Source organism: Astyanax mexicanus, chromosome 13, assembly GCF_023375975.1.
Source record: "Astyanax mexicanus isolate ESR-SI-001 chromosome 13, AstMex3_surface, whole genome shotgun sequence".
In the NCBI taxonomy this organism is placed as follows: Eukaryota; Metazoa; Chordata; class Actinopteri; order Characiformes; family Acestrorhamphidae; genus Astyanax; species Astyanax mexicanus.
In genome coordinates, this window is record NC_064420.1 from 26,552,804 (window position 1) to 26,624,740 (window position 71,937).

A 71,937-nucleotide genomic window follows, 5' to 3' on the forward strand; every position below is an offset into this window, starting at 1 on the left:
CACTTAGGATCAATACTGTATCAACGCCATGATAATTCTGCTCAGGTGTGATATATCAGGTGATTTTGGACAGATGAGTGATGGAGATAAATGGAGAGTCTGTCTCTGAGTAGCTCAGAGTCTGTAGTAACTCCACCTTTCCTCTCATGTCCCTTCACACTCTCCATAGTTCTGCAGTGTGAGGAATGAACAGGGGTTTACAGGCTCTGTCTTAAATGCCTCCATTCACCCTCTATAGGGGACTACCTAGGTTATTAAAAACCTCTAATATTGCACCATGTGTCCAACAGGGGGCGGTATAGCATATGGCTCTCTCTCTCTCTCTCTCTCTCTCTGTGGAAGATATATTTCATTACTGCAGTAGTGCATTACTTGTAATCCTGAAATGTGGTTTCTGTTACAAAGTTTCAGTTTAGTGAAGAAACTTCCTCAAAATAAATTACACTGTGATAAATTATATTATTACCTCAATATAGATAGACAGACAGACATCTGTTGGACAGTAGACAGCAGGATAGACAGACAGAAATGTATTAGCAGAGATTGGTACATGAGTGGCCTCTAGTGGTCGAGTTTCTTCACTTGCTTCCTCCTCAGTTGTCTTTTAGTACAGTGGGCAGACTTTTGGGGGCCTAAAATGTGTTTGACTGGTTCAGGATTTTTTTTTTTTTTTAACGACTTAAATGCCATTTCCTGCATTTTAGAGTGAGACACGGTTCCCTTGTCAGCATCTCTATCCCTGCGCAGCTCACTGGGCTCCCCAGAAACACTATGAATGTTCAGAATTTACATAACCAATCTTAGCTAAGCACATATAGCTCTAAAAAATAAAAGTAAAAAATAAGAGACCACCATGATGAGTTTCTTTGATTTTACTAAATTGAAAACCTCTGGAATATATTCAATAGGATGATGGATGATCACAAGCCATTAAACCTTGAATTGTTGCTTGAATGTTTGCACCAGGAGTGGCATAAAGTTATCCAAAAGCAGTGTGTAAGACTAGTGGAGGAGACCAGGGTTATTCCACCAAATATTGATTTTTAAAACGTTGTGAATATGAACTTGTTTTTTTCTTTGCATTATTTGAGTTTTTTTTTGTTATTTCAGCCATTTCTGGAGAAATGTTGTCCGTAGTTTATAGAATAAAACAACATTTATTTTACTCAAAAATGTACTTATAAATAGTAAAATCAGAGAAACTTATTCTGAAGTACAGATAACTGTGTGAAAATGTAAGAGTAGAACTAAACAGTCACCTAAAAAATAATTACTTCAGTATATTATATATAACCAAAACTCCTATGCAACAAAAAGTATTCGTTATTTGTTACTTGTCATCTTTGCTTTTGACTGAAAGGCAACTGAGCCAATCAGCTGGCACCAATTAAAAAGATATCTCAACAAAAATGAGTGAATAAAAATGTATGAGCAAAAATCAAAATCCTCTCAAACTTTATTTAAATAACAGGGAAATTCCACAGGGCTGCATAATATTTTATGTTAAATATTCATTTCAAGATGGGAGCATAGGCTAAAAGCGCTGTAAAAATGCTAGGTGTAATCGGAGGTGGGCTATTCAACATAAATTTATAGTCTATATCATGGTTTACTAGATCCCAAGTCAATTTCACCCCAGATTTCTTCTTTAAGGCCTGTGTTGTGATGCCTATAAAAAAACATATCCATCAAACTCCAGCTTTAATGACTTCATTTACTTTTGTTGAAGCGTCTTGTTTTTTGAAGTAAGCTTTCATCTGCATCAAAGTTAAGGTTAGTAACAACAGATTGCAACAACAGGTTCAAAAATGGACTCTGTATAACATCTTGTAATGTTAACATACTTGAAGAGTTTGGGTCATATTACCTGCAGCCCAGGTAAGCTGCATTTCTTGGCCACTAAAATATAGAAGCCTGTTTTACACATAAGAACAATTTGTATTGTATACAGCCAAGAAATGCAGCTGTCATCCGTTCCATGCAACTACACATACAATAAATAAAGTCAGTCCCTGTGCTTCTGTGTTAGAGATCCCAGTATGCTTTAAAGAAGAACTCCGGTTTAAATGGAGTTTTGGTGTAGTCAAACATGATAAAAAGTACTTAGTTTTGATGAATAGCACACCTGTGTTCTCCCAGAGCGTTCCGAGATCCAGAAATTTTAACAAATTGTCCAAACACCATTCAGACTGGTGACACGGGGCATAATTTGCCCTGATAAACTGCTTTTTTCACCATTATCCAGCCTCACAGTAGCTCCACACCTCCTTGCTTGAATCCGGAGAGCCATGACATTTAAAACGAGGCATTAATAGCTTAAAAAGTGCACAAGAAGCTTATTAAAAAAACACTGTTTACATCCTATAATGCTAGCTACAGCTCAGAGCGCCGCCATTGATCCTGCCGCTGGCTGCTACGCTATGTGGACTCTATATAGACTTCGCATAGCGTGGTTTTTAATAAGCTTTTTGTGCATTTTTTAAGTTATTAATACCTTGTTTTAAATGTCAGGGCTCTCCAGATTCTAGCAAGGAGGTGTGGAGATACTTTGAGCTGGATAACGGTGGAAAAAACATTTTATCGGGGCAAATTATGCCCCGTGTTACCCAGTCTAAAGAACGGAGATGTGCTATGTAAGTAATTTTTATCATGTTTTACTTTAGCAAAAGTCCATTTTACACCATTGTCCCCCTTAAGGGCAAGAAGGATGATTCTAAGTGGAACTGTTTCCAAGAACAGTGTTTAACGGCTAGTGTGAATGCTTGATGATAAACCAGATAATTTCCAGATGCATAAAAACAGTCCTGAAAGTGAGCATCATACTTCTTCCCAACCCTTTCCTTTAAAGTATTTAACTTCATATAGTTCTATTAGTGCTTGTTCTTTCCTGCTGCCACAGATGTAGTAGTCTGAAATTTATCATAAGGTTAGATGCTTACTAATCCTGGCTTTTTGTGACTCCGGCAAAATAACTATTAAAAACGTTGAAGTTTAAACAAAAACAGTCACAATTTTCCTCAGCCAGAATTTCTTCTCTGTGATCTGCAGTCCTAAAAACAGTCATTCCTTAGATCAGTGGTTCCCAACCTTTTTCTTCAGGGACCCATATTTTTACCATTGTAAGCTTTGGTGACCCAACATACCCCCCCCCAATAATTGGGTTGGGGTGGGGGGCTGGGGTTAGAAATGACAAATAAAAACTGACATTTACTATAGATGAATAAAATAAACACGTAAAAAAGGAAAAATTGATACATAAAACATAAGGAATTTTTATCTTATGAAGAAAAAAATAATTAGATCAATAAAATAATACAACTATTTAAAATGAATAAAAAATAATTTATATATAAAAAAAAAAAAAAAAAAAGAATAATATCAGTTTCAGTTTCAAATCAGCAAAACAGCTCACCAAAACCTCAACCTGTCCAAATATTGGACAATAATTGATTAACTTTACAGGCCCTCACTCATTTTCATTTATTAACTAAACTGAGTTTTATATTCTTATATTATTATATTCAGCCTCGCGCTGAATTCAGCTCCGCGCTGCCGGAGAGAGCGCCCGCGCGCGCGCCAGAGAGAGAGAGACAGAGAGAGCGCAGCGCAGCGCGGCGAATTTTGCTTACCCTAGACTATATATAGTATTAAAATTAAACCCCTTAAAATCAAGAGGGCTTCGCGACCCATCGTGGATCTTTGGCGACCCATAGGTTGGGTCGCGACCCATAGGTTGGGAACCACTGCCTTAGATCATATATAACTTCAGATGTTATGTGTGTATATTTGTGTTTTTTCAGTGTGAGGGTTCAGGGCAGGTTCAGCATGTTTCTCTGCTCCAGCTCTCTCTGTGTTCTCAGGTGAACCTCTCTGATAGCTGTGATAATGGTGTGTAATATTGGCTCCGCCTCCTCCTGTGTCCGAACACATACGATGGGCAGCAGCGCCGCCCTGCTGGGCATCGCCCTGAATGCCAGCTGTGCCGCCTGCTGCAGGAGCCAGGGGTGGTATGGAGCCAAAGCCTGGGCGTAGGCCTCGGCACACAGCGTCCCCAGGCTGCGCTCCTCCTCACGGTCCTCTCCTCCCCGCAGCTTCTCCAGCAGCAGCTGCAGCCACAGCAGCGACCGATGGAGGCGGAGCAAAGTCCGACTGCCAGAATCTGTACGCCTGTCAAAATTGACCATGCCCCTCTGCAGCTCCGCCTCCAGCATGGAGCGCACTGAGTAGTAGGCATGATGCTGGAGATGAGCTGTGGAGAGGAGGTCAAATTTAGCTGATTCCTCCTCAGAGAGACGGCGAATCAGAACAATCTTCTCCTGAACTTTCCCCGTAAAGAACCCGACCAGAGAACCCAGAGCCTCCATGAACCTGAAACACAGAGAGTCTGCATCAGATCTATACCATCATACCACTACAAAACTACACAACTAAAACTGCACAACAACAGGGAACCCAGAGCCCCCATGAATCTGAAACACAGAGAAAGAGCATCGGCATCAGATCTATACCATCATACCACTACAAAACTACAACTACACAACTAAAACTACACAACAACAGAGAACCCAGAGCCCCCATGAACCTGAAACACAGAGAAAGAGCATCGGCATCAGATCTATACAATCATACCTCTACACAACTACAACTACACAACTAAAACTACACAACTACACAGAACCCAGAGCTTCCATGAACCTGAAACACAGAGAGAGAGCATCGGCATCAGATCTGTACAATCATACCACTACACAACTACAACTACACAACAACAGAGAACACAGCGCCTCTATGAACCTGAAATACAGAGATATAGAGTCAGCATTAGAGAATTGGCATCATTTCTATACAATCATACCACTACACAAGTAAAACTACACATCTACAACTACACAACAACAGAGAACAGAGATAGAGCCAGCATCAGATCTATACAATCATACCACTACAAAACTTCAACTACACAACTTAAACTACACAACAACAGAGAACACAGAGCCTCCATGAACCTGAAACACAGAGATATAGAGTCAGCATTAGCTCTACACAATCATATCACTACACAACTACAACTACACAACTACAGCTACACAACTAAAACTACACAAAACCCAGAGCCTCCATGAACCTGAAACACAGAGATAGAGAATTGGCATCAGCTCTATACAATCATACCACTACACAACTAAAACTACACAACAACAGAGAACTCAGAGCCCCCATGAACCTGAAACACATAGAGAGAGTCAGCATCAGCTCTCTACAATCACACCACTACACAACTACAACTACACAACAACAGAGAACCCAGAGCCTCAATGAACCTGAAACACAGAGATAGAGAGATAGAGAGAGAGAGAGAGAGAGAGTCAGCATCAGCTCTATACAATCATACCACTACAAAACTACAACTACACAACAACAGAGAACCCAGAGCCCCCATGAACCTGAAACACAGAGATAGAGAGGGAGAGAGTCAGCATCAGCTCTATACAATCATACCACTACACAACTACAACTACACAACAACAGAGAACCCAGAGCCCCCATGAACCTGAAACACAGAGATAGAGAGGGAGAGAGTCAGCATCAGCTCTATACAATCATACCACTACAAAACTACAACTACACATCTACAACTACACAACTGCAGAGAACCCAGAGCCTCTATGAACCTGAAACACAGATATAGAGCCAGCATCAGCTCTATATAATAATACTACTACACAACTACAACTACACAACTATACTAACACACAACTACAACTATACAACTACACAACACCACTACGCAACTACTACACAACATAGCTACACAACTAAAACTACACAACTAAAACTACATCACCACACTTACACACAACTACAACTGCACAACTGAAACTACACAATAACAACATCGCTACACAACTACAACTACATCACTACGCATCTAACTACAAAGCATCCTGACAGCTAAAACTACACAACTAAAACTACATCACCATACTTACACACAACTACAACTGCACAAGTAAAACTACACAACTACAACTACATCACTACGCATCTATATCTACGAAGCATCGTGACAGCTAAAACTACAAAACTAAAACTACATCATCATACTTACACACAACTAAACTGCACAACTAAAACTACACAACGACAACTACATCACTTTTTTATTAGATAGATTCAGTATGTTAATGAAGAATTAATGTGTGCATACTTAATGAGCTCCTCCCAGCAGAGAAGGTACGGCTCTAATAGCACATCAGAAGCGGAGCCGAGGGAAGAGTTTAAATGAAGCAGGAGGCGGGACACCTGGAAATCCTGCCCAGGACACACCTCTATAACAGCTTCATTATTGCTATTATTATTATCATTAATATTATTGTTGTTTCTGCTGTTGCTGACCACATGACCTGCAGCATCCACCTGAAAAAGAGAAACAAAAAGTATTATAGTTATATAATAATAATTAATTAAACTGTACCAGGTTTTATAGTTAAACTCGTATAGATTCACTCTTATATATTGTTGTAATCTGATGAATAGACAAAATGTGTGTGTGTGTGTGTGTGTTTGTTCTTACTTTTCTAGTTTCTGAGAAAACATTGAGACATGGTATCCATGACAACTCACAGTCCTGAATCATATCCTGAGCTGCAGAGAGAGACAGTTAGGGGGCGCCAAACACCAACAAGCTTCTAGCCTAGCTCTGACTGATAAAAAGTAAGTAAAAAGCACTTTTTAAATGATACTTTTATTTATTAAAGAAAAAAAACTATCCAAACAAATCTAGCCCTGTATAAAATAAAGGGTTTGCCCCCTAAACCTAATAATGTGGTTGTGCCACCCTTGGTGGCAACAACTGTAATCAAGCTTTACTGATAACTGTCAATCTTTATAATTGGAATTTTGGTCCACTCTTCTTTACAGAATTGTTTTAATTCAGACACAGTGGAAAGATCATGCCACAGCATCAAAATCAGACATTGACTAGACCACTCCAAAACCTTCTCCTTCAGGATTGTCTGGTAAACAGCAGAATTCCTGGTTCCATCTATTACAGCCTCAGACCACCACACTACCACCACCATGTTTCACGTTCACCAGTGTTCCATGTTTTATTCATTTGTAAATAATTGCTCTCACTGTGGTCCACTGGAGTCCCAAAGCCTAAGAAATTATTTTGTAACCTTTTCCAATGTGTCGCTTTTTGAGGTCTTTTAGCTGCTTCATGTTGTCAGACAGGTTCTATTTAAGTGATTTCTTGATTCTACAGCAGGAATCAGGCTTGTGATTAGTAGTGGAATTGAACTCAACTTTTCAAAAATTGTGATTAATCACAGTAAATCTATGGGGGGCAAACACTTTTTCACAAAGGGCTAGATTGGTTTGGATAGATGTTTTCCATTAATAAATGAAATAACCATTTGTGCTTTTTATATTTACTCAAGTTATATTTGTCTGACACAATTTTTTTGATAATCAGAAAAATGTAAGTATGACAAAAAGGCAAAAACAAAAGAAATCTGTAAGGGGGCAAATACGTTTTCAGGTCACTGTATCAGTTGTGAGGTGTTATCTTGTGAGTGAGTTTGAACATTGACCAGCATGCTTATGGCAAGGCAAGGTGAATTACTGTATTGTAAGTGAGGCCAAATAATTGGTGTCAGATAGCTGGGACATTCAATTTCCAAACTGTGCAGTGGGTGATAATGATTGTGACTGACAGTGTCTGGCTAGAACTGTGCGTGTGAACAGACAAGCGACTCAGAAATCAGAAATTACATCCACATTCAATACAGGAGACCCTACGCACATTTCCCACAGGCCATTGCAGCATTCCTTAGCTTCTATTTGACATGGCAAATGTTATGTCTGTGTATTACTTTGTATACAATTTAAACAGAACTGAAGAATGACTAAATTAAAGTCTATATTGTCTAAAAAGGAATTAAACCATACAACATACAATTATCTCAAGCAACAACAGAGTGTTTTTTTGTACAGTAAAAAAAGGTGTGTGTGTAAGAGAGGAGTAAAAGTTACTTACGTAGCCACAGTGAGGTCAGGAACAGAAATAGGGTAAACATCACTGCAGAAAACACATACTGACGAACCATCCTCATCCTCACACACACACATACATACACTCTCTCTCACACACACACACACACTACTGACACAGTCACATGCGTGTCTTTCACTCTTTCACTCTCTGACTCTCCCTACTATACTGTTTGAATGTCTGAGATTAAAGTCCACTGTAATCTCGCTGCTCTTTGAGACCCACACACACACACATAAACACAAACAGTGCGAAGGAACCCTTCAAACTGTAGCTACGCTGAGTTGCTAATGATAAGCATTGAGATATAACGTTTAAATAAACCCTCTCTAACCCACCATTGTTCATTTTTACATTTGTTAAAAACAGTGTTCAGCATAATGAACAGAATTCTTCAGGTTTGTTAAAGAAGGTGAAATCTGAGTTTGCTAATAACTTTTGCTAGGGGGAAATGACTTGCTAATCAAATTAGCATTTGTCTGTTTAAAGTCAAATCATATACTTCTCATCTGCTCTGTTCTTGTCAGGTTCAGTCCCTTTCAGAATGAGCCGTTTAAGGGCACCGTCTCTTTTATGCGAATAACCTGTTGCTGGCCACACCCTGCATTTAGATTTAGAGCATTTAGAGCATTTACCGCACATGTTAGCATATGCTTATATTAAGGTAGTTCATGCTTAACTGTGATAAAGGCACAAAACTCAGACCACGGACAGTAGTTACAGAGCCCTCGGTCAGGCGAAGTCTGCTGGCTAATGCTGCCGTGTACAGTATGAGGTTTTCAACAAAAAATACCAAAATGGCAGATCTTTAACTGGTCTAGTGGATAGGGCTCTGGTGGGGGTTGACATTTACATTCACATTTAGAGTATTCAGCAGACACACTTGTAAGTCCAGAATGACTTACAGAATGAAAAGTGCATTGCTGTTTACTTCCAAATATCCAGTTGAGGGTTGGTGCAGGGTTTCCTTATTGTGATGCCACAATATTGGAGTAATCCAAATGGCTAAAACAAACATTTCTGAGTTTTTTTCAGTCTGAGTGTTTATAGGGGCAGTCGAGAGTATAGAGAAAAGCAAAAAGTGAGTTTTGCATAATATGTCCCCTTTAAGTTTACAGTTTTATTAAATGAGTATTCAACCATTAGAGGTGATTTCCTTTTCATTGGATCTAAATTTATAGCATTGGGTTTTAGCTAGCATGTTTCTGAAAATCTTTTAAAATGTGGTAGAACAGGGTTAGGACTTACAGGGAGATGTTGATTTGAACTCAATCCTCTGAGATTTGGTAAGCACCATTAGCTTGTGTATATATTGTGTATTTATTTATGCATCAACACTTTAACACTGATTAGCATGCTAAAAGTGTAACCAAAGTCAATCCATGAACCCAACCTAGCAGTTTACTCTAGCGTAAACACAGATTTTGGTCAACATTCAGAATTAGACTGGCAACAAATGACACAACATGTGTTCTGCCTGTGGTCAAAGGGCATTACTCTCTAAGCCTGACCTTCTTTTATAGCAAAGAGCTGAGATGTTCTGAAACCCTGCAGTGCTAGAGTCACACATTAAACATAACCGAGTGAACCCGCAATATAGGCCAGCAGAACTGTATGGTTAGGTTGCTCCACCCTCTTCTCATCACTCACTGTGACGTGTTTAGGTATTCACCCATAGGAGGAAAGAATAAGTGAGTGTAGTTCTCTGCATTTTATTTAGAGTTTAATAAAACATTAACAGAACAGAAACACACACACACACACACACACATATATAGATATTACAGCACTGAATGAAGAATAAACTACTACACCATACATCAAGCTCTACATCACCCCCAACTCTAACTAACTGCAGTCTTGAGGTAGCAGGAGACAGTTAATCTCTAATTCACAGCTTTTCTCTCTCTCTCTCTTTGACTATCTCTATGTCCCTCTTAATGTGGTTGATGTGGGGTCCCAGTGTCAGAGTTGCCGGAACCCGGAGAACTCGGAGGTTGTGTACGCTGCAGGAAACAAAACAACAAAAAACAGAAGATAAAACACATACACATCACAATATTATTTGCACTATAAGGTATACTATCAATGAACGTCTATTTTGTAGTCTATTTAAATACACTAGTAAGGAACAGGGGTGTCACCATGTTTTCCTTCTAAATCAGCAGGTTTTGCCGCTGGGTCTATAAGATAAGTTAAGTAAACAAAACTGTAATTCTAAAAAAAAAAAAAAAAAAAAAAAAAAAAAAAAAAAAAATTTTTTTAAGTCAAACAAGCACTGGATGTAAATCTACACAGATTTCTCTCCTGAAAACTGTTTGGGTGGGTAACGTGCTTCAATTTATTTACAGTAAGCTTAGACTTGCCGATTTCCACTAAGGCTAGCATTGGTAAGCGCTGCACTGCGGATCCCTGAGTGTTCTGGTATGCCAGGGTGATATTAGAAAGTGGTTTGTTCCATGTAGCTTGTTTTAACACGGCGCAGACTGCAGGCCGATAATACTCCTCTCTGGACGGCAAAAGAGTTAGCACTTAGCGTGGTTAGTGGGTAATGCTAATCCTGCTCAAACAGCAGTGCTAGCCACAGCTACAGGCCAATAATACTCATCTCTTAACATCAAAAGAGGAAGTGATTAGCGAGGTTGGCCTACAGGCTGATCATACTTAAATCTTAATGGCAAATACTAATTCTGATTTAGTCTTAAGTTTTTGTGCTGGAGAACTAAACTGAAACTCCTGTATAACGGCTTTACTGCTCCTTAATAAGTGAATGGTAAAATTCATACTTAAGGCACACCGGATTATTATGCACACTGGCAGTTTTGGGGATTTTAAGTGCGCCTTATAGTGCAAAAAAGAAGGTAGATAAGAAGAAGGTAAGTGGTCCAAAAAACATGTTAATGTTTTATTGAGTAATTCTTTTCTCCTTTTCATCCTTACTAAGGATCATTTTATTGAATATTGAGTACTTTACTTATAAAAAGAAGTAGTCACTTCTTTGCTAGTAATTTTTTTTTTGCTATTACACTAAAAAGACTAGGCTAGTATGTTATACCAATGACTGTACAAAATATTTGTCATGGTCATAATTTCCCATATATTCTATACGAAAGTTCCTTCCATGTTGCCAAATTTGCAAGCAGAGTCTGTGCCAGTGGTAGAGCCAGACATTGTAATAGAGCTTTCTTCCTGAGCAAGTGATCTCAGACTGCCTTTATTGAACAGTGTATAACCAATGCAGATTTTCCACTGCGTACCCACTTTGTCCAGTAAGTGTCCAGTAGCAGCTCCAGTACAACTCCATGCTCCATGCAATGAACAGCGCACGGCTCAATGCATTTACTGGTGCTCTGTTTTAGCCAAGGTTGGCTGTCACAAACTCTTTAAGTTCTTATAATACAATACAGCAGAATAACGCTTTTAATATATATACCGGTATATATATATATATATATATATATATATATATATATATATATATATATATATATATATATATAGATAATATATGCACCAAGCCAGCAAATGATCTAGACCTGTGATTGCTTTATTTTTAAAAGGTGTTTTGTTGCACTGTCAATGTTACATACAGTCATACTGATTAGGAAAGGGAGTAGTGGACAACAACCTCGACAGGAAGCAGTTAAGGGTTAGGTGTATTACTCAAAGACTACTCAGTCATGGATTCTGTGTCTAAATTTTAGTGCTAATATGCTATGCTTAAAGTTTGCTGTATGAATTTAGTGTTACCGGGTTTTTTTGTGTTTCTAAAGTGGATGTACCAGATCAGAGAACTTTTAAATGGGGAATGTGTGTGTGTGTGTGTGTGTGTGTGTTGCATGTCTCTTACAGGCCGTCCTCGTCCGAAGAACACAGTTGTCCGGCCGGTTTGGGGGGATACGTGTTTGAGATTGTGTGGCTGCTTCAGTTCCTTTAATAGATCAGGACTATTCAGGCCCACTGAGAGAGTGAACGAGAGAGAGAGAGAGAGAGAGAGAAAGAAAGAAAGAAAGAAAGAAAGAAAGAAAGAAAGAGAGAGAGAAAGTAAGAGAGAGAGAGAGAGAGAGTGAGAGAGTACATTATATCACAGCAGCCCTGAGTCAGTGAAGTTAATTCTGGAGAAAATAATCAATGCTATCCGGATTTCATTCTTCAGGTCATTTCAGTACAGCAAACTTAAGCAATCAGACTGCTGGTTATCAAGACTCATCCCTGATTTGATAGCTGGAGTAGCAGACGTGATCTTTCAGATAACCTGGCATGGACCTTGTCCCATAGCCCATCCCAGTTCCTGTTCTAAGGATCATGACCATAGTCTCTGACCAAACCCTTAAAACTTCAACCACATCCTCCTCAAGATCAGAATACCTGGACTTGACAGCATGGAACCATTCACACTAAAAACACATGATGCTTCTGTTTTACTCCAGTCCAGTACATGACTGATCACATGACAGATCACAATCACAAGAATATTGATTTCACCTGTTTCACACACTATATATACCCCTTCACTTCACTTACTCCCTGCCGAGTATTTGATTTGTTCCATCCATCATCACTAAGCGTTCCTCTTGCCTGTGTTTTGTTTATTTCTGTGTATGACCTTTTTTGTATTTACGACTCCAATTTTGTCTCACTTTTCCCTGGTATGTTTACCGCTTTGTTTTTTTTTCTGATTTTTCCCCATTTTCTCCCAATTTGGTTATCCAATTGTCCCACCACTTTTGTGCGTCCCCATCGCCGGTGATACCTGCAACTCTTGGAAGATGCGGACGAGCACACGCCTCCTCCGACATGTGTGAAGTCAATCACCCCTTTTTTCGTGCTGCTGCTGATGAATTATTGTCTGAGCAGCTAGCGCGTTCGGAGAAAAGCACAGTGGCTAGGTTCCGATACATCCGCTCACAGACGCCTCGTGCCGCCCGGTGCCACCTTTAAGTGTGATGGGGAGAGAGCGCCATCTACCCACCCAGAGGGAGCAGGGCCAATTTTGCTCCCTCTGAGCGCCGGCAGCTGATGGCAAAGCTGCATGAGCGGAGGTTGGAACCTTCGACCTCCCGCTCATAATGGCAGCGCTTTAGACCACTGGACCACTCGGCGCTACCGCTTTGTTTTTGACTACGATTTTGGATTACTCTTTTTTTTTAAATACCTTTTATGTGTATCAGTCATTGCTCTGAAGGGTTGACGTTACATTTTAGTCCAACTTGGCTCACCCACACTCAGCAAGCAGGTATTAAAAAGGTACCCTGTTCCAGGTACCAGGTGATCACACTCAGTACCTTTCCTCTGCCGAAGCTGACTCTAGAAACCCTACATTCCACACACCATCTTCCACACACCACCTTCCAACCTGATTCATCTAGTGAACCACTAACCCACCGGGTAAAGTCTACTCTACAGCAGAAGGCGTCTCCAGAATCAGAGCAAGAATCACTGGTGATCAAACACACACACACACACACACACACACTTACTTTGCAGGGCGGGGGAGGCTGGAGGTGTAGCTGTGCTGCAGGGGGTTGTGGGAGGAGAACCAGGAGCACAGTCAGTCTGCTGTAGAGGGTCGGGATAACAATAATCAGACATTCAGATTATCACAGAAAAAAAAAATATATATATATATATTCAAAACGCTGAAAGGTTTTAGACATACGTTCTTACCTTCAACTCTTCCATGACAACTTCCCTAGCAACACACACACACAAAACACATTAACAACAGTTAATCAAACAATCACAGCAAAGGGAGAGAGTGAAAGTCATACCTGCTGAACTACTGCAGCTCCAGTGTGTGTGAGTGTGTATGTGTAAATGTATGTGTGTAGATAAATCCTTACTGGCAGCTTTAAAACACAAACAGCTCAAACGCAGTACAGTTTCAGCTTCACGGTGTGCTGCAGGCAGTGCTGGATTAATTATTCACACACTTTATGATTCCAAAGTTCATATACACACACATGCACCCTCACACACACACACACCTATACATATAAGGGATTTAAGGGGGGCAGCAGCAGAACAATCTGCTTAATTTCTAGAAGTAGTGCTCAATAGTGCAGTTGCAGTGTTGTGGTGTTGTGGTTTTGACTGTTGGGACCAGTATGAATTGACAGTTCAGACTGAACTTGATCAGACATCAAAAACATTTTTTGACAGGGCCTAAAGGAGGCCTGGGTGAATAGTAGGATAGAGGAGGAAAGGAGGGGGAGCAGGGAATGAGGTTAGTTTGTTAGAGGTGTTAGGAGGTGTTTGCTTTTGGATTCACTGTAGCTGAGGTGGGGGATGAGGAGCGACCCATGTGTGTTCTGTGTTTTAGACAACTGGAAGCAGACAGTATGAGACCTAACAAACTGCGCAGACACTGGGAGACCTCACATCCAACTCACATAGATAAGCCCATCAGCGTTTTTCAACAAAAACTCACAAAATACCATCAGCAGGAAGGGTGAATGGTGAAAGCTGCTTCAGTGAATAGTTCAACACAAATGGCATCATACAGAGTCGCATACAGAGAAGCCCAGTGAAAAAAAAACACACACAATAGCTGAGCAACTTATTCTCCCCGCTGCTGTTGACATGGTGTCAATTGTGCTGGCTGAGACATAGGCAATATGGGACAGGTGGGGCGCGGAATTTCCCCTTCTTCTGAGGTGGGGAATGATAGAAAAAGTTTGAGAACCACTGCTTTAAAGACTGAAATCTGAAAAGATCTAATATTTATAACATTATAATAATTGTTTTTGAATTTGTGGGCCGGTACGTTGTGGGTAGGTTTCTGATAAACAATCACACATGAACATGAGACCCATTACACAGTAAAAATGGTGAAGTCTGTAGTACTGACACTCACATATAACTAGATTCATTTTGAAGGTAAGAACAGATTCTTCTGTCTGTGTCAGCAAAAGAATCAACGCGCACAGACACAGACAGGTAAACTGACAATAAGTGAGGACAGACTCGGATTAGAAACTAAGAACTTTATTCTGCATATCAGAGCAAAATAATTTAAAGCACTTTTTACAAAAAGCTCAGAAGAGAGTTCTCAGTGTTGTAACAGTTATCTCACGGGGGTTGAAATGTCACTTCTTTACATTCCTCATATAAAAATGTAAAAACTGTAAAAATCTCAATGAAATATAAAATAGATCATCATCATTAAAAATCATTTATCATTTTAGATACAAACAAAAAAAGACCTAACACTAATACTGCAGCCTCTCTGAGCAGAGAGCTGAGGGGTCGCATCGCCGGACAGCTGCTCACCTGTGTTAAATTACATTCAGCAAACACACACACACACACACACACACACACACACAAACACATACACACACACAAACACATACACACACACAAACACATACACACACACAAACACATACACACACACACACACACAAACACATACACACACACAAACACACACACACACAGGCGAAGGGTCAGGGATCGACAAAGGACACCATGATATAGCGTGTGCCTTGTGTGGTGGGCAGCCCCTCGTGGTAATGTGTGAGACGACCAGGGTGCATAAAAGACCACCCCTTCCTCGGAGATTCTACCCTACAGTTGTACCTCACGAAGCGACAGCCCCCACCCTGAAACACACACACAAAGATATCACAGAGATTAACAACAGACAACACAAAAACACAACATGACATTTCAGGAACTGATTCAGAATAAATTCTCTTAAGAACTGAGACTGACTTACAGTCAGTTCTTTTAAGAACTAAAACTTATTCAGAATCGTTTTTATTTTGAATGGTTGCTGATTCAGGATAAACACTGTAAGCTGTATGTGTGTGTGTGTGTGTGTGTGTTTGCACCTCATAGTCTTTTCCTTTGCTGTTTAAAGCGATGTTGATGGTAAATGTTGAGGAGTCGTGATGTGGACGAAGGGACGGCTGCTCATCCGGACGATAACGGACCACAAAGTTCATCACTGCATTAGCCTGTAGAACAAACACACACATAATAAATACACAATGTAGGCTATTTTACATCTACATCTCTGAAAAAAAAAATGAAGAGACCATTTTAGTTTCTAAATCAGTTTCAGTGATTTTGTTATTTATAGATGTATGTTTGAGTAAAATGAACATTGTTTTATTCTATAAACTACGGACAACATTTCTCCCAAATTCCAAATAAAAATATGCATCATTTAGAGCATTTATTTGCAGAAAATGAGAAATGGCTGAAATAACAAAAAAGATGCAGAGCTTTTAGACCTCAAATAATGCAAAAAAAACAAGATCACATTCATAACATTTTAAAAGTTCAAAAATCAATATTAGGTGGAATAGCCCTGGTTTAAATCAAAGTTTTCATGCATCTTGGCATGTTCTCCTTCACCAGTCTTTCACGCTGCTTTTGGATAACTTTATGCCAATCCTGGTGCAAAAATACAAGCAGTTCAGTTTGGTTTTGATGGCTTGTGATCATCCATCTTCCTCTTGACTATATTCCAGAGGTTTTCAATTTGGTAAAATCAAACAAACTCTTCATTTTTAAGTGGTTTAAGTGCATTACCTTTGGGTAATATCCTGGGTAGAGTTTTTCGGTTACTGGGACGATGTAGTCTTTAAGGAATTTGAGCCACTCTTTCTCAAACTGGATCTGATTCATGTGAATATCCACTGTAGGAACGTTCTCATACCCCCCAGCCAATCGCTCGTCCTGAGAGAGACAAAAAGAGAGAGATAGAGAGAGAGCAAGAAGTAGTTAAGCTACGCTGTACCTTCACTCTCTCTAACCACTCACTCATTTAAACACGTTTCCTTGGGCCATACACACCTTGTGTCTCCCGCCGGACCATTCGCCGAAATCTTCCATGGTCTCCACCAGCTCGTCACACATCCGGTCAGAAAAGGCAGGAAACCAGTAGACGTCTGGACACGGCTGCTCCACTACGTTCTCCCCGTCCTCAAAGATCTTCGAATAATTCTCATGAATGTACTTCTCTCTCCAGTCCTGCAAAACAATATAAACACTGGATCTCAACAGCCCATCATGCAGCATGTAGTATAAAGTGCCAGTCAAAAGTTTGGACACACATTAGATTCCTTTACATTAGATTCTTCTAAGCAGTTATATTTAGCTCTGATGACAGATTTGCAGATTTGGTATATTCTCATTGGCTTTATAGGGTTATCATCATGTTTTTTTGCAAACGGCTGTGGTGCCTATATTGATTATACCTTTTACAGAAGTCCTGTAGTAAAAATATAGTGCTGCAGATGATTGAGAGGTTTCACAACCTCCATCCATGAGCCATCTGGCACCACAGACCTGCTGTCAAATTCTGAGCTAACCAAACCAGCAAAGTTCCTTACAAAACATCCAGACCTGCCAAACGTAAAAGAATTTTAAGAGTACAACATTTCTCCCTTCTACAAAATGTGTTTGTAAAAATATGATATTGTACTAGCTTATACTGTACACTTCTTAAAGGATAATAATTGCTTAAAATATAGTTAATATAGTATAGTAATCGAAATATAGTAATTAAAATATTTTGGAAACATTAAAATCACCTGTGAAAATATCAAGTACATCATAAAGGGTTATGTAAATGTAAATTCTGTGGGCAGCTCCGTCATTCTGGCTGTTGGAGCACCCCTTGCGTCCGTTTTGCCATTTTACGGGCAGACATCAGTGAACGCACAGGTACAGGAGCACAAGCCTCCTTTACTACCTCCTTTTTCTACCTCATCAGAGAAAACGGTAAGAATTATGTTCTCTCCTTCACCTTGTAACATACACTCAAAGATCTGCAAACATAAACGACTAGTTGTAACCTAGATACCCAGCATTAATTAATATTTCCAGTCGGATGGGCTTGCTAAGGTTAATTCGTTAGTTTACATCGCTGGGAGTTCAAAAGATTACCTAACCTAAGTTAGGAAACAATTTTAGATTCTGCCTAACCTTCTCTCTTTTCTCAACTTTCTCTGTGTCTCAAGTTTTTTGTGTTTTTTATACTACTCTGTATTTTATTTCAAGTGAACTGCAAAAAGAGCAAAGAAGAGTAGACTGTGCTAAATAAATGTTCAAGTTCAGTAGTTTTGTTTGTTGTTTATTAGTACTATTATTATTACTGTATTATATTAGTTGCAAAAAAAAAAAAAATCAGCCATCGGCAACTACTGCTGTCTAAATATCGGCATCAGCAATCAAAAAACCCATATTGGTCCATCATTATTCTAGTGTAGCTTGGAAAAAGGAAAAGTAACATCAGCTGTGTGTGTGCATGCGAGTGTGTGAGAGAGAAAGAGAAGGAGGGAGAATGTGAGAGCACCTGAGAATATTCTGCACAGCAACGATGTGTCAACAATTTGGAGGAAAATTAAGTGTGAATGAAAGTAGCTGCTGTTTCGATAGGTAGCTTGCTGGATTAGCATCCTTGCTAACCAGAAATACAACAAACAAATGAAGTGTGAATGAAGGTAGCTGCTGTTTAGATAGGTAGCTTGCTGGATTAGCATCCTTGCTAACCGGAAATTCAACAAACAGCTCAACAATGTGAGCAGCCATGATCATCATCAACTCATCATTTCCATCATTAATAAGGTCTCTGACTGAAGCTAGATTAGACCAGGCCAGGAGAGAGGGGTGGCTGGATTAAAATGAGGCGCTCTCATTGGCCGAAAGCAGTAAGCATATGCGCAGATCTCTGTGAATCAGCGGTGAAATCAACTTCAGTATGACAATCTGACGGAAACTGGTGAAACGCAAGATCAAAGAATATGCCTATTTTAGAACATGGTATCGTACAAAAGTACCAAGAGGTTAAAATATATGTTGGCAGGTCTGAACTTCCTACAAAATTTTCATGTACAAAGCATGTCACCTCAATGCTTATCTGGGCAGTAAACTGGCCCAGACGTTCAGGAAGGATGTTGAGAAGGATGCGAAGACTCACAACAGATGCCAGGGATTTGGGACTCCCTCCATCTCAAAGCTAAGGTTCTACTCTTCATTGTAGTCTCTTTATGGTAGAGGCCAATTCAAAACTGGGCTTACTCACCAGACTGCCTTCCTCTCCTCTCACTGTGGAACAACTTTTTGGTTGCAGCTGAACCAGCTGACCTTCACCCAGCTTACCAAAGCTAATGGAGTAACTTTTCTAAATCCTTCGATCAAAAACACTTTAAAACAGCACCCCTACTGACTACAAAGGCACCTAGCAACCAACATTCTCATTGGTAAAGGGGGCCAGAAATGACACTAATGCTCGCAGGCTCATGACTGGCAGTTAAAGGCTCATGTTCAGGAAGAACAGACCACGCCATGAAAACCACCCCATCATCATCACTGCCCAGGACTGTCGGCTTCTGCTGTCTGGCCGTGCAGAAATCTGTAATAATGTCCTATTGGACTCACAACTGACTGACGGCCTGGTGCATCTGTGACCTCCTATTAACATGTGAATATAACAATTGTCTTCATCTGAAGACCTGTCTTAACCTAATAAGAGACAAAGAGGGAGATCTTTACCAGGGGATTGTCGAATATCTGCCACATGTCTGGGTACAGCCTGCTGGTGTTGTAGTTCTTTGTGGAAACCAATCTGCCGAACTCGTCTCTGTTAGACACAAACATAAACACACCCTGCAAAAGAGCACACACCACAAACACACAGTTAAATTATTACTAGAACTACAAAAAAAAAAATGGTAATGCAATGCTTTTTACACAAGTAACCACAGATATGAGCAGCACCTGGTCTCGGACAGCCCTGCAGAAGATCATGTCTGGGTCAGCCCCCTCCTGCTTGAACAGAGAGACGTCAGCCAGCCGGGAGCGCAAAACGTCCCCGCGGAGCAGGTACACCTGCGTTATATATGGGACATTCCACACACCACTGCAAGAAAAAAGAGAAAGAGAGTCCTCTGAACATTTCAGAATTACAGAATTATATACATGATACACCTGAACACTTACAATACACCTGGGCAACTGGATCTACTTATTCTGTAAAGCCCTCTAGTGGTGACGGACTGTAAAGCAGAATATTTTGACATAACACTATGGGTGTGCCATATTGTAGGTTTCACTGAAACTATACATGAAATTCCATGTAGTAATAGTAGCAGATTTCTGCATTGAAAGAAGACTGTTTTGTATTTGTTTTGCTTTTACTCTGAAGCTTTAGGGGTATTCTTGTGGAATTTTATATATTTTCAATGAATATAGTATTATTACACTAAACTTTGTACTTTAATAATGTGGTTCTTAATGTTTACAGTCTGTTATAATTATTCCTAATAAAACTGCAACATTTACCATATTTTTATACATAAGGCACACCAGATTATAAGGCACATTGTGCGACTCTAGTAAGACACGAGTGTTGCAATATTTTCTTTCTAATTCCGCTGGGTGGCGAAACCTGTAAAGCTAAGCTAAGTTAGGTAAACAAAACTGTAATTCTTAAAATAAAAAATCCGACAAGTCAAACCAGCTCTGCATGTTAAAAAAACCTGTTTATTTGGGTGAGTTATTTGTTTCTGTTCATCTACAGAAAGATTAGATTTGAGCATTAGTATTAGTGGCTAACTGCCAGCGGGTAACGCTAATTCTGTTTAATTAGTGTTTCCTGGGTTTAGCAGCACGTTATGGCCAAAGAGCTAGCGCTTAGCTTGGCTAATGCTAATACTGCTGGAAAACTAAACTGAAACTCCTGTATAACTCTGTACTTCAAGCGGAGTGGCTTTACTGCTCCTTTAAACCTGACTGGTAAAATTCATACACAAGGCGCACCGGATTATAAGGAGCACTGATGATTTTTGAGGAAATTAAAGGATTTTAAGGACATCTTATAGTGTGAAAAATATGGTATTTTTTTGCAGTAGTATATTCTTAGTGGTATATTTCTATTTATTTTTCATGTTTTGTCACTAAGAATATTGATATCACAAAAATACACTAATCTTGTGTGATTATGTCACAAACAAACACAGGGTGGTGGACTCACACTCGTTTGGCTTGTACAATGTCGATGTAATCCTCAGAGCGAGAGTAATATCCCTCCGGACTCAGAGCACCCCAGAAATTCGACCAGAGTTTACCATGACGGGACAGCATGGGGGCGATCACCGACCTGCAGGAGACACGGAGTGAGAGATGGTGTTAGTATATGAGAATCAAGCAGAATTTATCATGACAGAACAGAATAAGGGCAGAGCAATATAGTGTAAATATCTATATATTTAAAAACTATGTTTAAAAAATTAACCATAAATGTTGTGAAAGTCATGTGTGACTAATTAAAAAAAGTACATGGGTGATTTGTTCGGAAATTTCGATTGCATTCGGAGTCTTGTTTTAATTGTGTCACACAGGTTTTCTAATTAAAGGAGCAGCAGGATAGCTTTATATCACTACTATGTCAAACAACACAGTTCAAGGTTCAAGTTTAAGTTTGTTGGATTGGTTAAATTTTGAGAAGAGTACCACTGCCTGTGTTAAATCTTTATTATTAAAAAGGAGTGGTGTCAATCGATTAAAAAAATTAATCAGATTGATCACAACAATATTTTGTGATTAACTGCAATTAATGACACTTCTTAAGATGCAAGTTTTTTAGTGGGTATTTATGGAGGGTTCATACACCTTTTACAAGGTAAAATTCCAGCACTTTTCAAGCACTTTCAAGTCCCATTTCCAAGTTTTTCCAGCACCTTTTAGCTGTGGTAAATTAATGATAACAGTAATACCTCAAAACTGTGATTCAGTGATATTTAATATATTGCAAAACTCCAATATTCTCCACACTTTACAGCGACTATGCTACTGAGAAAGAAAAAAAAAAGTAAATAGAAGGAATTATGGACTTATTGGTGTCAGTTTCACACAATTTAAATACCAAATGTTCTTCACTGTATGTTTACCATATTCATTTGATTGAACAGTTACTGTATGTCAAATTAGGGGGTGAGTTGAAAGCATTTATACACACATACACTCAAAATTATTGATTTGCTTTTTGTCACACTGCAACATGTTATTATGTTTATGTAAACACAATCAGAATTGTGTTTGGTAATTGCAGAAGGAGAATAAATTAAATCAAAAGTTTTAAGTGTATCTCCTGTCTATAGAGTTTGCTTACTATACAACTTGATTGGGTCAATAATGAAACTGAGACACAAAAGATCACTAGGGAAATAATTTTCAATCATTTTTTACTGCAAAGGTAGAGGTGGGTAACCCAGGTATAGAAAGTAAAAATGCAATCCAGGGCATTGTACCAACCCCCTGGGCGGCTCTGCTGCAGATAAAAAACCCTGGGTTGGATTTTTACTTTCTGGACCTGGGTTACCCACCTGTAGTATTTTCACGATAATTTAGTTATTTTTCCCGGGTGCTTGATTTCAAGGATTTCTGAATTACAGCTTAATTTGCTGAGTAGTTTCTATGGTTCGACTCAGTTGATGAGTTAATTTTCTCCATATGTTTGGTTTGGTTTCACACAGACATAAACCTGAATGCACCAAATTGCGCATCAATAAGCCAAGCAAGCATATTGTCTCCTTTGATTGGTCAGAGCTGTCTGGCAAGGAAGCAAGAAAGTAAACACAGTGAGAAGATTTTGTGTTCCAGCATGTATATCTGTGCAGTGTGAAGCTGCTTCAGGACCGCTTCAATGGGACGAGTCGTGCAGCTGCAAGCAGTGAACATTGCACATACCATAATTAGTGTAATGGAGCAGCAGTGGAGCATCTGACAGCGTTTGTTCACAGCAGTATGTTATCTGGCTAATATATCAGATTAAACTGCCGCTTATTAAAAATATATACTGCTTTGATACAATATAAATATGCAGCCTGCTCCTGCTTTTGGTGTTAAAATTAAAATTCTAAACAATAATAATTAAAGTATAACATTCTGTGTGTGTTGGGGGTGTTCTTACTTGTTCTCCTCAATAAGGATCCGCAGGGTGTCTGGGTTGGTCAGAGCCACATCAGAGTCAATGCTGAAGTAATAACCACACGAGGGGTCTTTCCTACAGCCCTCTCTATAGAAAATACATGTCAATTAAACAGTTATTACACAGCAAAGGACAGTTATTGCAAAGTAGTTACACTGCTATTATATACTACATGACACACTGTATTTAAACAGCTATTACACAGGAAAAGACTAAATATAGAAAATATAAAATATATATAAAAAAAAAAACTTTCCACCACAAGGACATAATAGCAAACACCTGTAAACATCCCAACATCCATCAGATGTGGCTTAGCAACTGGTTAGTGGTACTCAACAGACAATATAGCAATAATAACTGTGAAGCAACTACATAGCAACACTAGGGTATTAGGGGTGTCAAGATTTCGATATTTAATCAAAATCGATCAAAATTATGTCATGGTCTCGAGCATCGAAGTCAAAAAGAGGATCGACGATCCCTCCCGTAAATGGCGCAGCACACTGTAGCATAAAGAGCCGCCCTTTCTCCAGAGAATGTGGACATTCTCATCTTCTTATAGAAAAACTTGAAAATATAAAAATAACAGTTGTTTTGTCTAGCCTCAAATATGTTAATAGTTTTGGTACCTAAAGGAGCATCTTTCTCTCAGATAAAGTTATATAATATATCTTTGTTAAAGAAAAAAACTTGTCATTCTCAGGGACCGAGTCTTATTTTTCATGTTTAACTGTTATAGTAGGATAAAGTTCAGTTTGTTAAGGCTCTAATTGTTCTATTATTTTTTACATGACTGTTCCTGTATTTCTCTTATTATTTATTTTGTTATGTGCACACTGCTGCTACCAGAAAAAGCCACTAGATGGCATTACATATATATCTTAATAAAATTATTTAAATTTGACCATTAGTGCCTAATGTGGTGTATTACAGATCACTTTCCACCTTTGAAATAAGCTATTCTAAATTTGATGAATCAAACCAATGACTGACTACAGACTAATCTAAAACTGGCATAGGCCTCTCTGCTGTAAAAAAAAAAAGAAAAGAAAAGAAAATCGAGAATCGAATCGTGACCCTAAAATCGGAAAAAAAAATCGAATGGAGGATTTAAGGAATCGTGACACCCCTATGGGGTATACACCATATCAGATGCTTAGCAACAACAGGAATATGATTAGAAAAGGATGGCAACTCTATAGCAACCACCTGGGACACCACAGCATTTAAAACTGTATAGCAACCTCTGATGAATGTGATTGAGTGTGTACATACACAGCCATGGTTCTAGCTTGGTCATGCTGAAGGTTTTCCTCCGGTCCAACAATGCGAATGTCAGGGAACAGAGAACGATGTCGGTTCCAGAAACGTTCTACATGTTGTTCATGATACACCACCTACACACATGGTCACACACACACGTTTATGCACAGGATTCCAAAGACAACCAATATTATATTAAACCAAATATATCCACAGCCAGTGAGCAGTTTATCTGCAATACTCTACCAGGAACAATTATTATTATTTAATAATTATTTTATCATACATTGACATTTAGTTTTAATTTAACAGTTTAAATAATTCTGTTGGTTGTTAATGCTAAGTGCGTGTGTGTGTGTGTGTACACATACATTGTTGTGTATGAACAGCCGTAGACGAGTGTGCGGGTAGTTCATGGTTGCCAGCCTCTCAAGAAACTCCTCCAGAAAAGGGGTTGCCTGCTCTATAAAAACTCCAATATAAACCAGCGGCATTTCCTCCTCCTACAGTAAACAAACAAACAAACACGGATATTATTAATAGTTTAATTATTATACCAAATCATTCGTATTAGATACTGATATTGAATAATTAAGATTTTACAGTAACTGTAAAAGGAATAAGTTACTGCAGTACTTTAATCTACAGTATTTTAATCTGCTATTGTTTGTGCCTGATCCAACAAATGACTGTTGAACAGTGAGAAAGGACTGGTGAACAGTGAGTAAGGACTGGTGAACAGTGAGTAAACAGTAAGAAAAGACTGGTGAACAGTAAGAAAAGACTGGTGAACAGTGAGAAAGGACTGGTGAACAGTGAGAAAGGACTGGTGAACAGTGAGAAAGGACTGGTGAACAGTGAGAAAGGACTGGTGATGGACTAGTAAACAGTAAGAAAAGACTGGTGAAAAGTGAGTAAGGACTAGTGAACAGTGAGAAAGGACTGGTGATGGACTAGTGAACAGTGAGAAAGGACTGGTGAACAGTAAGAAAAGACTGGTGAACAGTGAGTAAGGACTGGTGTACAGTGAAAAAGGACTGGTGATGAAATAGTAAACAGTAAGAAAAGACTGGTGAACAGTGAGTAAGGACTGGTGATGGACTAGTAAACAGTAAGAAAAGACTGGTGAACAGTGAGAAAGGACTGGTGAACAGTGAGAAAGGACTGGTGATGGACTAGTGAACAGTGAGAAAGGACTGGTGAACAGTGAGAAAGGACTGGTGATGGACTAGTGAACAGTGAGTAAGGACTGGTGTACAGTGAAAAAGGACTGGTGATGAACTAGTAAACAGTAAGAAAAGACTGGTGAACAGTGAGAAAGGACTGGTGAACAGTGAGAAAGGACTGGTGATGGACTAGTGAACAGTGAGAAAGGACTGGTGAACAGTGAGAAAGGACTGGTGATGGACTAGTAAACAGTAAGAAAAGACTGGTGAACAGTGAGTAAGGACTGGTGTACAGTGAGAAAGGACTGGTGTACAGTGAGAAAGGACTGGTGATGAACTAGTAAACAGTAAGAAAAGACTGGTGAACCGTGAGTAAGGACTGGTGATGAACTAGTAAACAGTAAGAAACGACTGGTGAACAGTAAGAAAAGACTGGTGAACAGTGAGTAAGGACTGGTGAACAGTGAGAAAGGACTGGTGAACAGAGAGAAAGGACTGGTGAACAGTGAACAGTGAGAATGGACTGGTGAATCTTAGGTAAGGGCTGGTGATAGACTGTAACAGTAAGAAAAGACTGGTGAACAGTGAGTAAGGACTGGTGAACAGTGAGAAAGGACTGACGAACAGTGAGAAAGGACTGACGAACAGTGAGAAAGGACTGGTGATGGACTAGTGAACAGTGAGAAAGGACTGGTGAACAGTAAGAAAAGACTGGTGAACAGTGAGTAAGGACTGGTGTACAGTGAAAAAGGACTGGTGATGAACTAGTAAACAGTAAGAAAAGACTGGTGAACAGTGAGTAAGGACTGGTGATGGACTAGTAAACAGTAAGAAAAGACTGGTGAACAGTGAGAAAGGACTGGTGAACAGTGAGAAAGGACTGGTGAACAGTGAGAAAGGACTGGTGATGGACTAGTGAACAGTGAGTAAGGACTGGTGAACAGTGAGAAAGGACTGGTGATGGACTAGTAAACAGTAAGAAAAGACTGGTGAACAGTGATTAAGGACTGGTGTACAGTGAGAAAGGACTGGTGATGAACTAGTAAACAGTAAGAAAAGACTGGTGAACAGTAAGAAAAGACTGGTGAACAGTGAGTAAGGACTGGTGAACAGTGAGAAAGGACTGGTGAACAGTGAGAAAGGACTGGTGAACAGTGAGAATGGACTGGTGAATCTTAAGTAAGGGCTGGTGATAGACTAGTAAACAGAGAGAAAGGACTGACGAACAGTGAGAAAAGAACTGGTGATGGACTAGTAAGAAAAGACTGGTGAACAGTGAGAAAGGACTGGTGAACAGTGAGTAAGGACTGGTGATGGACTAGTAAACAGTAAGAAAAGACTGGTGAACAATGAGAAAGGGCTGGTGAATAGTGAGAAAGGATGTGTGAAGGACTAGTAATCAGTGAAAAAGTACTGGCAAACCGCAAGAAAAAAATGTTGAACAGTGAGAAAGGTGAACTGGTGAGCAAAAACTGGTGAACAGGGAGTAAGAGCTGGGGGAACAGTGATGAAGGACTGGTGATTAATGAATGCAAATCAGTTATTAATAAACACATACCGGTACATCCGTGAAGTACAGCAAGTCATCATCACAGTTTCCACAGCCGTTCTCGTACGTCCAGGCTGTGGGAACATAGTTGCCCAGGTAGTTCAGTTGCAACTGGAACACAAAAAAAACACAATAAGAAACACACTTTAAACGAACTGCATGTGTCCTTGGGAACTGTGAATTTTATTACACTTTTGAATCCTGCCAGAACAGCAGGATTACCTCTCTAAAGCTGTGATTAAACTGATTGGTTAAGCAACAGAAGTACCTCTCCTTAGTCTATGTCTGAGTTTAGCCTGACTGGGACATATGATTCTGCTAATGAAGATAAGATGCTAATACTGAGGAAATTGTGGAAAATGGTTTACCTTTGTTGGCCCATTGCCATGAATAACTACAGGAAGTGTATCGTAGGCAACGTTCCGTGCTCGAACACGAGACTTCTCGAACTTCAGCACCACCTCCTCTGAAATAAGCACACATACACAAACACACACTCAGTTTCAGGATTAGTACAGACCAGTTTATTTTGCACTGGATTATAAAGCGCATTTTAAGAAACACTACAAGGAACTTGTAATTCAGCAAGCAGGTCTAGGTACTGGGTGGGTGCCTGGGTGGGGTTTTGAGACTAAAGCTAATGCTGCTCCATCAGTGCTTGCCAGGGAAGCAGGCTACATGCCGATAATACTCATCTCTAAAGGGGGTAAATAGCGGTTAGCAGCTAATGCCTCACAACCTGACTGGTAAAATCCGTACATAAGGTGCACTGGATTATAAGACCCCATTACACAAAGTTTTGGAGGCAGAACCGCAAAATGAGGTTGGTAAATGTCTCACTCACACAGTTTACACTCAACTTAGTCTGTGTCCCCCAAACTCTACAGATTACATATTTACTCACTAAATATCCAGATATTTAAATGCCTTTTAAATCTCATGTTCAGCTGTTTCTATCGTTTTTAGAGATGTACATGGCGGAAATAATCGTTGACTAATCGACCAATCAAGAAAATAATCATCAGATTAGTCGACTACTAAAATAATCGTTAGTTGCAGCCCTAGAAATTAAAGGACTGTAAGTGCACCTTATAGTGCAAAAAATATGGTAAATGTGAGAGCAGAGTACTACAAAAAAAAAAAAAAAGACAGAGAAGTGATTCTACATCAAGTTCAGAGGATTGAATACTGAACACAGGTGAACCGTCTGAGGTATGTGATCACTGTGCCTTTTAGGGTGGGGTCTATATGGGGTAAATTTGGCTGTGTATTTGGTGTGCACTTAGTGTGTGTGTCTGCGCTCTTACCAACAGCACCATTGAGGTTCTGGAAAATACGTGACTTATGATCCAGCGTCATGTTGTGTTTCGTCTAAGAAAAAGAAAGAAAGAGAAAGAGAGAGAGAGTCAATCAGTATGGATCAGTTACCAACAAATTAAAGTCTATCCCTCTCAGGTTTACTGCACTGGCAAACTTAACACACACACACACACTCATACATATTTAAGTTAACTCAAATACAACATCCCACAAACTCACCCGTGCCGCTTTGTCCAGATAGATGAGTGTGTAGAAGAGTTGATCATCATCATTGTCTCTGTGTTTCCACTGACTCACTATCTCATAAATTTCAGGAGCATAGCCAATAAAACCTACACACACACACACACAAACAGAGAGAGATTTACTTAAGAATTGTGACACAAGGTCTTCAGAGAAACTAACAGGTTCTAAAAAAATTTAATTCTTGAACTATTAAAACAGTGAATTTATCAGAACTAGTAATCAAAGCCCTAAACCTGCTTTGCACACATACCTCCAGAATTCAGGTAGCGTTTGCCAGAGTGGACAGTGGGATATTTGGGGGCCAGTTTCTGGTCGGGCCAGCAGAACCCCTCAGCGGAGAAAACCACACGGTGTTTAAACCGAGCGAACTTCCACAAGATCTCCTCTGGACCTCCAGCCAGGATGACATCATAACTATAAAGAGAAAGAAAGAGAGTTTTGATTATTTCTATAATTAACATTATTTTTTAATAGGAAAAGATTAGTTGGCAATGTGTTGGTATTGGTTGCTTATAGCCTAAATATTGCCATTTCTGATTCAAACTCACATATTTGTAGAATATGCAAAACTAATACGCCTCATGAGGGACGCAGAGTTAAGAATGATTACATCACTAACCACATACCCCTCTTGAGAGTACATCACTTAACCTAGTGCGCTAGATATAACCACATTCTGGGCTCCACACTGCAGTTCTGCAAAGGAATTAAAAGTTTCACGATAAGGGTTCCATAGCTTTTTAAATGTGGTTGATTAAAAAGGGGAAAATGTATTAAGTATTATCTTATAAAAACAGTGCACAGAACACACACAGAATGTGTGATCCAAAGTGTCTTCCATTTGTATTGGCCTCAAAAACAATGATCTGTCAGTCCCTGACCAATCACTAGGCTAACACGTCTCTGGCCCTTCTACATGCAACCTTGAGCTCAAGTTAAGTTTGTGTTTTGTGTGTCTGAAAGCAGCATTCAAACAGTTACAAACAACAACAAAGTGGCTAAAGGACTACCATTTTTTTAAGTTTTATCATATAAAAACTGCTTAAGTTTTCACATCGTTCAATGTAGTCATACAAGTGGTGTCCGTCTACATGACCAGCATTCACTAAAGATTATGCATCCTGCTACAACATAAGCAAGAGTCTTCAGAGGCTTAGGTAGGTTGTTTTTTGGATCAAGTGAACAATGGTTTTGATTGTTTGCAGTGTAAAAACACTTTTCTAGATGTTTCAGACATTTGACCAATTGCAGGAAGCTGAAGCAGGCTGCTGTTACCCATTCAATAACTGTAGAAGAAATCAGAACTCTAATCTATTACACTCTGGCAGTCAAATTCTGGCATGGAGGCAAGATTTGGCACAACATACAGATAGACACCTTGCTGAATTGACAACATTCTACAAAACAATTAAAATCAAGTATAGGAAGATGAAGCCCACGCAGCTGATGACAAAACATTGTAGCAAAGTTCTTAAGTCCACTCACTAAACTGCAGTGTAAAACCAAAACTAAAACCAAACATATCCAGTGTACCAAAAATGTGAACCTGCAGACTCTGCTCTTGATTTGTAGGTGTGAAAAAACTCTAAAAAGCACTGCAAGAGAAAGCTGAGGCTTTTTTTTTTTTTCAAAAAGTAAAGTAAAAAGCTAAAAAAATGCCCACACCCACCCCATTCTTAGAGAGGTCTGATAAGATCATTTCTGCTTTGTTTAGTATGGAAACCAAGCTGAATAATTCCAACACCCAAGTGTGTATTACACAAAAAGATTCAATGTAACAAAATATGTCCCAGAGTCTGTAACATTTTCGCCATCAATGTAATGTAACCTTCATCCCCATCACAATTAGAGATGAAGATGTTTTTTTTGGGTTGATACCAAATGCCCCCTTTCAGCTGAATCATCCGATTCCTAAAACCATTCAAGGGTGGGGCTGGAATCAACCACATTTAAAACACTGTGGAACTCTCGAGCACCAGTGGCAACAATCTGTGAATTCCCTGACTATTTATCCAGCACTTTAAACAACTGTTTGGACAAGGTTCTTCAGCTTTACAACTGTTATGTTAAACTTTTGTTGTTGTCAAAATATTATATGTACTGCATGATGTTTTGTGCTAATAATGCTCACTGGACTGAGTTATGCACTCTTGAGAGGGCCTTCCAGTTAACAGTGTTAAAAGTTTTTAGTCTGCTTCCCCCATGAGACCCTCTGGCATTACACCTTCTACAAATACATGACTAAGACAGAAACAGCAAAAACAAAAAAACAAACGCAAGATTGACAAAGTGGAGCTACAGTGGAGCTACTAATTAACTACTGTTTATAAAAGTTCTACAGACCTTCTTTAATAAACATTTCTTTATGTTTTTGTTAACTACAAAACATTTAATTAAAGAGTAGTTTATTCTCAGTTTGTTTCCTGACATGTTCACTAGTATTTTGACTGTTAACAATTAGATGATTTCCGTAACCTTTTTACAGTAGGGTGTAAAGATTGGGGAACCCCTGGTCAAAATACCAGATAAACACCAAAATACCCCACTTATACACACAACACTCACCTGTCAACGAAAAGGATGATGGTGTTTTGTTTGTCTTTGTGTTTCTGCATCTCTTTCTTCAGCCACCGAACCTTCTGTCCTCCACCCACAGTTTTAGCAACATCACCTCCTCTCCACTCCTCCCCCAGTCCCAGAACCTGGACACACACACACACACACTGTTTACACAGCCCCCTCCTCACTCCTCCCCCAATTCCAATAAATACAGTTCTGTGCAAAAATACTCAACCCCCTTAAAAGTCTTCAGATTCGTCTGAATCATGACTTACTCTAAGGAGTTCCAGACAGTGTTTTTTTTTTACAGAATCTTGTTATCTTAAACTCTTAATTCATTATTCATCAGCACTTTCCTAAAAACTAAGACTAAAACAGTTTGTGTGCAATAGTACCCCTTAAGGGCTTGGAAGAAGCACCTCTTGCTACAATGGCAGCAGTAATGCTCCCACCCCCATGTTTCACAACTGGGATGGTATTTGCTGAGGAATGTTAGTTTAGGGTAGTGTTAGGTGAGTGTTAGTGTGCTCTTCCTTGAGGCATCTTGTTAAAACTAGATAGAAAGACAGATAGATGAAGGATGGAACTGAACCAGTTACTTTCTAGTCCCAAGCCCACTTCTCTAAACTTGTGTGTGTGTGTGTGTGTGTGTGCGTGTGTGTGAGAGAGTGTGTAATATAAAGTCATTCTGATTTTGTAATGCACAAACTGGTTCTCAGCTGTTTTCAAGACTGGAAGTGAAAGTTAATGACTCAGAAAGAACGGATGGATGGATGGATGGGTCATCTAGCTGAGTCTAGCACAAAACTTGTATGTGTATAAACTGGTGGAGCTTTTGGTGCAGGGGTTGAATACTTTTGCACAGCAGAGCGACGATGAATGTATTGATGGTGGGGAACCTTCACAGTGTAGTTGAATTCTCTGGCTGTTCGCATAAACCGGTGAAAGCCATCCGTCTCTTCTGTAGCGGCAGTTATCACCAGCAACTCATCTGGAAGGGTGAAAGTGTGTGAGCATGAGAGAGAGAGAGAGTTAGTGAGGGTCTCTGATTCAGTAGTAAGGGCTGAAGTATTCAATTGAAATGGAAAAATAAACAGAACCCAGGGTCTAGGTAGGACTGCAAACCCCCACTCTTTACACACTCCCACACTGTAAAGAAAACAAAGGGGTTCTTATATGGTTCCATATATAGAACCAGGAGAACTTAAGGAACCATTTGGGTCCTAAACTTGTTCTTTGCCTAATGAAAAGTGTTTCACTGTTGGGAATAAACCCTTATTGCTTGATGGTCTGTGCTCACACAGATTGATTTGGTTTAACTTAGTGTAAAATTAGATTCAGTGCCTTATTAAACAAATTAAAGTCTCTAATATGAAACAAGTACACATACACAAGCTCTATTACATTTTCTAACTATAATCAGTATCAAAAACTAAGTTTATTTGCCAGCTTTTCGCACATTTAACTCTTTTTTTCTCGAACTTTCCATTCCACCTTAAATGGTGCAGCAGTTAGCCTCAGGCGGCAGATTCTAACCGCTGCACAATTTAAGGTGGAACGGACAACTGAAAAACTTACTTCATTAAAAGTTAGAAATAAACAGATAATTCGAGTGTCAGTAAGACCACCATTGCCCACCAGTACCACACACCCTTACCACCGCCCTATACCCCAGTATAAACCCAGTATGTTAGTTTAGTTCGCTGGTTGTTTACCTGTTTCCCCCGCGCCCCTCGGCACCAGCGCGCACACCACGGACAGCCACAGCGGCACGAGCCACATCCTGACCTCCACACCCAAAAGCCTACAGCCCCGAAACTACCGTCACCAGCCCGCAGAGACACACACCGAGCACACCGGCACAGGCGCGCGCGCGACTCCGCTGCTCCGCTTAAAGCTCCGCGAATATCTGCGGGAGAGGAATGCAGCCTGCAACACTCCCCACTTCCGCCTCCTCAGCCAATCACAGAGCGGGACCCGCAAACCGGGAGACCGAGGGATTCATCCCGACCAACCAGCGGCGGACAAATGGGATTCGTAGCTTTTCGGAGTAAAAACCCCGCCCCTTCCAGAGCCGAGGAATGTTCCGGAATACAGCGGTGCCACGTTTCAGCAGACTCACGTTCCGCTGATGCGTTACTGTGTTACAGTCTGACTGTGTTACTGTACTATCAGTGATAGTACAGTAACACAGTCAGACTGTAACACAGTGATAGTCTATCACTGAGTTACATTCTGACTGTGTTACTCTACTATCACTGTGTTCCTGTACTGTTACAGTCTGACTGTGTTCCTGTAATATTACTGTGATATAGTCTGACTCTATTACTGTACTTTCACTGTGTTATAGTTTGACTGTGTTACTGTACTATTACTGTGTTTCAGTCCGACTGTTACTGTACTATTGCTGTGTTACAGTCTGATTGTGTTACTGTACTATTGCTGTGTTCCTGTATTGTTACAGTCTGACTGTGTTACTTTAAACTTACAGTGTTACAGTGTCTGACTGTGTTCCTGTAATATTACTGTTACAGTTTTACTGTGTTACTGTACTATTACTGTGTTACAACCTGGCTGTGTTCCTGTACTATCACTGTGTTACTGTAGTATTACTGACTGTTCCATTAACACATCACAGTGCAGTAACATAATACTGTACTGACTGTTAAAGAATTTTTTGCATAGTCTGACTATGTTACTGTATTATTACTGCACAGTCTGCTTTTCTATATTTTTACTCCAGTTTGAGTGTTTTACTGTATTATTTATGTTAGGCTGACTGTGTTACTATACTTTACAGTATTATCACTGTGCAGTCTGTGCAATATTACCACATACATTTCAACTTTTAGTATAATATTACAAATTGTTACTTTTAGTGCACCAATGATGTTATTAAAATACTGTACTATTACACAATTTGGATGTATATTGTAATAATGTACTGTACTGTACTACTGCACAGTCTAATTGACCTGCTGTATTCTGTTTTACTGTAATATAGTATAACTGCACAGTCTATTTATTTTACAGGATTATTACACAATCTAATGATGTTATTGTATGTTAAATATTGTTATTGTGTTACAGTATCACTGTAGAGTCTGGCTGTGTTTAATAGATTGATATATATTCTGATTGTTACTGTATTACTACACAGTCTGACTGTGTATCTGGATCATTACACAGTCTGACTGTCTTACTGTATAACTACATAGTCTGACAGTGTTAATATATTACTGTGCATTATTAAAAAATAATCTCACAAGGCTCCACACTTTGCTGGCAATTTTTCCACAGCATAATTTTTAGTTTAGCAGATGCAGTTAAATACTCCTGACAGTAGGGGATGCTAAAGCACTTCTTGCTGGTCATTATGAGAAAGGTATGGAGGCCTGGGTACCTGAATCAATACCCTCTCTCTCTCTCTTTGGTTCTGTACTCTGCTCAGGTTCATCTGTTTGTTTGACTGAGTAAATATGGTCAACAACACACACACACACACAGAGCTCAAAGTACAGATACCAGTGTACCCACCACAAGGTACACACACTACCCTGTGATCTGTTCTACTGGAGTGGTAAGTTATGTGTTCTAAATTATACCAGTATTTGGATAAAACGTTGTTTTCCCACTATTGCTGTCTGAATGTCCAGTCTCTGACCGTGTTCTGTTTGCGTCCGATCTCAGAAGGTGTTCTGGTGTTCTCTTTGGGTCCAATCAAAGGAGGACCCAGACCAGATCTTTACAGAAAATCACAGATTCAGTCCGGTTTCATGACTTTGTGTGACGATCCAAGACACAACATGTTAGATTCACAGTGTGATCAAATGAAAAAAATCAGTGATTGAAGCTGCTACTGTCCTAAATATGTATATAACTCTGTGTGTGTTTAGATTGCATCATGAGGGACGCTACGGAAGCCAGCAGTTCCAACAGCAACGAATACCATGACGAGTTCGACAACACAGACACCAAAGCCATCTGGAATAAAAGTGTGTATGTGTGTGCAATGTTGATTGTGTTGGTGTTGATATGTGTAGTGTTGGTATTGATAGTGTTGGTGCTGTTGGTGTTGATGATATGTGCAGTGTTGGTATTGATAGGGTTGGTGCTGTTGGTGTTGATGATATGTGCAGTGTTGGTATTGATAGGGTTGGTGCTGTTGGTGTTGATGATATGTGCAGTGTTGGTATTGATGTGGGTTGGTAGTATTGGTGTTGATATGTGCGGTGTTGGTGTCAATGGACTAGTGTTGATATGTGCAGTGTTGGTATTGATTGGGTTGATAGTATTGGTGTGATATGTGCGGTGTTGGTGTTGATGGGGTTAGTGTTGATATGTGCAGTGTTGGTATTGATGGGGTTGGTGCTGTTGGTGTTGATGATATGTGCAGTATTGGTATTGATAGGGTTGGTGCTGTTGATGTTAGTGTTTCTGCTGGTTATGTGTGCAGTGTTTATAGTGGTGGTTGTGCGTGCAGTGTTGACAGTGGTGGTGTTGCTGGTGGAGTTGATGGTTGTTGAGTTTTGATATATGTGTTGATGGTGTTTGCAGTGTTGGAGGTGATAATGACAATGTAGGTTAGTGTTAGTGTTGGCGCTGGTGCTGATGATGTTGGGTGTTAGTATTGATGGTGTTTGCAGTGTTATGGTGGTGTTGGAGTGTGCAGTGTTGATAATGTTTGTGTTGGTGATGCTGATGACAGTGTTGGTGGTGTTGCTGTTAATGATGTTGGGTGTTTGTGTTGGTGGTGTTGCTGTTAATGATGTTGGGTGTTGTGTGTGCAGTGTTGATAGTCTTGTGTGTGCAGTGTTAGTGGTGTTTGTGTTGGTGGTGCTGATGACAGTGTTGGTGGTGTTGCTGTTAATGATGCTGGGTGTTGTGTGTGCAGTGTTATTAATCTTGTGTGTGGGGTGCCGAGTGGTCCAGTGGTCTAAGGCGCTGCCACTATGAGCAGGAGGTCGCAGGTTCGAACCCCCGCTCATGCAGCTTTGCCATGGTGCTCTCTCCCCACATCACTCCTAGGGTAATGTCTGCAGCACAGGGCGTCTGTGAGCTGATGTACCGGAGCCGAGCCGCTGTGCTTTCCTCCAAGCGCGCTGCAATGCTGCATCAGCAGCAGCTCGAAAAGGAGCGGTGGCTGACTTCACATGTATCGGAGGAAGCATGTGTTAGTCTTCACCCTCCTGGTGTGTTGTGGCATTACTAGTGATAGGGGGAGTCCTAATGAGTGGGTTGGGTAATTGGCCGTGTAAATTTGGGAGAAAAATGGGAAAAATTAGAAATAAAATTATATTATTAATCTTGTGTGTGCAGTGTTAATGGTGTTTGTGTTGGTGGTGCTGATGATAATGTGTGTGCAGTTGATAGTTTTGGTAGTGTTGGTGTTGGTGGCATCTGCAGTGTTGATGGTGTTTGTGGTGGTGGTGCTGGTGATAGAGTTGTGTGTTCAGTGTTTAGTTGTGATGATAGTGTTGTGTATGCAGTGTTGGTGTTTTGGTTGGTGGTCTGCAGTGTTGATATGACAGTGTTGTTTTGTCATTGGCAGGGATGATAGTGTTTGTTTTATTTCTGGTGTTAATACTGTTAAGGAAGATTATTGTGAATCATATCTATTTTCTGTACTGTATCTATGTGTTTATTTGTTTATCTGTGTGTGTTTGTGTGTGTGTGTGTGTTTGACAGACACTGTCTCCAGGTTCACTGCAGTTCCCCCTGCTGGTCAGTTTCGATGGTATTTGTGTTTGTTTGGTGTTTCAGTCTTTATTTCTTTGAGCCTTATCATCGCCATCTCTGTGACCAGTGAGTAGCACACACACACACACACACACACACACACACACACACACACACTCTCTCTTTCTCTTTCTTTCTCACACTTCTGTCTGTTGTGTATGTGTGTGTTTATGTATTTGTAGAAGTAAATCTGGACGGGAAGTTGTCAGCTGTTGAAAAAGAAATCAGCAACTTGACCCAAACTTTGATGTCAATCACTGCCAGAATGAATCGCCTAGACCAGCATGGTAAGCACACACACACACACACACACACACACAAACACACACACACACACACATACACACACACACACACACACACACACACACACACACACACACACACACACACACACACACACACACACACAAACACAAATACAGTGACCTCAAAAAGCAAGATGAAGATAAAATGATCTCCAAAAGACTCCACAAGTTAAAGATGGCACATTACCATTGTATTTTAAGCAAAACTCTTTTTTACCTGTACATTTTCCAAATAACAAAAAAGGAAAAGTCCCAGAAGCAAACAATTTGGATAACTTCTATGATACTTATTAGCACCCCTTGTAAAAGTTGTTCATGATACCCAAATTAGGGGATTGTGAGGGACAAAACCTCTAGATCAGGGGTGTCAAACTCATTTTCACAGAAGGCCACATTGGCATAATGTGGCTTTGTAATCAAATGTAATCAAATGTAGTATAAAATGATTGTAACTACTTTTTAATGATAAATAACTCAGAATGTATTACTTATTTAACAAAAACATTACAGTTGCATGGAAAAAAATATGTTTGCTTGTTGCTCTGTTATAACATAAATCCTTTTAATTTGTCATGTTATGAAATCCACAAACTCCATCAATCAAGGATCAAACTATTCAAGTTAATAGAAATTAATAATTGACACACTGAAAAGAGGCTTAATTAGTATGAAATCAAAAATTGTGACAGCTGTAGCATTTCACAGATTTTTTACTGCAACAGCCTTGCATCTAAGCTGTAACTGTGGGTAATGCAATCGACATGCATTGTGGGAAATGTAATTTTTAAAGACTAAGATCTTTCAAGCTCTCGCGGGCCACATAAAAGGACAAAACATATGCTCTATATTGTGCCTTTTGAGGTAGTCTATTGTGTAGTCATCCTCTTTTTAACCTCTTTATTGATCCTCCGGCATGCTTAACAGTTGGAGAGGTGTTCTTTTAATGAAATTCTTCACTTCCTTTACTTTAAATATACACTTGTGGACAAATAGTTCTATTTCAAACTCATTGGTCCACAGGGCTTGTTTCCTAAATGCATCACGCTTGTTTCTTTTGCAAAATTCTTTTTGTGGTGTGGATGCAGGAGAGGTTTTCTTCTGATGACTCTTCCATGCACTTTTGTCTCTGTCTGTGTCTTTGTGTGTGTGTGTGTGTGTTAGGTGAGAACTTGCAGCAGAATGTCAGGCAGTTGGGAGCGAACCTGGACACACTGCATGAACAATCTGAGGACAGTAAGTGTCTAAACTGACCACACACACACACACACAACCTCACTTCCTCACACACACTGCCTTACATTCACCACCTTACCCTGCTGCTGTATGTTAATGATGGTATTAAAGTCTTGTTCACACCCAAACTCCTTCAACCTCTCTTATCTTTTTGAAGAGAAAGAGAAAAATGCAGAAAAATGTAGTCATTCTTGCCAAGTGAACATCTCACGTTAGCTGTTAGCTCGTCTTAACATTAGCTGTTCGTTTTGCTAGTTCAGCTCCTCCTATCTTGTTTGTTTTGATTGGTTCTTTCTTTCTTTCCAAACAGAAGTAAGTTTAGCCTTGCCCTCTGTTTTTCTTTTTTTGGGCTCATGCTTCCTAGCTTAACAATTTCTCAAGTTTAAATATGAACGCCACTTTCATTTTTGCGTTGCTGTGTCGTTTTCCTTGATAGACCATTTTTCCAAGATTCAATCCTGTACAGCTCAATTCTTTAACATGTTAATGTGTCTGTGTCTATGTGTTCAGTGTCTTTTAATGTAGAAAGAATTGAGGAGTTTGCATCTCAGCTGAAATGTCTCTTCAACAAACTCAACAACGGTGAGTCAAACAGTCAAACAATCGTTTATGAAAACTCAAACTTCAGCTGCTCTCAGATATTCACTGTGTGTGTGTGTGTGTGTGTGTGTGTGTGTGTGTGTGTGTGTGTGTGTGTTTGTAGTCACCCAGGATCAGTGCTGTCCGCTGCAGTGGTCACTGTTCTCTAACCACTGTTATTATTTCTCTGATTATGGGATGTCGTGGCACAAAGCTCGAGATCAGTGTGAGAATATGAAAGCAGAATTACTGATCCTGAAGAGCCGAGAGGAGAAGGTACATAATCCAACATCACCCAACACCACTCACTAACCCAACATCACCCAACACCACTCACTAACCCAACAACACCTGCTGTCCCAACACTATTCACTAACCCAACAACACCAGCTAACCCAACATCACCCAACACCACTCACTAACCCAACATCACCCAACACCACTCAGTAACCCAACAACACCTGCTGTCCCAACACTATTCACTAACCCAACAACACCAGCTAACCCAACATCACCCAACACCACTCACTAACCCAACAACACCTGCTGTCCCAACACTATTCACTAACCCAACAACACCAGCTATCCCAATACCATCCAACACCTCTAACTAACCCATCACCTGCTAACCCAACACTATTTACTAACCCAACAACACCAGCTAACCCAATACCATCCAACACCTCTAGCTAACCCATCACCTGCTAACCCAACACTATGTACTAACCCAACAACACCAGCTAACCCAATACCATCCAACACCTCTAGCTAACCCATCACCTGCTAACCCAACATTATTCACTAACCCAAAAACACCAGCTATCCCAATACTATCCAACACCTCTAACTAACCCATCACCTGCTAACCCAACATTATTCACTAACCCAACAACACCAGCTATCCCAATACCATCTAACACCTCTAACTAACCCATCACCTGCAAACCCAACACTATGTACTAACCCAACAACACCAGCTATCCCAATACCATGCAACACCTCTAGCTAACCCATCACCTGCTAACCCAACACTGTGTACTAACCTAACAACAGGCATTTACCCAACACCACCAGATAATCCAACACCACACATTTACCCAGCACCACCAGCCAACCCAACACCACACATTAACCCAGCACCACCAGCTAATCAAACACCACACATGAACCCAGCACCACCAGCTAACATATCACCCACTAACCCAACAACACCTGCTATCCCAATACCATCCAACACCTCTAGCTAACCCATCACCTGCTAACCCAACATTATTCACTAACCTGACAACAGGCATTTACCCAACACCACCAGATAACCTGACACCACACATTTACGCAGCACCGCCAGCCAACCCAACATTACCCACCGACCCAACAACACCTGCTATCCCAATACCATCCAACACCTCTAGCTAACCCATTACCTGCTAACCCAACAAAACAAGCTATGTCAACACCACGCATTAACCCAATACCACCCAACACCACTAGCTAACTACCCACTGACCCAATAACACAAGATATCTAAACACCACTCATTAACCCAGCACCACCAGCTAACCCAACACCACAAATTAACCCAGCACCAACAGCTAATACATCAACCACTAACCCAACACAAGCTCTCTTAACACCACACATTAACCCAATACCATCCAACACCACTAGCTAACTCATCACCTACTAACCATCCACTCACCCACTAAACCAACATCACCCATTAACCTTATACCTCCAGATAACCAACCAACACAAGCTAACCAACCACAACTCACTAACCCAAAATCACCCACTAACCCAATACCACTAGCTAAATCAACACCATCACCCGTTAACTCCTACACCACCAACTAAGCAACCACCACCCACTAAACCAATACCACTCATCCAACACCACCTGCAATACCCTAAAAGCCCTGACAACTAACTGTTATCATTTTGCTGCTTTATTACACACTAACCTGTGTATGTATATGTAGGACTTTGTGATCCAGCATACAATGCCTCATTATTATTGGCTGGGTCTGAGTGATGAGAGAACAGGAGAGTGGGAGTGGCTTGATGGAACTCCATATGTGATTGACAGGCGGTAAATATATGTTGTTGTGGGAGATTAAAGGAAAGATTTTTTGTTAGTGACTGTGTTTAGAATTATTAGAATTTGTGTGTGTGTGTGTGTGTGATTGTGCAGTGAGTGGATTCCTGGTCAGCCTGATGATTGGCGGCTTCATGGCCTGGGGGGAGGAGAGGACTGCGCTCACTTCCATAGGGATGGGCGGTACAATGATGACCACTGCAGCCGAGGATACAGATTTGTCTGCAAAGCCCACACAAAGACCGTACACTAACACACACGCCTATTCACCAAACACTAACACAAACAAACTCACCATACATTAACACCAATCACACACAATCACCACACACTTAACACACATGGAATGTTGGACCAGTGAACACTGACCCAGCTATAGTGATCTAACACTGGTCCAGATATAGTGATCTAACACTGACCAAGCTATAGTGATCCAATACTGATCCAGGTATAGTGATGTAACACTGATGCAGATTAAGTGATCTAACACTAACACAGATATAGTGATCTAGCATTGACCCAGATAAAGTGATTTAACACTGAATTAGATATAGTGATCTAACACTGATCCAGGTATAGTAATCTAACACTGATCCAGATATAGTGATCTAACAATGATCTAGGTATAGGGATCTAACACTGATCCAGGTATAGTAATCTAACAGTGATCCACCTATTTTGATCTAACACTGTCTAACACAGTTATAGTGAAGTAAATCACTGATCCAGTTATAGTGAAGTAAATCACTGATCCAGTTATAGTGAACTAAATCACTGATCCAGATATAGTGATCTAGCATTGTCCCAGATATAGTAACCTAACACTGATCCAGGTATAGTAATCTAACAGTGATCCACCAATTTTGATCCAACACTGGTCCAGTTATAGTGATCTGAAACACTGATCCAGGTATAGTGATCTAAAACACTAATCCAGATATAATCCAGATTCAAGTATTGTGATCCAACACTGACACAGCTATAGTGATCTAACACTGATCCAAGTATAGTGATGGAACACTTATGCAGCAGCTATAGTGATCTAACATTGATCCAGGTATAGTGATCTTAATCTGATTCAGCTATAGTGATGTAACATTAATCCAGGTATAGTGATCTTACACTGATCCACCTATAGTGATCAAACACTAATCCAGGTATAGAGATCTTACAATGATGCAGTTTTAAAGATCTAACACTGACACAGATATAGTTTTCACCTGTAAACTAGTTATAGCGATCTAACACTGGTTCAGATATAGTAATCTATAACTGATTCAGATTTATTGATCTTACACTGACGTGGCTTGTGACATCATCCAGATTTCCCCAAAATCACACACACTCACAATACAACAAACAAATAAACACTTTACACTTTACACAAATATACACCACACACATAAACTGTGGATGCGCTATATGACTAAGCATGCACATACAAGTATTTAAAACAGTATTGAACACACACTCACAGGCCCAATGTGTTTGTGTGTTCATTAGCATGCTGTTCACTCTCTCTGATTGTGAACAAAACAAAACCTCTCTTATGCAACTCTTGTCAGCTGACAGAACACACACACACACACACACACAGACACACACTCTCACACACACACACACACTCACACACATAAACACAGGCTGTCCTAGCTGGATAAAGAAGGATCCACAGGTCTTGATTAACAGTGTGTGTTTGAAGATGCTGAACTTGCGGAATGGTGACAGTGATGGTGTAATTGATCCTGTGTGTGTGAACGTTGGAGGGGAGCTTTACACCACCACGCTGGACACACTGACGCGCTGCCGGGACTCCATGCTGGGTGCCATGTTCACTGGCCAGATTCCGCTGCTGCGTGATCGCCATGGAAACTTCTTCATCGACCGCGATGGGAAAACCTTTCGCCACATTCTGAACTTCCTGCGCTGCAGCAGCCTCGACCTTCCGGCCGACTTCACAGAGCTGACCCTGCTGCGACGCGAGGCCGACTTTTTCCAGATCCGTCCACTGATGGAGGAGCTGGATCGCAGAGGGGCGGAGCCAGGGAGCGGACGAGGAGGGGAAGGGGCATTGCTGTGTGTGGAGGTGGACAGCGTGGAACGGGTTCTGCACTTCAACTACAAGCGCAAACCAGAGAGCTACGAGCTTTGCTCCTGTGCCGTCCGTGTTCACTCTGCCCACATCTTCTGCACCTCACACACGCTCATCCAGCTGCTGAGCTCCAGCTTCTCTTACTGGACGGGCAGCGTCTCAGTGGTGCCGCAGCCAGGGCGGATGGACCTGAAGCTGGAGTGGGTTCCTTGTCCTCCAGAGTTACCGCGAGAACAGCACATCAGGCATGGCTTCCAGGAGCTATCCGTCACTCATCACTCTGAGCATAGTGAGCATGGCATCTCCCTCTCTGACACCCGTAGCTTCATGGCCGAGCTGCTAAGGGTGGTGCTGGCCGAAGGGTTCCGTATTGATCTGGTGTCCCCTGACCCCAGCGACGTGCTGAACTGCCACCATCTACGATGTGTGCGTTACTAAACCCGCCTGATCCAGTGTTACACAGTTCCCTAACCTACTACAGTCAAACTACGCAACCTGCAGATTTCTGCAGCAATTGTGAGCTGATCATCACCGCCTCCTTAGTGACCATCAAGATCCTGGACGTGACTTTTGGACATGTTTTTGATAAACCCTGCTAACAATCTAACCCATGTGTTATTGTCATCACTTGCTAGTTTAACTGCTTTAAACTCTAATCATATGTATCCTTCAGACAAAAGTTCAGACAAAGTACACTAACTGGGTAATTAACAAACATAATGAATTTAATGATGTTTTAATGTACTGTTCATTTGATCTTTTAAAATGTATACAGACTGTTTTACATTTAAACTGTTGCCTTAACTGTTCATTGACACCAACAATATATATTAAACAAACCTAAGCATTAATCTGTGTTGCTGATGGATTAAATGTGGCAATGTAACTGCTATATTCTCTCACTGTGGTTTCACACAGTGTAATCCAATACTTTAGCAGTCCCAGAATGATCCCAAACAGACCGGGACTGGTCCCTAGCAAACCCTGACAGACCATGACTGATCCCATGAGACCCAGACTGATCCTGCTGTTCTCAAACTGCTGTACTCCTACAGACCACAGAACATCCAGATTGATTCCTTAACAGACAGAGACTGGTTCCCAACAACCAGTGACAGGTTAACCTATTAGACCAGGACTGATCCACCTGATTGATCCCCAACAAATCTATGCTAACCCCCAATACTGATCCTATCACACCCAGACTGAAGCCATCAGATGTAGACTGAAACCGAAAAGACCTGACCGACCCCTAACAAACTCAACCTGATCACCAACTGACCGCAACAGCCCTAAACTGATCTTAAATTAAATCAGTAGACCTGACTGACCTAAACAGACCTGACTGGCCTCAACAAACCCAGACACGAGATCCCACAAGATCCTAACTGAACCAGATTGAACCTGTGAGACCAAGACCGACCCCAACAGACCCAGAACGACCCTAACAGTCCTAGGCTGATCCCAATAGACCAAGGCCAATCCTATGACAGCCCGACTGACCCCAACAGACCAGTCTCATGAGATCCTGACTAACCCCAAAGACCCAGACTAACCTCAACTAACCCAGACTGATTCCCATAAGACCCAGCATTATCCTAGTTGACTTCAACAGACCCAGACACCAGCATACCTAACTGATCCTATCAGACCAAGACTGACCTAAACAGACTCAGACTACTCAAACAGATCTGACTAGCCTCAACAAACCCAGACTGATACTATGAGATTCTGACTGACCCCAAAGACCCAGACTAACCTCAACTAACCCCGACTGATTCCCATAAGACCCAGCATTATCCTAGTTGACTTCAACAGACCCAGACACCAGCATACCTAACTGATCCTATCAGACCAAGACTGACCTAAACAGACCAGACTGGCCTTAACAAATCAAGACATGACACCCCACAAGATCCCAAAAGAGCCAGATGGAACCCATGAAGCCAACAAATGTAAACTGATACCCAACAGATCTGACTGACCCCCAACAAACTCAACCTGATCACTAACTGACCACAACAGATCTAAACAGATCCTGAAATGACCCAGTAGACCTGACCAGCCACAACAGGTCAATACTGATCCCAATCAGACCCAGACTCACCTAAACAGACCAGACTGGCCTTAACAAACCAAGACATGACATCCCAAGATATCCCAAAAAAAAACAGATTGAACCCATGAGACCCAGACCCACCCCAACAGACCCAGAACGACCACACCACGTCCAGACTGATCTCGATCAGACCCAGACTCACTTAAACAGACTTAACTGACCGCAAGAAACCCACAATAATCACAACCAGACCCAGATTGACCCCAAACAGGCCCAGACTGTTTCCTGGAGACCCTGACTGATCGTATTAGACCCAGACTGACTGAATCAGATCTGACTGGGCTCAACAAATCCAGACTGAACAGAACCAAACAGACCAACAGACCGAGACTAATCTCATGAGATCCTGACGGACCCCGACAAAACCAGACTGACCTCAACTGATCCAGTCTGATTCTTTCAGTCTTAGACTGACCCCGACAGACCCAGATTGATCCTGCAAGACTCAGACTGATCTCTTCAGAATCAGACTGATCTCTTCAGAATTTTTCAAGCCTGACCCCATCAGGCCCATACGGACACAAGTAAGTAAAAGAAAAAAATTATCCCTGATTTAGTGCTTTAGACCCACAGTACTCTACAGTTGCAATCAGGAGGCAGAACTATCTTCTTTCATTGGAGGTCTCTATTCAGTAGGTCAGCACTCTCCACACTCTTTTCTCAGTCACTCATTTGCTCATTTGTTATTTTTGTTCTAGTCGGGTTGCAGACAGGTTAAAAGTGTTGACGCATAATAAAGAGCAGATAAAGAGTCTGATGCTGTTTAAGGATCTTAAACCCCGCTGACCTTAAAAACGTCTGGTACCAGAAAAATTAACCATGACATCCTTAGTTGGGTGTTTTTTTAAAACAGTCTTTCAGAAAATTTCATATTCTAACATGTAAACAGGGAGGAGGATGCCAGCTAACTTTTAACCTTTACTCGTTAGACCAGATAAAAAAAAAACACAAAATGTCATTTATTTAACGTTTTATTTATTTTAGACAATTTAAGCCATTTTAATTTTTTGACTGAAACTTCAGCCCACAGAAGATAATGTGCATGTTTTGTACAAAGTAAGTTAAATATATTATCAACCTAATTTAAGAAAAAATATCATCTGATTTTGTGGCTGTTTTTAATGATTAGGGATAGTAAGTTGGATTAGCTCCAGTACATTGCAGGTTTCTGTGAAAAGCAATATCTGTCCTGCCTAATAGTTCAACATGAACTATAAACAACTGATAGAGGGGACTTGTTTACTAGTAAGTACAAAAGCAATCCAGAGCAGGAAGTAAGGTTCTGGTTGTAGGAACCTGGTACCCCATGAGCTTAGGTGCCTCAGTCACTGACCAATTCTCTACTTCCAGACTGGTTTGAGGGGTGTCTTCTGAGAGTCATGGGAAACTTCTGATTTCTCAGAGGAGATGATCTTTCTGCTGTGGCCAGCAGAGGGTTTTCGATGCATGCTTTGGGTTCTAGTTACTGTGGTCTGTGAAGTCACTTTATTCTGAGGGATTACACCAGTCTGAGATGTTACTCTACTGGGTAAGATGACTTTATTCTGTGAAGACACTCTGCTTGGAGGGATCACTCCACTTTGAGATGTTGTTCTACTCCGTGAGGTCACTTTACTCTGAGGGATCACTGCACTCGTAGAGTTTACTCTACTTGGTGAGTTGACTTTACTCTGAGAATTTCCTCCACTTTGAGAGGTTGATCTACTCCGTCCAAGTCTTAGGGATGTTGCACGATTCAGTGAAGGTGATTTGGAAGTAGTTGCCACTGTACTTTGACTGGCAGGGAGGTTTCCAGTAGCACCAGCAGCAGCTCTGCGGGTTGCGGAGGCCACAGTTCCCTGAGCAAAATGTGGGGCGTGGCTGTGGGATGGGTTTTGTTGCAGGGGCGGAGCTCCACTTCCTCCAGCCTGAGCGAGAGCACGGAGTGTGGAGCGACACATCTTTTCCTCTGGTGGTGCTTTGGGCTGGACCACCACTTTTCTCACAGGTGATCTCTGTGTAGATGATCTCTGAACCGGGGATCTTTGTGTAGATGACCTCTGTGTAGAAGACCTCTGCAGAGGTGAGGTCTGCACAGGTGATCTTTGTGTAGATGACCTCTGTGTGGATGACCTCTGCACTGGAGACCTTTGTGTAGATGACCTCTGTGTAGAAGACCTCTGCAGAGGTGAGCTCTGCACAGGTGACCTTTGCGTAGATGACCTCTGTATGGATGGTCGTTTTGGAGTAGGAGATTGGGAAGTGCCAGATATTGCAGGAACTGTGGAGGTCTGCGGTTTCCGGCTGAGAGGAATGACCTTCCTCATGCTTTGATTTTCAGATTGTGTGAGCATTCGCACAGGGTGAACATGCCTTCGACTATTAGTGGATGTAGAAGGCTGGGAGGAAGAAGATTCAGGAGTTTCTGGAGGTGTGGCTGGTCTGGAGGTGGACTTTGTTCTGATTGGTGATCTTTTATCTTCTGGACTGATTGACTGTCTTTGTACATCTTTCCCCTCTTGCCCATCAGGGTTGGGGGTGAGGTCAGACCCAGGTGCCTCAATGCTGGACACCAACACTGACTGATGATCCAGCTTGGGTTCTGGTGCCTGACTGGTGGACACTGTTGAGTCATTGGAGGTTATTATTGCTGATTGGTCAGAGAAGGAAGCAGCAGACAAGGAATTTTCTTCCTCATTCAGTTTCTCCAACAAGTCCAAGCTCATGTCCATTTCTGGCTGATCTGTGATTGGTATGGTTTGCTCCAAATGTCTGCTGCTCTCCTGGTCAGGATTCAGTTGGCTCTCTGGCACACTTGGGTCATCCTGGCTGGGGTCCTGAGGGTCCTGGATTTGAGTTGGGGTACTGTTATTTTGAGGTTCGGTTAAGGGGTCAAAGTTGAAGGCTTGCAGATGTGGCACCAGGGACTGCGCTTCCACAGTAATTCCAGCAGAGTGAGAGTCAGTGATGCTGTTACCGAACTGTTGTCGTGATCGACGGAGGCTCCCAAACTGCCCCAGAGGACTCTGGGGGCTGAGGGAGTGCGCCCTGAGGAGGCCCCAAAGCCCCTCTCGTTTCAGAGCTGCCTGAACATCAGTCTCACTGCTGCACCGAGATCCAAAAGCTGCACCAAGTTTGTCAAGCCCAGCCCATGAACTACGCTTTATTTGTTGATCCCTCAAGCGCTTCCTCTGAGACTCCACCCTCATCTCCCGCTCCATATTTTCCTACAGAGGGGAGAGAGTGGTCAATAAAAAGATAATTGCATTGTCTTTGAACAGCTAGCAGTCGATCATTAAAAGTGTTTACCTGTACAGCCTTCCTAAACTTGGAGCAGAAGTTCTGGAAGATGTGGAAACATTCGTCAAGTTTAAACGTTTCTTTGTCTTCACAGAAAAAATCTATCATATCATCCCCTTCCTTCTGTAGCTCCGCCCTGCTGCTGCGAACATCATCTAGAGAACCAGCAGCTGCCTGCAAAACACACATACACACATACATACATGTATAAGAACACACAAATAAAAAACATTAACTCAGAGAAACATGGATCAGCACACACCTGCAGAAATGTGTGGAGCTGCTGCAGAAGCTCTGAGTTGGTCTGAAGCTTCTCTTCCATGGAACTGATTCTCAAACTCAGACTCTCCAGCTCTTCATCCAGACTCTCCACACTCACGCTGAGGAACCACAAAAAAACAAGAATCAACCATGATATCCTTTTTATAACTGATCTTCAATATAAATGACCTTCTATCACTGCTCTTAAAGCTCTTGTCAATGCTCCTAAAACTCCAATCAATGCTCCTAAAGCTCCCATTACCTCTCCAAAAGGTTCTGTTCTCTACTCCTAAAGCTCATATTCTTGCTCCCAGGGTTTTCATAAATGTTTCTAAACTCCCAATGTGGCTTCTAACATTTCTGTAACTGTTGGTATTCCTAAAGGTGCAATTTCTGTTCCTAAAGCTCCATTTGCTGCCTCCGATGTTCCCATTACTACTCTTAAAGTTCCTGTCACTGTTCCTAAAGTTCCTCTAACTTCTCGTAAAGCTGCATCTTCTTTATGTCAGATTAGGGTTTTATTTGCTGACTAAAACCCCATAAAACTCTATATTCTACTACCTCTGTAATTTGTTTCTCCTATTAAAGCAGGGGTGTCCAAACTACGTCCCCGGGCCATTAGCGGCCCGTTTCCTTTTTAGGAGTGGCCCGCGAGGTATTTTAGAAATAGAATGAAAGTTGGCCCGCTGTTAAGCAGGTTTTTATAATGTGAGATTCAAAGTTTGAACACTAGGTGTCAGAAACGGTCCAAAGAGTCTAAAAGCGGAGAGAGTACACATTTCTAGCACAGAAAAACAGGCCAAAGAGTATAAAAGCGGAGAGGGTGCGCATTTCTAGCGCAGAAAAACGGGCCAAAGAGTCTAAAAGCGGAGAGAGTGCGCAGTTCTAGCACAGAAAAAGAGGCCAAAGAGTCTAAAAGCGGAGAGAGTGCTCAGTTGAAGAGCAGAAAAAGGGCCAAAGAGTCTAAGAGCGGAGAGAGTGTTCAGTTGTAGCGCAGAAAAACGGACCAAAGAGTCTAAAAGCGGAGAGAGTGCGCAGTTGTAGCACAGAAAAAGGGCAAAAAAAGTCTAAAAGTTGCCATAATTAAGGAGTTTAATATTAAGAGACATCATGAAATGAAACATCAATTTGAAAAAAATTTGTTTACACAAAACTGTCAAAGATTGATAAAGATAGTAAGTCAAGTAAAATGGTGTGTACATAAAAATAATCAGGAAATGGTATTATTTAAAGTGGTATATTTCATTATTTGTTTAATTACAGAGTCTGTGGCCCGTGACTTCAAATATATTTCTCCTTGTGGCCCCCAACAAAAAAAGTTTGGACACCCCTGTTTTAAAGCTTTGGATGAACACTATCTATTCATAGTGACTGTTTTTGAGGGGGTTCTGTTTATTTAGTTAGAGGTTCTCACCGTGCTGCATTGCTAATATGTGGGAGTTTTTCAGGAAACCTCAGCAGCTCTTCGTCTTTCTTCTGAGCCTCCTAAAAACAAATATACACAGTGCTGTTCATACATTTATTTTACTTTTATTATAAAAAATAAAAAACACACATGAAACCACTAGTTCCACTAACCAGAGCAACAAAGTGCAGCAGGTTCATTCCCGGCTTGTTGGCTTTGGTGTCGGCCAGTGAGAGCAGCGAGGAGAGTTTAAACCCTACAGCAGCACCTCCATAACCACCCTGAGACACAAAGAAAGATAGTGATGGAAGAGAGATTTTGTGCCCTACAATGGGGCTCTTCAGTTTCGCACCTGGAGGGCGGATGTGTTGTTTGCAGGGGTGTCATGATTGAGAAACCTAGAATGCAATGGGCATGAACAATACAAGACACGTAAGTAGCAACAAACTGAGGATCTGATTTTCTATCCAATAATTGTCAGGTACGAGTATGGAGGTCTCATGATGAGTGCTTTAATCCTGCCTTTGCTGTGGAGGGAGACAGGACATCCAACTGGCAGTTCTCAGCAGGATAATACTCACCCACACACAACATGGGTTGTCTCAGGAATATCTCTTAAAAGGCGTATTTTTTGCACCCTAAATGCAACTGTGTGATCCGCAATAGACAGGTGTCCTATAGAATGCTAAAATTGGGCCCCATGTGTGGAAATAGTGTCTCATGCTTCCTGAACCCTACAATCTTGCACAGTTTGAGTCCAATGAATCCTGGCATTGTCATCTTGGAATAAGTTATATTCTTTGGGAACATAACTTTGCTGAACCTAAACCTGACCAACTGCAGCAACCCCAGATCATAGCATCGCCCCACAGGCTTGTATTGTAGACACTAGGCATGACCCTAATGCGCCCATCACTCTGGAACAGGGTAAATCTAAACTCAGACCACATGATCTTCCATTGCATCAATTTGTATGCCTAGCAATTGAAGCCGTTTTTGCCAGTTAGCCTCACTGATAAGTGATTTTTTAAAGGCTTAACAACTATCTAGTCCCAATCCCTGGAGTTTCCTTTACATGCATGTGGAAATGCTTTTACTTTCACTTTTAAACATATACCTGATATAGACTTTTTAATAATGCATTGTTTAGTAACTAGTTCTTAACCCAGGATTAGTAGTTTTACATCTCCTTAGATGTTTCTTCTGCTTGATGCATGCCAATAATTTGACCCTTCAATCAACAGATCTTTTCCACAACCACAAGATCACAGTGTCTTTCCACATAGTTATTTAACAAATGAGAAGCTACTCACTGCGTCAGTTACAGCTGAAACATAATCAACCATGCAATAATTATAATAATGGGAAGTTCTTAACTATTTGCTTAGTTAAATCCAGGTAGAGACCTTTTTGACATTTTGGCCAGGCAGTGTAGAATCTTATATCTCATATATTCTCATATAAAAAGTTTAATTCAATACCAACAACCTCTTCTTGGTGCCTTTTAACAATTTTTAAAGTTATGACTGAGGCTTTGAAAGTAAGAAAGAGGGACAGAAAGAGAACTTACGGTGTTCATGATGTTTCCTGCCTGCAGCACAAGGTGGAGAATGGAGTGAAGCTCTGTACAGCTCAGCAGCTCTACAACATTCAGAAGCATAGTGATTAAATTGTAAGATTTTCACACCACTTGGTGGAGCACTTCTCTTTGAGAACATATCTATGAGACGGTGGAATAATGCTGCTAAAAAACACAATGAGATTCCTTTTTTTGACTGTTTATCATTTTTCCATACAAAAACATATGGAATTTTCCTTCAATATACTCTCTGAATACACCTTTAGACTGCAGTGATAGGTGTCTATGTGAGTGTCTTTGTGGTGGTGCTGAAAAGGATGTGAAGTAATAGATAGATAGATAGATAGATAGATAGATAGATAGATAGATAGATAGATAGATAGATAGATAGATAGATATATAGATAGATAGATAGATAGATAGATAGATAGATAAAGGAAAATTAGATACAGAAATGTCAATCACCCCTGGTGGCAGAGCGAACAGTGGAAATGTCTTTCTTCAAAGATGAACAGAGAGGAGAAAATTCTTCTTTTAGCAACAGGGCCTCAATACGCAGACTAAACCTGCACACACACACACACACATAAACAGAAAGCTTAAAGTAAAACTTCTCTACTACATATAGTGTAATACATGGACCCAATGTTGGTCGCTTCTGTGTGTGTGTGTGTACCCAGGTAAGGCAGTGAGGTGGTACATAAAGGAGTCAGCCGTGGTCAGCTGTGACAGATCGCCTCTGTATGCCTGAAGCCTCTCCACCTGTCAGATCAGCAGAACATAAGATCTACAACAGATCTACAGTGTTTAGACTCAACAACGAGAGTCAGTAACCCTAACATCCAAACCATACTATACTCAACACATACACTCACTCAACACGTACACAAACTCAGCACTTACACACACTCAACACTGAAGTTTCTTTACCTCTTCAGGTTCTGGGAGAAACTTCAGAAGCTCTCTGAGAAGCTCTGATCCAAACACATCACTCTTACCATTGAGAATATCTTCTACAATGGACTGGTTAGACCTGAGGACACATGAGATCAAACAAACCCACACAGAAAGTAAAGGAACATGTTTATGAACAGGAGTTTACATTCACAGACATTATACACAAAATACTGCATATACTTCAAACACCGCACAGCAAACATACCAAACACTCCACACACCACATACTCCACTCCAAACACACAGAATACTCCAAAATGGCAAGCATTCCAAACATTGTATAGAAACCAAGCACTCCAAAAAGATCAAATACTCCAAACAGACAAAATATTTTAAGCATTCCAAATACAGCAAACACCACCAATCATTCCAAACACAGCAAATACTCCAAAAACACCATTCATTCCAAAGACTCTAAATACATAAAATACTTCAACAGTCCAAATAAACCCAGTACTCCAAGCATTCAAAACACACCAGACACTTAAAACATCCCAAAGCCTCCAAAGACATGAGAATACACCAAATACTCCAAACAGACCAAATATTCCAAACATTCCTAATACTGCAAACTGTACAAACACAACAAACTCTACAAACACAGAAACAACTCCAAGCATTCCAAAAGACCCAACGTTCGATATAACACTCTAAATACATAAACTACTCTAAACAGTCCAAACACTTCAAAAGCTCAAAACAAATTTCAACTCTAATTCCAGCTCTACAAACACAGCAAATACTCCAAGCATTCGAAAACACAATATTTTAACACTTAATACAAAAATAATTAAACAATCCAACACTGCAAAACACTCTAAATACACATACTCTAAAAACATTCCTAACCTTCCAAACACAAGAACACACAAATTATTTCAAACACACTAAATGGTCCAGACAATACAGGCACTCCAAAAAGAGTATTGCATGGGTCTGACTTTCAGGAACTGTACTTACTTTTTAAAGCGTTTGAGGAAAATTGCCACATTCATGCTCCTCTTAGAATCCAGAATGGAAATCTGAAGGAAGATCAAAGCTTGTTCAGATTTGGATAAACAGACAAATAAATACTGTCTCGAAAACAACAAACTAGCAGATCACTAGTTTTGACCTCTAGTTTTGGAGGCACAACTAGTGATAGGGGAGTACAAAGGAACAGGGAATGGGTGATTAACCTTTCAAATTGGAAAAAATATGGGATAAAATCAGAAATAAATTGTGCGGCATTTACAGGACTGAATGAAAATGAGGGAAAGTAATCAAGGTGATGGTTGGGAGTAGAGAAGGGTAGAAACCAAGTAATCATGGTTGGAAATGTTGAGCATGCCTACAGTTTGATAATGACCAACAACCAGACCCCCTAAGACCCATCAGGACTTCCACCTCATCCACCTACTGTAGTTGTACAGTGATCAGCCACAATAAATGTACCCACCTCCTTTCTGGGCTCCTGGAGTAAGCCAGGTGATTGGCTGCTCTTGCTGTTGGTTGTCGTCTGTGATCGGGTGTTATCATGTTGTCCAAACAATTCCTCAATGGTCTTGATGTCAATGTGGAAGGTGTGTTTCTCAGTCGAATGGCCGAGAGTCCACAGGTTGGGTTCGCTGCGCTGGTGGACACGCTCTTCAGGGATGGGTTTCCAGTAGAAGCTCCGCACCCTCCGCTTCCGCTGCCCCAAACCAGGCAGGGGAGGTGGCGGCGGAGGCACATCTGGCATGGGGGCATCAGTGGGGGAGTGTTCAGAGACTAAGGAAGATGGGGCAGTTATAGCAGAAGTGGTTCCATCTTCTTCTTCTTCTTCTTCTTCTTCTTCTTCTTTACAGTTCTGCTTCTCATTGGCTGGTGAAATGAGGCTCATCACAGGATCTGACTAAAAAATAAAAAACAAGAAAGATTAAAAAAGAGCTAGAGGTTAATGATAGCAGCCACTTTCTGATCAGACATTACAAATTACAATATCATCACTTTTACCACTTTTACTACATTTTTCAAAAACATACACTAGATATTTAGCAGCAGGTATGCTGAGCAGTACCCCCTGCATGAGCAAAGTCATCTATACCTTTCCTTAGCGCGGGTGACTCACAACTATATGAATCAGCAAAGCATAAGATAAGGTACCAACTCAGTATCAGTAAAATGTGAGAAGTGTAAGTCAGGAGTTTGTGCAGGATTGTAACAACCGGACCACCACAGAGTAAGTATTATTTGGGTGGCATTGTGGTTGGTGTTGTGCTGTCAGAAAGGCATCAGACACAGCAGTGCTGCTGGAGTTTTTAAACACTGTATCTAATCACTGTCCACTAACTTAGACATTCCTACATAGCTGCTCCACCTTGTAGATATAACGCCTAAGACAGAAGCTGTTGGATGGATATTTCTGTTGCTGACAGGGATGCTGCCCACAGGATGCTGTTGGCTGGATATTTCTGGTTGGTGGTCTATTCTTAATCCATGAGAATCTAGGCTGCTGTGGAGCAGCATCCTAGAGTAAGCCAGGTGATTGGCTGCTCTTACTTTTGCTTGTTGTCTGATCGGGTGTTTTTATGTTGTCCAAACTATTCCTAAATGGTCTTGATAGTTTCCAATTCCACCTAATATCACAGTATCAAATAATCTGAAACTAGGACTAGGATTAGTTCCCAATTTCATTCATAATCCCAACATCACAACTAGGACTATTCAAATTCCTGGCACTAAATAATCTTGAACTAGGACTGGAATTAGCTTCTAGATCTAATTTTAATTCTAATTCTAATTCTAATCTGCATCTAGGACTTGAATTATCCCCTAATTCTACGCAAAATTCCAGAATAAAGTCATTGAGACCTAGGATTTGGTTTACCTCCACAGTCTTGATGTCAATGTGGAATGAATGAGTGAATGAATGAATTTCAATTTATATAGAGCCTTTCTAGAAACCCAAGGACGCACATTACACATTAACACTCATCCACACACCGGTGAGAAGCGGCAGCCAATAGCGCACAGCGTACTCTCAACCGGAAACGACCGTCCACCTGGAGGACAGCAATAACCCAGGAGTGCCAATCCATATCTGGGCACAGTCATACACACACATTTACACACACAGTTACACACACACAAACCTACATGCATACCACACACTTTACACATACACACCAGATCAATTTAGAGTAATCAATTTTTCTGGACAATTTAGAGTATCCAATTTACCTGATCTCCATGTTTTTGGACTGTGGGAGGAAACCGGAGTCCCCGGAGGAAACCCACACAGACACAGGGAGAACATGGAAACTCCACCCAGATAGGGACTTGAACCCAAGAACCCAGTCCTGGGAGGCGAATGTGCTAACCACTAAGCCACCGTTCCATCAATGTGGAAGGTAAATGTCTCTGCTTTATGGGATCTTCGTGTATTGACTGAGGTTGAACACTGGTCAGCATGCTCATAGCAAGGCAACGTGACTTATCAGAGCTTCTATTTTTGAAGTTGTGCAGACATTTAATATTCTTCTGAGGTTGACTATGTCAACCACATTCAAACCACATTCAAAACCACCACACGCACAGTACCGCAAAAAAATTTAGACACACCTTCTCATTTGGTGTTTCTATTATTTTTTTATTATTCCTTTATTATAAATGAATACTGAACTCGTCCAGACTATAGAGGAACACATAAGGAATCTTGTAGTAACTTAAAAGTGTTAAACAAACCAAAATACTCTGTGAAGTATTTAGGTGCTCTTATCTGGAATGATGTTAATTTGTGGTTTCTGAGGCTGGTAACTCTGATGAAAACTCTTGCCCTTCCTTTTCTGGGACAGGACTAATAAGGGCCAGTTTTAGCATGTGCATAGTCATTGCAACTAATGCTCTCAAGCACATTCAGAGAGCAAGAAATGTAAGTATTTAACTTTTAATAAGTTCAGCACAGCTGCTAAATGAAAGCCATTCTAGGTGACTCTCCCTTATAAAGCTGACTGAGAAAATGCCAAGATGTGCAAACATGTTTAAATAATGAGAAAACACTGAATTTAAGGAGTGTCTGAACTTTTTACTCAGACGCAATATCCTACAGTCCAGTGCAGCATTCTCTAGCTTTTATAGGACATCACAAAAAGTAATGAGACAAGTTCCTGCACTCCATGATGCATCACCATTATATATATATATATATATATATATATATATATATATATATATATATATATATATATATATATATATATATATATATATATATATATATATAAAAGCTTCTGCTGAACTACAGGCTGATTACATCAACTTATCACCAACGCCTTCATCAATACCAGCAATCTTCAAGAGATTAAACATCATACAAACACACACACATACACGCACACCCACACACAGCAAATATTTACACAGCACTCACAAGTTGACCTTCCTTTCACAAAGAACAATCAAGTAAAACACACCTATATATCACCACATACACACACTTTCACACATCAAATAATACACAGCCTAGACTAGGATTCGCTCCTAATTCCACCAAAAATCTCAGCATGAAATAATCCACAGCCTGGACTAGAAATAGCTCCTAATTCCACCCAAAACTTCAACAGAAAACTTCATCATATACAACTAGGGCTCCTATTCTACACTTAATCCAAGACTTAAATAAATAGGGACTATCACTTAATTTTACAAAAAAAAAACATAATTAAATAATCTGCAGCTAGGACTGGGATTTGCTTCTAATTCCACCTAAAATTCCAGAATGTAATAATCTGCATCTAAAACTGGGATTATTCCCTAATTCTATGCAAAATTCCAGGAGGAAATGATTGACAACTTGGATTAACTGATCTACAGGAAGGATTTAGATTAGCTTCTAATTTCAAAATCCCAGCACTAAATTGTATACTGCCAGGATTGGGAGTAGACCCTAATTTCACAAACCTTCCTAAATAAAATGATGTACAGCTACAACTGGGATTGACTTCTAATTTAATCCAAAATTCCATCATGAAATGATCTTCAGCTAAAACCTGGATTAGTTCCTAATTACACCCATAATCCCAGTACTAAATGGTATACAACCTGGACTGGGATTAGCCCCTAATTCCATTCTAAATTCCCACATGAAATAATCTACAGATAGAACTTGGATTAGTTCCTAATTCCACCCATAATCCCAGTACTAAATGATCTACAGCCTGGACTAGGATTAGACTCTAATTGCGCCCAAAATTCCCACATGAAATAATCTAAAGATAGAACTTGGATTAATTACTAATTCCACACATAATCCCAGTACTAAGCAATATAAAACCTGGACTGGGATAAGCAACAATCTGAACAATTTAGCTACATAAAACATCAAATATCTCAAAACAACTAAACACTAACTTTTCTACTTTACATAACGACTGCTGATACTGATGAAATGTCTTTGCAATTGAAATTGATCTGATTGGATCAAACACTTCTGAGACTTTTCTCATATTGCAAAATTTAAAAAGCAGGTAATTAATAAATTATTAACTAAAATGTTTGTTAGTAAAAATATGTATGCTAATAAAGAAAGTGAACAGGTGTTTAAAGCAGAGTTGGGAGTTTTTCTTACCTTCTACAAGTGCAGAGTTCCTCCAAATGTCAGAGTGAAAGATCCTTTATTGAACACACACACACACACACACACACACACACACACAGTCGTATACTGTGTGACGAAATAACTTTGTGCTCACACCCACTGCGTCTCTTCAGCAGGACTGAACATATGAATCTCTTACCCACACCCCTCACTGTCTCACCCCCAACCTCTTCACTCTTAAATTACAACATTACTCCTAAAAATATTGTCATTTACAGCATGCTTTTTGTTTGCAGAAAATGAAAAAAGCTGAAATGGCAAAAAAGATGCAGAGCTTTCAGACCTCAAATAGTGCAAAGAAAACAAGGTTATAATCATAAAGTTGTAAGAGTTCAGAAATCAATATTTGGTGGAATAACCCTGGTTTTTATTAACAGTTTTCATGCATCTTGGCATGTTCGCCTCCACCAGTCTTACATACTGCTTTTGGATAACTTTATGACAATTTCTGGCCAGTTCAGAGTAGCCAATTCACCAAATCTGCATGTTTTTGTTCTGTTGCAAGAAACCGGGGTCACACAAGGAGAACATGGAAACAAATCTAGGTAGGGACTTGAACCAAAGACCCCAGTGTTAAGAGGTCGCTGTGCCCCCACACCTCTCACCCTCTCACCCAGCACCTCTCTCGCTCTTAACCTGCACTTTTCAATCTCTCAACTAACACTGCTCACTCTTTCTCCCAAAATAATCTACTCCTAAATATATATATATATATTTATAAAATGAGAAAATTCCTCTGTACACAGCAAGTTTAACATTGCTGTAACTGTAAAAACTACGAGAGACAATTTAACATTTAACATAGCAGTGTCAAATTAAAACACTAGCTAATTTGCTGTGTGAATGTGTGAGAGTGTGTGTGGTTTGTGTGTGTGTGTGTTTAAATGAGCATGTTTTACACTGATAACAGTTCATTCTGTTGGTCACACCCAGCCTGTTTAAAGTTGTTGGTTTCCCTGGAAACAGTATTACACTATGATCTCTGCCAAGTTCAGTCCTGAAGACTAGGAGATCAATAAATACAGTTATGCAAAAGTTTGCAAAATATGTTGTTGATGTTCTGTTGAAGTGTAAACACATTTGACAATTTACAGAATAAAATGTGAAATAAATAAAAAATAAAGTGTGCCACAGTCTTATATTCCATTATTATTGTCACAGAATGGTCAGGGATTAGAATCAAGCATAGAAAGGAAAACATGTGAGGACAGGTAATAAAAACATGCAAACAAATATATAGGGGTATATATTTATTTTTTAACTATATATGTATTACTGTACTAACTGCTGATGATGTAATATAATTGTCTAAAATAAATAAGGTAAGGTTAAGACAGTGAGTGGCTTGTGAACACTGTGAGAGAACTTGCCCCCAGCTGGACTTGAACCGGCAACCCTGTCAGAACTTTTTTCTTTCTTTTTCCTTTAACTTTCTTTTCATTGCTTTTCATTTTCTGTTGTTTGCTTCTCTACCAAACATAGCATAAGGAACTACTGTTCACCCCTAAACAATTGTGTGATAATTCTGCAGTTTCTTAGTGTTTTCTGTCGTATTTTGCGGCTAGCGCGAGCGCTTACAACTAACACCGCAGACAGTGAGGTGCCGCCGCGTTTGTGCCAAATCTGACTCCCTGCTGAATCCGACACCCGCTTTGCGGACAGAATCGGCACAACACCCCCGCTGTACAACTCCGGGAGTGAAAACAGCGGGTTTTTTTCACTTTCAGTTTTCGTTATTTGGTTCGTTTTCGTTAACAATAATAATTGATTACTTAGCAACATTGTGATTATCACACCAGAGCTTTATTTAAAAATAAAAATATAATTAAAAAACAGATGCCTACATCTCAGACTATTTTCTTTCTTTCGAGGAATGTGGTGGGAAATCTCGGCGCGAACCGACCGGATTTCGGGTCGGGCGTCGGGTCAGGTCGGGTTCGGGCTCTACTACAGGTGCATCTCAGAAAATTAGAATATCATTGAAAAGTTATTTAATTTCATTATTTCATCACTTTAATTCTGTGAAACTTTAATGTGAATCTCATAGATTATATAGATGTAAGACCTATTGGTACTTTTAGCAGTGTGGGCAGTGTGCCAAGTCCTGCTGGAAAACTCTCAGCTGAGGGTAGCATGAAGTGCTGTAAGATTTTGCAGGAAAACACTGAACTGACTCTAGACCTGATAAAACACAGTGGACCAACTCCAGTGATAGTTTGGAGAGTCATGTCATCTGCTGGTGTTGGTCCACTGTGTTCTATCAAGTCCAAAGTCAGTGCAGAGATTTCATTTTCCAGCAGGACTTGACACACTACCCACACTGCCAAAAGCATCAACTGGTCTTATATAATATTCTAATTTTCTAAAACGCTGATTTTTGGGTTTTCATTGACTGTAAGCCATAATCATCAACAATAAAGTAAATAAACGCTTAAAATGAATCACTTTATGTGCAATACATCTATATAATATATGAGTTACACATTTTAAACTGAATTACAGAAATAAAGGAATATTTTAATGATCCACCAAGTGATTAAATGTTTCTGGTATTATTTCGTACCGTATTTCTTTCCAAACACTACAGGATAGTAAAAAAAAATTCCATTTCAAAATTCCACATACATTCTCTACAGTGGAGATTGAAAGACATTTTCATCTTTAGTCTGAAGCTCTGGTGTCCATTTTCTCCAAAAAGCTTCTGAAATACTGATTCATTTGACCAAAATACCTGTTTCCACTGTCTGATGGTTCATTCCAATTGTTAACACGGTTAACATAAGACTTCTGTTTTATACAGTAAGTTTTAAAGTGATATTTATGAATGTAATTTGTACTGTAGTGCTTAAGAAAATCATGTAGTGTGAATCTGGTGCAAGGTGGCAGGTAAAGCTTTGGCTCCATCTTGTGGCTAATATTAATAAAAAATTATAAAAAATTCCAGGCCTGCAACTGGATTTGGCAGTGGCCACACCATCACCACAAGCTTTTAATCATGCTTTGTAAACCCACTATTTGTCTGAACTCAAATATAATTGTACGTAAAAATTGGATATTTCCAAACATTACTTAACTATTTTGAGTTTTTGTGAGCACATATACATTTAAACAGAGTTGATCCAACTTATGAGTTTAGTGAGTTGCCATTGGCAGCTTCTGTTCAGTTTGGCTGTTTGCATACTGGGAGTGTCCCCCCTTCTCTGACACTCACCCTCAGTGTGTAGTGATTCTCCATGGGGTTACCTGAGATAAACGTGTAGATCATGATTAATTGATTGGCCTCTGTGTTGTTGGCTGTAAAAACAAGTATAATTTTCTGAGCTGCTAACTCCAAGCTGTGTTGGCTGTGCTCTCAATAATTATCACTCTATGGCATTTTCCTGCTTAATCTAATTTTCTATGAGTATTTTAAAAAAGTTACTTGAATGAAATCAAAGAGAAGACTTAATACAAATCTACAAATTAAATTCACCTGAACATCACATTTTAAGTAGAATTATATAAAACAATTGATAAAAAATATATATATGCTAGCATGTATTTTGTGTTTTGGTTAAATTAGCAGAAATTATATTATGAAATTCTTACTAAAACCAATGTAGAATATAGTATTGAGAAAAATATTTAGAGACCACTTAAAAACGAGTTACTCTGATTTTACCAAATTGAAAACCACTGGAATATAACCAAGTGGAAGCTGGATGAACACAAGCCATCAAACCAAGCTGAACTGCTTGAATTTTTTCACCAGGAGTGACAAAGTTATTCAAAAGCAGTGGGTAAGACTGATGAACATGCCACTATGCATTAAAACTGATTAAAAACCAGGGTTATTCCACCAAATATTGATTTCTGATCTCTTAAAACGTTATGAATATAAACTTTTTTTGCATTATATTATTTATTTTCTGCAAATAAATGCTCTAAATTACTATTTTTATTTGGAATTTTGGAAAAATATTTGTAGTTTATAGAATAAAACAATTTATTTTACTCATACATATACCTATAAATAGCAAAATCTGAGAAACTGATTCAGTAGGTAATCAGTTACAACAAAGGTTTTTAGTATCATGGTCCTATTGGGTTTTACAGTGTGGTTATTTTTTTTTTTAACACTTTGCAGATCTTGGCAACAGGTGTTTAAAAGCCCACATCTAATACATTGCCTTTTTTTAAGCATTGCAAGGACCTAAACATAAGATTCTTTGACTAGTATATAACCCCAGACTTCCGGTGGCTTTGTGTTGCCTCTCTAGGCTAGTCATTTTTAGCTCTTTTAGAAGCCTAGCTCTGGGTCATTCTGGTGTAGGCTAATCTTTGATATTAGAAAAAGTTAAACTCAGTGTTCGGCCTTATCTTTCAGACCATCATATACATCTATTGTCTAGTATTAGCCATGAACTTGTACCTGTAACAAGTGAAGGTAATGACAAAATGAACTCAAATGTAGTGTTTTCAAATGTTACAACATGGTCTTAAGTGGGTTCTCTCGCCCCAGACCTCCAGCCAGACCAAACACCAGACATAAACCAAAATGATTTTATTGACACATGAAGAAATGTGGCTTCAGGGAGTAAACAAAAGTTAAAATATCAAACATGATACATCTCTCTCCTGGGTCAAACATTTCCAGGCCCTTTTTATAGTGTGACTACTAGCGCCCAACCTTGGTACTACAGCTAAAAAAAATACAAACAAAACAGCGTAGGCCAACACTCAAAGAGAAATTACACCCAGGGGTCATAATAGAAATCATTTGTACATTAACAGCTTTATTTAATCACTAACCACAAAGTACAGAGCACCAGAAATGCAAAATATGTAAGTATACATTCACATTAACAGGCAATGCACACAGGCTAAGCTGCAGCTAGCTTTTCCTAGTAATGCTAATGCATGTTTAACTAGCTAGCAACTACAGCAGTTTTAGTATGCTTTTTAAAACCGTAAAAACACACCTGGACACACTGTTCAGGATTACACTATTACAGTATAACTTTTACATAATACATTTAATTGTAATCACTATACCTAAACAAATAGGAAATAAGAAAAGACTGAAATGTTTCTATTAATGTTTCCACTGCTGTACTGTGAAGGAAAAACATGATCGATTGAAAGAAATGCTAGATTTACATAAAGAAAAATAAAAGCAATGTTCTCTTTTCTCCAAGTTGTTTTCTTCACAGCTCAACTTACCAGTCACCGCTCAACAAAAGTGAAAAAAATGTGTTACAGCTTGCTACGGTCTTAAATCCATGTATTAACAGGTGAACCTGGTTGACACTGATTACCCCTTGGTATTCTGGGATTTTGAGTCCCCAAAAGATTCAGTGCCTTGTTGTTGCTTCCCTCTGCTGGCAGCTGACAGCACTGCATTCAAGTTTTTGTTCTCCATGTAATTACTAAACCTTGGGGTTCTGGACCCCTTTTAGGCTCCAGAAAACGACCCCCCCCATCCCCCCCCCCACCATCACTGGCAGCACAAATAAAAGAATTAAACAAGTTTGCTTACTTTATGTGATGGTTGAGCCTAAATTGAAGCACAAAGTTGTTCTATGTGTGACTTAGTAGGGCTTAGAAACAGGCACAAATCGTTCTTTTTCTTTTAGTAGTGTCTGAATCATGAGAAACCTTGGTGACTGACATTTGATATATGAGTTGTTTTGTGTTTTAAATTGAATCTTTTTTATATATTTATTAGTTGTGTCAATCGATTAAAACATGTAATCTGATTAATCACAACAAGTTTCTGTGATTAACTGCGATTAATCGCACTTGTTCTTCTTAAGACACAAGTTTATAGTGGATATTTAAATGTAAATGAAAGAATGAATATAAGATATGCAATTCTATATATTTTAGGGGTGTCAATTAAAGTACTAGAATTTTCTTGTATGTTTAAAAGAAGATAAAGACAATGTTGGGCACTGGAATAAAGAATTAATGACAAATTGGTAGAAGACACTTTTTTTTTTACTTTATTGTAAATATCTCAGCTTGGTTGTCTGAATTAGAACTTAATTTTCACACAGGCATAAACATAAATGCACCAAAATGTGCACCAATAAACTATGCGAACATGTTTCTACTTGGCCAAAGCTTTCTGGCCTGACAGCAAGAAAGTAAATATAGCGAAAAGATTCTGTGTTTCAGCATGTATATTTGTGCAGTGTGAAGCTGCTTTTACACAGAACGCTGAAAATTTGCCGCTGTGCTTTCAAACAGTGTTTTCAATGGGACGTGCAGTGTAGCTGCACACATCTACTCACATGCAGCATGGAGCAGCAGAGACAGCGTTTGTACATAGCAGTATACTATCTGGCTAATATATCAGATTAAACTGTGCTTTATTAGCCGCAGTTTAGCTCCGTTAAAAAGAAGTTAATTTGATAGTTGGGTCAGATCGAAACCGGATTACGTTCCCACCACAAGCAAACGGCTCTAGAAAAAAATCTGTGTTGTTGTTGGGCGAGGACGGGGCAGATTACGGCAGAAGTTGGGGTCAAACTTGGTGGCGCAATTAATTGCGTTTAAAAAATAATAACGTCTTAGTGATTTCAAATTAATCATGTGCATAAATGCCTTAACGTTGACAGCCCTAATATTTATCTTTTTTTTTTGTCTGTTTGTGAAATAAATAAACATTTTTTAATTCCATACTTACTATTCATCTTTTCAGCAGCCATAGCCGTTTTTTATTCTTCCTCAGGTTGGTGCTCCTGTTGAAGCCATCTGCCTGATGGCTGGCAGACTGCAGGACCGCCTTGGGGGTCCCCTGAGCATGTGTGTGTTTTTGCCATTTGACCTGGGTGAACATATGCGCCATGTAAAGACGGCTGCTCTTTTGGTCTGTTATGAAAAAAACAACAACATCACACCCCAGGACAGAAACTAGCCTGGGACAGGTGGGGGAATGGGGGGTTGTAGAAAGGAGGAGGGGGTAATCTTAAAAAGACATATGATTAATTGGAGTCACAATGAGGTTAAGAAAAATCAAGTCAATTTAACTGAATTAATTTTTTTTATTATTATTTTAATAGTAACAATGCTTACAATGCTGACAAATTCTTTCAAATTTCAGGCAAGACACAGAGCTAAAGAGCATAAGGTAACACTTTATAATACTGTTCCATAGTTAATAGGTAACTAAGCAGGAACTAAGCAGTAACTAATTAATAGTGCTGCATTAACACCTAAATATTTTCTATTAACTACCAGGGAGTACTGAATAATTACTCAGTAGATAGTACTGAACTAATGATTATAGTAGTTCACTATTAACTTCACAATAATTACTGAGACTTACATATCTCCCAGAGAACTACTTACTAATTATGTCTCCTTTATAATAACTATTCATTAATTACTGCTCAAATCAACATTAATTACTGAAAACCCTTACATCCCGGGGAACTATAGATCTAAATCAGGCATATTTGAGTTAAATGCATATTAATTGAAGGCATATTTGAATTAAGCAAGTGACACCATTTGTAGTAGTGATAACCTTAATTACCTTATTATCCTCAGTTCCTTCCAAATATTAGCACCATATAGTAAAATACTTCAGTGTGTATTACTCTGCTTAACCATCATTTTTGGAAGAAAAAAACAACATTATAACGTAATATTATTGCATAGAAGACATTGATGAAAGTTCTCCAGAAGGCATCTAAGACTCTAAGAATGACTGTAAGACAGTAATAATGTAACAATCATTGCTTTAATATTAGGTATCAGCCTTATAAAAGTGGATCTTCAGCGTTTGCAGTCTCACAGAGATTTATTTCACTGCGCACTATTAGGGTAATTACGGTAATTTCACAGCGGACGCAGCTCTCCAGGGGCCTCATGTACTAAAGGTGCGTACGCACAAAAACATTGCGTACGCCATATTTCACGCTCACGGTCTGATGTACTAAATTTGACTTGAACGTGTGAAAGTGCGTTCCCCCACGGAAGTTTTGTTTTGGGCGTACGCCTTTTTTTTGTGCGTATGTATTGTGTTTTTGTCATTTGGCGACACTTAGAGGCGATGCATTGAAATTACAACTATTAAGATATCCTTTATGCACACATTGAAGTAAGCATTATTGGGTAAAATAAAGTAAATTAATCAGACAGTTTCATTGTCTTACAGAAATAATCGTTTAACGTGTTTCCACTTAGCCTAGATCAGGTTTGCGCTGGAGTTGTTGGAGATGCAGCGTTGGCATTACTGGAAAATACTGCTAATGGCCGAATTCATTGAGCGCGCATTTTCCGTGACCATTATGTTTTTTTGGCTCATGATGATGACTGGCTTATAAGCAGTTTTAGATTTCCAAGAGCATAAGAAAACAAGCTGAGTGCGTGACGTGTGTCTTTTTGGTAGGCAACTCATTTAAAGCATTTAAATGAAAGCATTTATCTTAGAATAATAAAACTTAAAACATGGGTAATTATACGCTATGCGTATATAATATTATTATTATTATTATTATTATTATTATTATTAATAATAATAATATTAATAATAATAATATTATTATTATTATTAATAATAATAATAATAATAATAATAATAATAATAATAATAATAATAATAATAATATAACATTATACTCTGCGTAATTGAGGGAGGAGTCGTGGCAAGTGTGCTGCTTTCGTGCATTTGCGCTTGATTTCAAGTTGATTGTGATGTACTAAGAGAAAGTACGTGGAATTCTGCCTACGCACGGTTTGATAAATCCGGATTTTTTTGTGCGTACGGAACTTTTCAGATCTGAGCGTACGGAACATTTTAGTAGGAAGTCCACGCAAGTCTTAGTACATGAGGCCCCAGGTCCTTCGTGTAAATTCTCTGCTGTGCTGCTGCTGCTGCTGGAAGAGGATTAAAAGAGACTCTGCTGCTTTCATATTTCTGTATTTGATTGAAAATAAACTAGTAATCAAGATATTGAGATCTTTTCCAGCTTGTTTTACCCCCGGATCAGATGAGGACTCTTTGTGGGTTGTTAACCAGCTTTAGGATGTGTGTTAGCTAGCTAAGTTAGCTAAGTTGGTTGTGTGTGTAGTTAGCGTTAGCCACCTAAGTTAGCTAGGTTATGTGTGTGTTAGTTAACTGGCTAAGTTAGCTAGGTTATGTGTGTGTTAGTTAGCTAGTTAAAATGTGTGTTAGTTAGCTAGGTTATGTGTGTTCGTTTGCTAGCTAAGTTAACTTTTATGTGTGGGTTAGTTAGCTAGGTTATATGTGTGTTAGCAAGTTAAATGCGTGTGTGTTAGTTAGCAAGCTAAGTTAGCTAGGGGAAATGTGTGTGTGTTAGCTAGGTTAATTGTGTTAGCTAGTTTAAATGTGTGTGTTAGTTAACTAGGTTAAATGTGTGTGTTAGTTAACTAGGTTAAATGTGTGTGTTAGTTAACTAGGTTAAATGTGTGTGTGTTAGTTAATTAGGTTAAATGTGTGTTATTATTATTATTATTATTATTATTATTATTATTAATGTATATTTCCCTTTATAATACTGTGACATGATCTGCAGTAACTCCTAAAGAAGAACACAGTAACTCCTCAGTAATTAGTAATTAGTTACCATGTTTCTCACTTTATAATACTGTGGTATGATTTGCAGTAACTCCTAAAGAAGAACACAGTAACTCCTCAGTAATTAGTAATTAGTTACCATGTTTCTCACTTTATAATACTGTGGTATGATTTGCAGTAACTCCTAAAGAAGAACACAGTAACTCCTCAGTAATTAGTAATTAGTTACCATGTTTCTCACTTTATAATACTGTGGTATGATTTGCAGTAACTCCTAAAGAAGAACACAGTAACTCCTCAGTCATTAGTAATTAGTTAACATGTTTCTCACTTTATAATACTGTGGTATGATTTGCAGTAACTCCTAAAGAAGAACACAGTAACTCCTCAGTCGTTAGTAATGGGTTAACATGTGCTGCTGTTAACTCCTGCCTAGTTCGTTATCTAACACAAATATTTATTCATTTAAACATGATTTCCCCCAGAATAAGGATGTAGGACACAACCTAGAGTAAAGCTGTATGTGAGCCATCACTTCTACTGAGCACATCTCCAGGAGGACTGAAGAAGAGCACAGGTTTAGAATAAACACCTGTAACACACTGACAGAACATTACAAAAAGGGGGGTTAAGCAGACTGCTGCACATTTCAGTGTCTAACATTTGGAAGATATTGAGGATACTAAGGTAAGTAAGGTTAATATATGATAAGTGGTGTCACTGGCTTTAATATCACCACTGATAGAATAACCTGCAGCAGCAGATAAACACACTGATAGAAGCTAGCGGTCCGGCGCTGTGGAATTACCGTAATTACCCTAATAATGGGCACTAAAAGTCTGTGAGACTGCAAGGCTAAAGATGAACGTTTATAAGGTTGGTGCTGAAAATTAAAGCAGTGACCATTAAAACAAAATTGAGTACAGTCTTAGAGTCTTCTGGAGAACATAAATAATGTCTACTATGTAATAATATTACGTTATAAAGTTTTTTTTTTCTTTCAAAATTGGGGTTTAAGCAGATTACGACACACTGTATTAATTTACTATATGCTGCTAATATTTGGAAGATAATGATGATAATAAGGTAATTAAGGTTACTACTACTACAAATGGTGTCACTCAATATGCCTTTAATATCACCACTGATAGAATAATTGTTTGTGTAGACTGATTTAGATCTATAGTTCCCCAGGTGGCATGTAAAGGTTTTCAGTAGTAAATGTTGATTTGAGCAGTAATTAATGAATAGTTATTATAAAGGAGACATAATTAGTAAGTAGTTCTCTGGGAGATATGTAAGTCTCAGTAATTATTGTGAAGTTAATAGTGAACTACTATAATCATTAGTTCAGTACTATCTACTGAGTAATTATTCAGTACTCCCTGGTAGTTAATAGAAAATATTTAGGTATTAATGCAGCACTATTAATAAGTTACTGCTTAGTTACTGCTTAGTTACCTATTAACTATGGAACAGTATTATAAAGTGTTACCGAGCATAAAAACAGCAAGCTGCATGCCCCCTCCTCCTCCTATTTATTAACCCTCCCCCTCTGTCATGCTCAGTGTGTCTTTGCGCTCAGTGCTCTGAGGTCCGGGGGGATTTGAGTCTGGTCATTAAGGAGAGAAAGATGCATAAGCAGGAGACAGAGGGGCAGCTGGTGATCTCAGCTGGATATCTAGGCCTCTGCGGCAGGACAGGCTGCTCACTTTACTCTCATCACTGGCTTCTTAGTGGGTTAAGCTAAACGTTTGCATGCATCGTGAGCAGGTTTTACACAGAGATTTAACTGTTTCAACAACTGTGGATTGGTTTTCTGCACAGGGATTAAGCCTGTAGTTCTGGACTACACTTTTCTTTTAACGGCAATTCTCCTTTTAGAATACTGGGTCGTCCAGAGCTATGCTGTATCTTTGCTTCCTGTTTCAGCCACATATATTACCATTAAATGTATGTATTTTAGTACAATGCAAATATATTAAAGTAGCTTAGTTGGGACATTTCAAGAGCATGGGTTCTCTTGTATGCATCATCTTCATACTAGGCTACATACATATGCTATGTTCTTGCTGGAGTGTGACGTGGCATGTGCATGTGCATGTGCATGGATCAGGTATAAACCAATAGGGTGTCAGAATGGTTTATGTTTGTACTTCTCATCCAACCACAATCAAATTCACTATATCCTGATGTAAAGATTTATCTGGACATGTTTTTTAACAGCTCATTTTAAAATGTAAGGAGTAGAAAATTGTGTTAAAATATAGAAGTAAAAAGTAGTCTGGAAAATAAATTATTACTCCAGTAACCAAAATTTCTACTTTAGTAAGGTACTTTAGTGAGTATTTGTTACTTTTCACCTCTGAGTTCTGTTAACAGAATAGTACTATCTGGTGCAGATAAACCTGAACCTATTGAAGATTAAACCCCTGTCATTGAGCTGTGGAGCAGTGGAACTGTGTTCTCTAGAATGATGATCCTGCACTATCTAGTTCTTTTAAAGCAGGGTAAGTTGGGGGGGTTGGAGATGAAGTGAGGTTGTGATCATTCAACATCCTGACCTCACTAATGCTCTTGGTAGAGAACTCCTATAAGAAGGCCAGTCCATTAATGCTTTAATAAGTTTAATTGTAAAGGTTTGCAAAGCACAGCACCATGACTTAAGCAGAAACACCATCAAAATACCTGAAAATATGTTCATAAACAGACGGTGAATCACATTAAAACACAAGAAGCTGTAGAGAAGTTTTTTTTTGCCTAGTGAATAAACCGTGGAAAACATTGACAGTCTCTCAAAAGTAAAGCAACCACCTGGCCAGCTCCTGTCTGATTGCAATATGCCCATCCTTCATGTGTTTCAATGACAAAATAGCCCATTTATTTTCCAATATTTCTTCTCAAAACTGTCTTTCCATCTTTTCCAGTGTCCAAATGTTTAAAATGTTCCTTCAGAAATCCATATTTAATGAGATTGCAAAGTTACACTAGGGATGAAGGGATTGACATTTAACTCCTGAAAGCAAGCTTCTGGAAAACCGGCTTTGCACCTTTTTGTTCAGTTTTTGCCTGCATTAAATGTGAATGTGATTTTTTTTCATTTCTGAGTTGCTTGTTTGTTCACAGGGACAATTTGAACCTGAAGCCACCATTCATTATCATTACCACCCACTGCCCTGTCCACTGTGGGTGATACTGCTGTCTATGTTGTATTCCTGGTACGCAGGTGACGTTGTGCATTATAGAATGTTAAACGCCCGGTTAACTTCGGAAATGGAAGGTCCGATAAATCACGTTGCCTTGCTATGAGCATGCTGGAGAGTGTTTAACCTGAATCACAAGATGATCTTTGTAGATCATGTCAGTGTCAGTGTAACGCACTAATAACACTGTTTAATGAGACAAGATGATCTCCAGGTAGTATGTTATGTTAGTATGAATATGATTTACCCTATTATTGGTGATATTTATCACCTTTTCCCAAACACAGTCATACAATTCAATCTAGCTCTTCTTTTTTATTCTTCTTTCTTTGTTTTTTGGTATGTCACTCACAATCCTGCTCTCTCTCCTTGCTGCCGGACTCAATGTTCTATTCTCTTTGCTTTTGACTCACAAGTGGAATCTTCACAATCTGCCCAACTAGGCCTATATAAGCTGTTCTATATCAGACTGTTGTTATTTTAGATGATAAAGGTTTCTTCCTTTGGGAAAACCAGGCAGCGGCTAATTGGGGTCACTGAAAAATGGACAGTGCTTTGATTATTTCCATCACACTGCAATGGGCCAAACATTGGGGGTTGTTAGTGTGGAATTTTTGTCTTTCTCCTCTGCTTCATCATTGAGCTGGCTGTAAAACAGGTCTTTATACTTTATTTCTCTCTCTAATTTATCTCTCTCTAACCTACCTTATTAATGAGTATATACTGTACCATGGTAGCTTCAGCATTGCTTGTTTGACTCAGCAAATCAGAGGAGCTGGCTGTATTCAGCTGGTCATATTTGCATAATTGCAAGCTTATATGACTGACATTAA

At 39.7% G+C, this 71,937-nt stretch overlaps 5 protein-coding genes and 1 long non-coding RNA gene across 7 annotated transcripts; 2 read left to right on the forward strand and 4 right to left on the reverse strand.

Annotated features, from left to right (window-relative positions):
* Positions 1 to 1,700: 1,700 nt before the first annotated feature.
* On the reverse strand, positions 1,701 to 8,227 carry gltpd2a (glycolipid transfer protein domain containing 2a). Its single transcript, XM_049462768.1, has 5 exons — positions 8,042 to 8,227; positions 6,575 to 6,645; positions 6,209 to 6,417; positions 3,748 to 4,368; positions 1,701 to 3,066 (listed from the first exon to the last, which is right to left on the reverse strand). Exons 1-4 carry the CDS (start codon positions 8,115 to 8,117, stop codon positions 3,810 to 3,812), a joined length of 915 nt encoding a protein of 304 aa, XP_049318725.1. The 5' UTR covers positions 8,118 to 8,227; the 3' UTR covers positions 1,701 to 3,066; positions 3,748 to 3,809.
* Positions 8,228 to 15,027: 6,800 nt separating this feature from the next.
* On the reverse strand, positions 15,028 to 33,045 carry plod3 (procollagen-lysine, 2-oxoglutarate 5-dioxygenase 3). Its single transcript, XM_022677614.2, has 18 exons — positions 32,825 to 33,045; positions 32,009 to 32,100; positions 31,116 to 31,252; positions 28,801 to 28,964; positions 28,524 to 28,636; positions 28,292 to 28,355; positions 27,353 to 27,450; positions 26,994 to 27,095; positions 24,641 to 24,772; positions 24,282 to 24,403; positions 22,986 to 23,090; positions 21,048 to 21,173; positions 19,793 to 19,934; positions 19,568 to 19,681; positions 16,865 to 17,041; positions 16,601 to 16,747; positions 15,895 to 16,020; positions 15,028 to 15,663 (listed from the first exon to the last, which is right to left on the reverse strand). The coding sequence occupies exons 1-18, from the start codon at positions 32,889 to 32,891 to the stop codon at positions 15,508 to 15,510; spliced, it is 2,184 nt and encodes a 727-aa protein (XP_022533335.2). The 5' UTR covers positions 32,892 to 33,045; the 3' UTR covers positions 15,028 to 15,507.
* Positions 33,046 to 34,537: 1,492 nt separating this feature from the next.
* asgrl2 (asialoglycoprotein receptor-like 2) lies at positions 34,538 to 42,441 on the forward strand. 2 transcript variants are annotated; one of them, XM_007256329.4, is made up of 9 exons: positions 34,538 to 34,689; positions 35,006 to 35,104; positions 36,798 to 36,914; positions 37,031 to 37,135; positions 38,318 to 38,389; positions 38,900 to 38,971; positions 39,093 to 39,244; positions 40,948 to 41,057; positions 41,160 to 42,441. In XM_007256329.4, exons 2-9 carry the CDS (start codon positions 35,014 to 35,016, stop codon positions 41,314 to 41,316), a joined length of 876 nt encoding a protein of 291 aa, XP_007256391.1. In that variant the 5' UTR covers positions 34,538 to 34,689; positions 35,006 to 35,013; the 3' UTR covers positions 41,317 to 42,441. The 2 variants fall into 2 exon arrangements, with proteins under 2 accessions (XP_007256391.1, XP_022533332.1); XM_022677611.2 differs by lacking the exon at positions 34,538 to 34,689 and adding an exon at positions 34,696 to 34,917.
* Positions 39,601 to 40,493, reverse strand: LOC125780557 (uncharacterized). The gene is made up of 3 exons (XR_007423790.1): positions 40,340 to 40,493; positions 39,828 to 40,249; positions 39,601 to 39,669 (listed from the first exon to the last, which is right to left on the reverse strand). It is a non-coding gene; the product is annotated as an uncharacterized LOC125780557 (long non-coding RNA).
* A 54-nt stretch (positions 42,442 to 42,495) lies between the features above and the next one.
* Positions 42,496 to 44,006, forward strand: LOC103039342 (BTB/POZ domain-containing protein KCTD21-like). The gene has a single exon (XM_007256330.4). The coding sequence runs from the start codon at positions 42,496 to 42,498 to the stop codon at positions 43,591 to 43,593; it is 1,098 nt and encodes a 365-aa protein (XP_007256392.3). The 3' UTR covers positions 43,594 to 44,006.
* A 1,611-nt stretch (positions 44,007 to 45,617) lies between these two features.
* On the reverse strand, positions 45,618 to 58,773 carry LOC103039646 (FH2 domain-containing protein 1). The gene is made up of 12 exons (XM_007256331.4): positions 58,343 to 58,773; positions 54,194 to 54,628; positions 53,716 to 53,777; positions 52,729 to 52,831; positions 52,475 to 52,560; positions 52,264 to 52,364; positions 51,790 to 51,860; positions 50,393 to 50,500; positions 50,229 to 50,299; positions 48,816 to 48,933; positions 48,563 to 48,727; positions 45,618 to 48,480 (listed from the first exon to the last, which is right to left on the reverse strand). Exons 2-12 carry the CDS (start codon positions 54,614 to 54,616, stop codon positions 46,615 to 46,617), a joined length of 3,174 nt encoding a protein of 1,057 aa, XP_007256393.3. The 5' UTR covers positions 54,617 to 54,628; positions 58,343 to 58,773; the 3' UTR covers positions 45,618 to 46,614.
* Between the last annotated feature and the right edge of the window lie 13,164 nt (positions 58,774 to 71,937).

Coding starts and splice junctions, on each gene's coding strand:
- gltpd2a (XM_049462768.1), bottom strand. CDS start 8,117: ATGAGGATGGTTCGTCAGTATGTGTTTTCTGCAGTGATGTTTACCCTA. Junction 6,418..6,574: donor TTTTCTCAGAAACTAGAAAA/GTAAGAACAAAC, acceptor TCTCTTTTTCAG/GTGGATGCTGCAGGTCATGT. Junction 4,369..6,208: donor TGCTGGGAGGAGCTCATTAA/GTATGCACACAT, acceptor TCTGTGTTTCAG/GTTCATGGAGGCTCTGGGTT.
- plod3 (XM_022677614.2), bottom strand. CDS start 32,891: ATGTGGCTCGTGCCGCTGTGGCTGTCCGTGGTGTGCGCGCTGGTGCCG. Junction 31,253..32,008: donor AATTCAACTACACTGTGAAG/GTTCCCCACCAT, acceptor GTGTGTGTCCAG/GTTCTGGGACTGGGGGAGGA. Junction 24,773..26,993: donor TGTACTTCACGGATGTACCG/GTATGTGTTTAT, acceptor TGTTTACTGTAG/GAGGAGGAAATGCCGCTGGT.
- asgrl2 (XM_007256329.4), top strand. CDS start 35,014: ATGAGGGACGCTACGGAAGCCAGCAGTTCCAACAGCAACGAATACCAT. Junction 37,136..38,317: donor GAATCGCCTAGACCAGCATG/GTAAGCACACAC, acceptor TGTGTGTGTTAG/GTGAGAACTTGCAGCAGAAT. Junction 39,245..40,947: donor TGAAGAGCCGAGAGGAGAAG/GTACATAATCCA, acceptor ATGTATATGTAG/GACTTTGTGATCCAGCATAC.
- LOC103039342 (XM_007256330.4), top strand. CDS start 42,496: ATGCACATACAAGTATTTAAAACAGTATTGAACACACACTCACAGGCC.
- LOC103039646 (XM_007256331.4), bottom strand. CDS start 54,616: ATGAGCCTCATTTCACCAGCCAATGAGAAGCAGAACTGTAAAGAAGAA. Junction 51,861..52,263: donor TGTTCGCTCTGCCACCAGGG/GTGATTGACATT, acceptor TGAATGTTGTAG/AGCTGCTGAGCTGTACAGAG. Junction 48,728..48,815: donor AGCTCCACACATTTCTGCAG/GTGTGTGCTGAT, acceptor TGTGTTTTGCAG/GCAGCTGCTGGTTCTCTAGA.